This window comes from Ranitomeya variabilis, chromosome 8, assembly GCF_051348905.1.
Source record: "Ranitomeya variabilis isolate aRanVar5 chromosome 8, aRanVar5.hap1, whole genome shotgun sequence".
Lineage (NCBI taxonomy): Eukaryota > Metazoa > Chordata > Amphibia > Anura > Dendrobatidae > Ranitomeya > Ranitomeya variabilis.
In genome coordinates this window covers 85031270-85103358 of record NC_135239.1, presented here as the reverse complement: position 1 = coordinate 85103358, position 72089 = coordinate 85031270, and the positions used below count along the sequence as shown (strand labels likewise).

Below are 72089 nucleotides of genomic sequence, written 5' to 3'. Positions count from 1 at the left end.
TCGTGATGCCAAGTTGAGTCGCCCCCCAAGGGCCGTGGGGTACTCGGTACTGGGTCCTTCGGTTCACAGGGGGATGTCACGGTGCCTGACCATTTCCATGGCCCTGGGATGTCCGTGTAAAAGGGAAAGGGCTTTAAAGGGATAAAGTTTATGTTCGTGATGCCACCTGTGTTATTCAGTCAGGGTGACCGACGCTGCTTTAAGGGGTCCTCTGGGGTGATGTTATGGCAGCTAGACAGTATACCTTCCCACAGGTGAAGTATGTCCCCAGGGCTTCCCAGTATGTAGATGGTGCTATGGTGAATGGTGTGATGAAGAACTAGGACACAAGGTTGCAGTGTCTTTACCTTTACTGAAAACTTCAGCATCCACAGTCCAGAGTACCAGATCACAGGGCTGGCAGAGTCCGGCCGGTTTGGAGGCAAGTACAGAGTTCCCTTGTCCCAGTGTAAATCAGTAGCCTTCCCTTGCACTATGGTGGTGTAGTCCCTTACTGCCTATGGCTTCACATAAGGGTCTCACAAATGCGATGTTTCGCTCTCTCTGTCCCCCATATAGGATAGGACAAAACCCGTATGACTGGTGACTTGAGCCTGTTTATAGGGTCTCTTAGATAACCCAGCTCTGTAGGTGTCACCGTGCCTGCTGGGTGTAGGTGTGGACAGGTAACCTGCAATTAGCTGTCCTGCCGGTCTCTGAAATAAGGCGTAGAGGTCCTTACTCCCTCGGTGTTCCCTCAGACTCCCTCCAGAACTCCTGTCTGGAGCTCTGTCAGGAACTGACTCCTGTCTGGAACTGACTAACTTTCCCTACAGACTACCAGTTATATATACTGTATGAGGGGAGTGACCTAATAAATAGGAGCAGAAGCTCCCCCTAGTGGCCTGGAGTGTGAATGTGTTGCATTTTTGTGATACCTGAATGCAGTTATCCTTTCTTGCCTCCAAATGTAGCATCACTCTCCCCGAGAGGAAAGCAATACCACTGCGACGACCAGGACCCTGGGGCACCGCATATGCAAAACTATCCTTTCTCCAGCAACTCTCCATAAGTTAAATGGTTAAATGCAGCTAAGAGCAGTATTAATAGATTCAAAAATAAAATAGGTATTGCTTTGATTAAGAGTTTTGGTTTTAAGTTTCTGCAGCAAGAACTGTAAGGCTATAAACCCTGCCTATACGCCATTAATGCACTGCTATCCCTTCTTCAGCAGCTACTCCTACACTAAATACTGTGGTACTTAATAGAATAGATGTAGACTTGATAAGCAGTTTTGGATTTAGGTTTCTGCAGCAAGGCTTGTAATGCACTACTAACCCTTCTCTAGCAGCTATCCCTACACTAAATAGTACAACTAACAATGGAATTGAATAGTATTTTGGTTTTAAGCTTCTACAGCAAGTCTTGTAACACACTACAAGCCCATCTTAGGCAGCTATCCCGACACTAAATAGTACAGCTAACAGCATTATTGAATAGAATACATGTAGGCCTGATAAGGAGTTTTGGTTTTAAGTTTCTGCAGCAAGGCCTGAAAAGTATTACTAGCCCTTATCCAGCAGCTATCCCCACACTAAATAGTACAGCTAACAATAGTATTGAATAGAATAAATGTAGACCTGATAAAGACTATTGGTTGTAGGTTTCTGTAGCAAAGTCTGTAATGCACTACTAGCCCTTCTACTGCAGCTATCCCTACACTAAATAGTACAGCTAACAGTGGTATTAAATAAAATACATGTAGCCCTGAAAAGGACTGTTTGTTTTAGGTTTCTGCAACAAAGCCTGAAATGAAATATAAACCATGACTATGCCTGTAATCCTAACTTTCCCTTTGGCAGCAACTCTCTCTATTCTGTTTCCAGGGTACTGTGTGGCGAGCATCGTTATGTAGACCCGATGAGGTGATGCAACCTGACAATCACAGTAATGCAAGTAGCCAACATGGCTATTGCATTACTGTAATTGGCAGGCAATCCCCATATGTATAGTGGCTGAAAAACAGCCATAAAACATGTGGGGCAGGGACTCGAGCATGTGCATGAGCACCAGGGATCAGGGCCATATTTGCCACTAGGCACTTGAGGGCACGTGCCTAGGGCGGGGACAGGCGGGGGGGCAGCACCTGACCAAGTTTTTTTTTTTTCTCTTTTTTTTTTTTTTTTTTAATGCCAGTCCTGTGCGACGCGTCCCTTCCTGAAGACAGGGGGCGGCAGAGCGGCAGCCAGAACACGTGGTGCTGGTGCCGACTCTCCCTACTCCCCCTGCTGAGACACAGTGACCCCCTGCTCACAGCCTAACTGGTGCCTGTCCGGCCGGAATGTGACTGACTGCTGAGGTGGAGGGGCGGCACCCTGAGTCCCGACCCTGGGTCCTGTCCTGGACTCACATTGCCTGCCTGGAGGAATCGCTGTACAGCAGTACATACACAGTGAGTAGTGTACTGTCTCTGTAATGATCATCCTCCTGGCTCCTGCCCGCGCGCTGCCTGCTGCACGGCTGTCTGTGACTCACCTCACGGTCCTCAGCCTCATTTCTTCCTGTAGTGCCTGAGGCTGGTGGAGCAGTGCAAACACAGCAGCCCTTGAATGTTTAATGTCTGTTTGATCTTTGCTCCCGGCAGATGGACCCAGATAGTGAGTGGTGGGGGTGGGGTATAATACACCCCCACTCACTCTATCTGGGTCCTGGGAGCAAACATTGTCAGTGCTGGTGTGCAGAGCTGTGTGTGTTTGTGTGTGCAGAGCTGTATGTATGTGTGTGTCTGCGTTCAAAGCTGTATGTGTGTGGGGCTGTATGTGCGTGTGTGCTGGCAGCGGAGCTGTATGTGTGTGCGCAGAGTTGTATGTATGTGTGTGTCTGTGTGTGTGCGGACCTCTGTGTGTGCGGAGCGGAGCTGTATGTGTGTGTCTGTGTGGTGCTGTATGTGCGTGTGTGCGGGCAGCGGAGCGGTATGGGCATGTGTGCACGGGCAGCGGAGCTGTATGTGTGTGTGCGTGCGGAGTTGTATGTCTGTGTGTGTGTGGACCTCTGTGTGTGCGGAGCGGAGCTGCATGTGTGTGTCTGTGTGGTGCTGTATGTGCGTGTGTGCGGGCAGCGGAGCTGTATGGGTATGTGTGCACGGGCAGCGGAGCTGTATGTGTGTGTGCGTGCGGAGTTGTATGTATGTGTGTGTCTGTGTGTGTGCGTCTGTGTGTGTGCGGACCTCTGTGTGTGCGGAGTGGAGCTGTATGTGTGTGTCTGTGTGGTGCTGTATGTGTGTGTGTGCGGCGCTCTGTGTGTGCGGAGCTGAATGTATGTGTGTGTCTGTGTGGTGCTGTGTGTGTGCGGAGCTCTGTGTGTGTGCGGAGCTGAATGTATGTGTGTGTCTGTGTGGTGCTGTATGTGTTTGTGTGTGCGGAGCTATATCTGTGTGGGGCTGTATGTGTTTGTGTGTGTGCGGGCAGCGGAGCTGTGTTTGTGTGTGTGCGGAGCTCTGTGTGTGCGGAGCTGTATGTATGTGTGTGTCTGCAGTGCTGTATGTGTGTGTGTGTGCGGAGCTGTATGTGTGGGGGGCTGTATGTGTGTGTGTGCGGGCAGCGGAGCTGTATGTGTGTGTGCGCGGGCAGCGGAGCTGTATGTGTGTGTCTGTGCGGTGCTGTATGTGTGTGGGGCTGTATGTGTGTGTGTGCGGGCAGCGGAGCTGTATGTGTGTTTGTGTGCGGAGCTGTGTGTTTGTGTGCGGAGCTGTGTGTTTGTGTGCGGAGCTGTGTGTGTTTGTGTGCGGAGCTGTATGTGTGTGTGTGGAGCTGTATGCATGTGTGTGTCTGCGGTGCTGTATGTGTGTGCAGAGCTGTATGTGTGTTTGTGCAGAGCTGTGTGTGTGGCGCTGTATGCTTGTGGAGCTGTATGTGTGTGTGTGTGCGGCGCTGTATGTGTGTGGAGCTGTATGTATGTGTGTGTGTGGAGCTGTATGTGTGTGCGGAGCTGTCAGTGCCAGTGTGTCGCCCCATCCCGGACCAACTTTTTACTATTGATGCTGCCTATGCAGCATCAATAGTAAAAAGATATAATGTTAAAAATAATTAAAAAAATTAAAAATTGTGCTATTCTCACCTTCCGCCGTCCACTGATACGCGCGATGCTGCCGCCAGCTTCTGTTCCCAGTGATGTACGGAAGCTGGCGGTAGCATCGCGCGCATCGGGACAGCTTCGGTGGACGCCGGAGGGTGAGTATATAACTATTTTTTATTTTAATTCTTTTTTTTAACAGGGATATGGTGCCCATACTGCTATATATTACGTGGGCTGGGTTATATTCTACGTGGGCTGTGTTATATACTATGTGGGCTGTGTTATATACTGCCTGGCTGTGTTATATACTACGTGGGCTGTGTTATACACTGCGTGGGCTGTGTTATATACTGCGTGGGCTGTGTTATATACTGCATGGGCTGAGTTATATACTGCGTGGGCTGTGTTATATACTGCGTGGGCTGTGTTATATACTACGTGGGCAGTGTTATATACTACGTGGGCAGTGTTATATACTGCGTGGGCTGTGCTATATATTAGGTGGGCTGTGTTATATAATGCGTGGGCTGTGCTATATACTACTTGGCTGCTATATACTACGTGGCTCCTATATACTATGTGGCTGTGTTATATACTACATAATACAGCACTGAGGGGGTATAGAGCTGGAGTAACAGATCTACTCCCTCATTTGCATATGTATGCGAACCGATTTCAGATGAGTGGACTGAGCATGTAAAAATATTGCTGGAATTGTCTTTGAAAGAGCTACATGGGCATATACATAGATTTGGACCCCTTACTGATTCCCTATGGGACTTGCGAACATGTGCAGCACTTGCGGTTTTACACTTACGTTGAAACAAAAAAACACTGCTAGAAGCGTTTTTTTCTGTTGCTGCAAGTACCGCATTTACCGGATCGCAGCAAAACTGCAAGTGCAGCACATGTCCGCAAGTCCCACAGGGAATGAGAGACCGAACGCAGTGTTGCAGTGAGTGATGCGTTACGTGGCAGATGCAGAAAAACTGCCGGATCTGCCACAAATGGTAAAAATCGCTGATGTGAAAGTAGCCCAAGTCACTGCCGACAGTGTCTGCATTAGGCTACGTTCACATTAGCATTGTGCGGTGCAGCGTCGGCGACGCAACGCACAACGCATGCATAGCACATTCACAACGCAGCGTTTTGTGACGCATGCGTTCATTTCTTGCATGATTTTTGGCGCAGAAAAAACTGCATCATGCAGCGTCCTCTGCGCCATGACAGTTGCGCCAAAATGACGCATGTGTCACAGAATGCAAGACAACGCATGTCCATGCGCCCCCCATGTTAAATATAGGGGCGCATGACGCATACATCGCCGCAGCTGCGCCCGATGCTGCGCCGCACAACGCTAATGTGAACGTAGCCTGAGTCATACTCACCAGTGGGGGAGGCAGCACGAAAAGTGCCTAGGGCAGCAGAAACTCTAAATACGGCCCTGCCAGGGATACTAAGTCAAGTACCGAGCATGCCCGAGCACCCCAATGCACAATCAAGTATTGAGCAGTGCTGAGCACACTTGCTCATTACTACTACTGGTTACTTTGTTTCCAGTTGAGGAAGATCAGCCCAACTTCAAGTGAAGATCACTATTTTTAAGGATGAGAGTGAGGTTCGCACACAGAGGGCAGCAAAGGGGTTAAGCGCTGTGAGCCTAGTATACCTATACTATATGTAGTCAGTACTAGAGAAGGGCGGATCCCTGGATGTCCAGGTCTGGTGGCTTCAGCCAACAGTTAAAAAAAGTTTGGGTTCAGGTACCTGAACAGTACCCGGACCCAATCCCGGACCCCATGAGAGGGTGGCAAACACGGCTTTTGATTGGGCTGTAAAATAATTTCCGTCGATCAAACAGCCATTGTTCCCAGGCTGTCAGATGACAGCGTGAGTGCGCAATTGTGATTAGAGGTATAAAGTTAACCTCCGGTCACTGTTGTTGGCTGATGGGACTACTGCACCCATCAGCCGATGCGTGCCGCTAATAAAAGTGAGAACAGGAGCGGCTGATGGGAGTATTCATCAGCCGCAGCCTGCACTCTCTATATAAATAATTTAAAGAAATAAACGGCTTGTGTTCCCCTGTATTTATGATAACCAGCCAAGCAAAGCTCATAACTGGGGGCTGCAATCCTTAGCTGTCAGATTCAGCAAGGCTGGTTATCAAGAATAGAAAGGTCCCCACACTGTTTTTATAGTTATTTAATAATAATTTATAATAATAATACTAATAATATTAATTAATTTTAAAAAATGGTGTGGGGTCCCTCCCATTTTTGACAACTAGCCTTGCTAAAGCAGACAGCTGGGGGCTGATATTCTTAGGCTGGTACGGGGCCATGGATATTGCCCCCCAGCCTAAAAATAGCAGCCTGCAGCTGACCGGAAAAGGCACATCTATTAGATGCGCCAATTCTGGCGCTTTGCCTGGCTCTCCCCACTTGCCCTGTAGCAGAGGCAATGGGGTAATATTTGTGGGGTTGATGTCACATTTGTATTGTCTGGTGACATCAAGCCTACAGATTAGTATTGGAGAGGCACCTAGAAGACACCTATCCATTACTAATCCTATAGTTGTATTGCTAATAAATACGCAGAAAGGAAAAAGTCCTTTACATGAAATAAAAGCAAAACACACTTTTCCTTTTTGTAAAAAAAAAACAAAAGCAAACACAGTTATACTCATACTCAAAAATACAAGGGAACACATGCCTTTTTTCTCTTTTAATCATTTATTTAGAGCGCAGGTGCCGCTCCTGCTTTGAAGGGCAGCAGGCGTCAGCTGATTGGAGCAGTAGTCCCATTAGCCGACACCAGCGACCGGAGGTAAACTTTTTACCTCCGATCATAGCTGCTGGCTCACGCAATCATTTGAAGGCTTGGGAACTGTGGCTGTTTGACTTGCGGTAATGATTTTACCATCGATCAGACGCAGTGTTTGCCACGCTGTCATGCACATGACAGCGTGACACCCATTGTTCAGTGGACCGAATCAAAACAGTAACACGGACTTCCTGGTGAAGTCTGTGTTCGGAGACCGTGCCCGAACAGTAGGTGTTCGGTATGGACACCGAGCTTTAATATTCGGGTTCGCCCATCTCTAGTCAGTAAAGATGAACAAAAAGGGATAAGAGATATGAAAATAAAGGGAGTCTGTATGCTTATGCCTACAAGTGCTTCTCACTAAATTAGAATACCATCAAAACGTTAATTTATTTCAGTTCTTCAATACAAAAAGTTAATCTCACACATATAGAGTCATTACAAACATCTTGTATCTTCACAGCATAGACAATAGCCTTATGATATGAGATGCGCAGCATCTGAAACAATGGATACTGGAAGCCTTTGCTAGCATTTCTTCTGCGGTGTTGCTATCAGTTTGTCAAGAGTGGGAGAAGAGGGTTGCATTGACAATCCAACACAATGGGCAGCACTTTGAACACATTTTATAAGTGGCCATAAACTTACAAATAACTCATGAAAGAATAAAGTTACATTAAAACCAGGCACACCATTATTTTTCTTGTGAAATTCTCAATAAGTTTGATGTGTCACATGACCCTCTTCCCTTTGGAAAGTTGGATCCAACATGGCCAACTTCAAAATGTCCGCTGTGGTCACCACCCATCTTGAACAGTTTTCCCCCTCCCATATACTAATGTGCCACAAGCAGGAAGTTGATATCACCATCCATTCCCATTTTATTTAGGTGTATCCATATAATTGGCCCACCCTGTATTGTTTGATTTCTTTGCCTGTGTGGATTAGATGGGTTGTATTAACGACATCTGGTGAGAATTTCTTGTCAATAGCACCTTTAGAAACATATTTACTTAGAAAATTGCTGAGGTATTCAATACTTATTTCACTTGCTGTCATTTTGGATTTTAAAATCATTTTTCAATCATCAACATTAACAGAAATAAACACTTGAAATAGATCACTCTGTTTGTAATGACTTTATATAATATACGAGTTTCACTTTTTGTATTGAAGAACTGAAATATATTACGGTAACTTTTTCATAATATTCTAATTTAATGAGAAGCATTTGTATATATGAAGAAATTTGCCAGCACTAAGAAGTGACTGATTCCTAAGTATGAGAAATACACAGTAGCTATGTGAGAAGACTGAAATTGCAAAGATTTCCAGACATACTACAGCAAGGCATTGCTGTCAAGAAATATAGCTGAGAGTGGGGCCGAGATTAATTAACTTTTTGATGATATTCTAATTTAGTGAGAAGCACTAGTAGGTGCAAAAAGCCATGGAAAGTCATGACACCAGCTGAAATCTATCAGTATATAGAAATCAATCTTTCCATTTAATGAAAAATAATATCAGCATGTTCAACTGATATCCCCGGCACTGAGACCACAAAATCCTGACAGCATGCAGTGCGTGCACTGTGAGGATTTACAAGTTTGCAGTCATATAGAGTGACTGCAGACTTGTCATTTTAGACTGGACAATCTCTTTAATATATGTGTACTTACTATTTGTTACATAACTTTTTCACATTGTTGTTTTTTGGTTTATAGTTCTTGACTCTTGTAAAATCAGTAACCAAAAAAGTAGTGGCCTCTTTATAACTAAAGTTGTTCTTGAAATCTGTGTTTGTCTGCATTCCATCTGCCTTTCTTGAGTTGAGAAACCACTCTACCATCAAAGGCCAAACATTTTGAGACTGATAAAAATGTAGTTTTTTTACAAATTTTCTGTTTTGTGCTTTTAAATCTTTTAGTAAGATGTTTCTATGTTATACGGAAGTACAGTTTAAGGGTAAGTTCACACTAGGCGATATTTCAGTGTTTGTTTTACTACAGCAAAACCTTATCTCTTGGCAGGAAAGAAGCTTCAGAAAAAAAGCATGTTTTCCTTGTTTTTTCTTGCGTTTTTTGCTGTGTTTTTGTGCGTTTTTTGCTGCGGTTTTGGCATGTTAGATTTGTCTATTGTGCATACTGATAAAGTTTAGTTTTGAAAAAAGAGTCCTATTCTATAGAATCAGGTTTTGGTAAAAAAAAAAAAAAGCTTAGCAAAACCTGATACCTGTGTTTTTGGTGCATTTTTTCATTCATTCTAAAGGTAAAAAATGCTGAAAAACGCTGAAAGAAGTGACATGCTCCATTGTGCAAAATAACATGCGAAGCACAAAATCCTGATGACAAAAAAAACTAGATGTGTGCATGAGATTTCTGAAATCTCATAGACTTTTCTGGCACTATAAAACGCAGCTGAAAATTAGCATGAAAAAAGCATTTAAAAAGTGCTGCAAAAACATCTAGTGTGAACGTAGCCTTAAGCAGTTGATAACTTTTTTAAACATTATTATTATACGTTTGTTTTAGGATTAGTGTTGAGCGATACCTTCCGATATGCAAAGGTATCGGTATCGGATTGGATCGGCCGATACCCAAAAAATATCGGATATCGCCAATACCGATACCCGATACCAATGCATATCAATGGGACACAAAATATCGTAATGGTTCCCAGGGTCTGAAGGAGAGGAAACTCTCCTTCAGGCCCTGGGATCCATATTCATGTATAAAATAAAGAATAAAAATAAAAAATATTGATATACTCACCCCTCGGACGGCCCCTTGCTCTCACCGGTCCAAGCGTCTGCCTCCGTTCCTTAGAATGCAGGGAGTGAAGGACCTTCGATGACGTCACGGCTTGTGATTGGTCGCGTGACCGCTCATGTGACCGCTCACACGACCAATCACAAGCCACGACATCATCGCAGGTCCTACACTAACTGCATTCTTAGGAACGGAGGCTGCCGGTTACATCGCCAGGGTCCGCCGGAGGGGTGAGTATATCCATATTTTTTATTTTTATTCTTTATTTTTTACATGAATATGGATCCCAGGGCCTGAAGGAGAGTCTCCTCTCCTCCAGACCCTGGGAACCATACACTGGGAACTTCCGATTCCGATTTCCGATATCACAAAAATATCGGAACTCGGTATCGGAATTCCGATACAGCAAATATCGGCCGATACCCGATACTTGCGGTATCGGAATGCTCAACACTATTTAGGATATAATTTGTCCTACCATACTGGATATTGGTTTCTGGGCCAAATCCTAACTGATAGCAACCAATTCTTGCTTAATCAGTACTGTGAGTTTATCACAAATTATGGATTGTGTAATGGAATATTTAACACATCACTCATCTCAGTCACAGCTGCAAAAAGTTTCCTCTGACAATTACAATGCCAGTTTAAATAAGTGTTCTGCACAATTGTTCACCCTCACTAATGTGACAGTTAGGGCCCCTTTCACACATCAGTCTTTTGCCGTCACTCTCAATCCAGCAAATTTTGAAAAAAACGGATCCGCCGAATGTTGCCACTGGATCCTTTTTTTCTCATAGACTTGTATTAGCGACTAGTGTTGAGCGATACCTTCCGATATCGGAAAGTATCGGTATCGGAAAGTATCGGCCGATACCGTCAAAATATCGGATCTAATCCGATACCGATACCCGATCCCAATGCAAGTCAATGGGACGAAAATATCGGAATTAAAATAAACCCTTTATAAACTTGTAGGTTCATTCTACATGAAGGAAAACAACTAAGAATAATGTAGGATGTATTGGGGGACGTGGCGGAGACATTAAAGGCACAGAGGTTTAGCCCAATGTAATAGAATAGCAGGATTTTGGGGTTTTTTTTATGACGTTCGGCGTTAGAAAGATTTTGACTATGTTAATTTTTTTTTTATTTTGTCAGATATTGATGTTTCACTACTTCCACGCCCTTCACCTTCTTTTTTACTTCTCCCACACTTTCTTCTTCATTATCCTCATCATCAGCTTCTTTGACATCAACTTCTTCACCTTATTCATCTTCTTCTTCATCTTCTACCTATTATTTTTTTGGTTACATTGTTCATATTCTTTTTATTTTACTATTATCTTCATCATATTCTACTTCTTCATCATATTCTTATTTGTGACAGGCATTCCCATAGTTGTTATCTATAAAAGTTTGAAGATTACACCTTCCGTTCTGCCTGTCACAAAACAGTTACATTTGTCCGCGTTCAGTTTGGCCTGCAGCATCAGGCTTTATCCAGGGGCACCACGAGGAGGAACGGACTCACCCCCATACACTGCTTAGTCTTCTTCTGCTTATAATTTAGATAATATTTTTTGCTCTGATATTTAGTGTTATGCTTAATGTTCTTCTGCTCTTTGTTCTGCAGCCTCTTGTTCTTCTGCTTCTCGGTCTTCCAGGTCGTCGTCGTCTCCAGGGTCGTCGTCTCCGTGGTCGTCGTCATCGGGGTGGTCTTCAGGGTCGTCGTCTTCGGGGTCGTCGTCATCGGGGTGGTCTTCAGGGTCATCATCTCCAGGGTCGTCGTCATCACGGTGGTTGTCGTCTCTGGTGTCGTCGTCATCTTAGGGGTGGTCTTCCGGGTCATCGTGTTTAGTCTCTTGAACTTGGAAATGTAGCAGAAGGTACAAGAAGGCTGAGAAAATGCCGAGAACCAGCTGATGGAACTGGAACTCGGATGGCTACCTGTTGTGAATTTACTTTTTGCTCCCTCTAGTGGTTACTAGTTTTTTGACTCTGGTTTTTCTGTCATTCCTTTTATCCGCACCTGGGTCGTTAGTTAAGGGTGTTGCTATTTAAGCTCCCTGGACCTTCAGTTCAATGCCTGGCAACGTAGTTATCAGAGCTAGTCTGCTGTGCTCTTGTCTACTGATCCTGGTTCCAGTTATATCAGCTAAGTCCGCTTTTTGCTTTTTGCTTTTTGCTATTTTGTTTTGGTTTTGTATTTTTGTCCAGCTTGTTCCAAATATATAGCCTGACCTTTGCTGGAAGCTCTAGGGGGCTGGTGTTCTCCCCCCGGACCGTTAGACGGTTCGGGGGTTCTTGAATTTCCAGTGTGGATTTTGATAGGGTTTTTGTTGACCATATAAGTTACCTTTCTTTATTCTGCTATCAGTTAGCGGGCCTCTCTGTGCTAAACCTGGTTCATTTCTGTGTTTGTCATTTCCTCTTACCTCACCGTTATTATTTGTGGGGGGCTTCTATCCAGCTTTGGGGTCCCCTTCTCTGGAGGCAAGAAAGGTCTTTTGTTTTCCTCTACTAGGGGTAGCTAGATTCTCCGGCTGGAGCGTGTCATCTAGAATCAACGTAGGAATGATCCCCGGCTACTTCTAGTGTTGGCGTTAGGAGTAGATATATGGTCAACCCAGCTACCACTGCCCTATGAGCTGGATTTTTTCTGCAGACTTCCACGTTCCTCTGAGACCCTCGCCATTGGGGTCATAACAGTTTGCCAGGCCAGTATTAAATGTTTAATGCATTGCAGAAGAGGGATTATAAGAAAGAAGATTCTGAGTTTTTTTTTTTTTTTTTCTTCTTCCCCTTTACCTCAGAGTGGCTATGCTTGCTGCAGACATGAATGTCCAGACCTTGATTACAAGTGTGGACCAGCTGGCTACTCGTGTGCAGGGCATACAAGACTATGTTATCAGTAATCCTAGGTCAGAACCTAAAATACCGATTCCTGAACTGTTTTCCGGAGACAGGTTTAAGTTTAGGAATTTTGTGAATAATTGTAAATTGTTTTTGTCCCTGAGACCCTGTTCATCTGGAGACTCTGCTCAGCAAGTAAAAATTGTTATTTCGTTCTTACGGGGCGACCCTCAGGATTGGGCTTTTTCGCTGGCGCCAGGAGATCCGGCATTGGCTGATATTAATGCGTTTTTTCTGGCGCTCGGTTTACTTTATGAGGAACCCAATCTTGAGATTCAGGCAGAAAAGGCCTTGCTGGCTATGTCTCAGGGGCAGGACGAGGCTGAAGTGTACTGCCAAAAATTTCGGAAATGGTCCGTGCTGACACATTGGAACGAGTGTGCACTGGCCGCTAATTTTAGAAATGGCCTTTCTGAAGCCATTAAGAATGTTATGGTGGGTTTTCCCATTCCCACAGGTCTGAATGATACTATGGCACTGGCTATTCAAATTGACCGGCGGTTGCGGGAGCGCAAAACCGCAAATTCCCTCATGGTGTTGTCTGAACAGACACCTAATTCGGTGCAATGTGATAGAAAAATCGCAAATTCCCTCATGGTGTTGTCTGAACAGACACCTGATTTAATGCAATGTGATAGAATCCTGACTAGAAATGAGCGGAAAATTCATAGACGCCGGAATGGCTTGTGCTACTACTGTGGTGATTCTACACATGTTATCTCAGCATGCTCTAAACGTATAGCTAAGGTTGTTAGTCCTGTCACCGTTGGTAATTTGCAACCTAAATTTATTCTGTCTGTAACTTTGATTTGCTCACTGTCGTCTTTTCCTGTCATGGCGTTTGTAGATTCAGGTGCTGCCCTGAGTCTTATGGATCTGTCATTTGCTAAGCACTGTGGTTTTACTCTTGAACCATTAGAAAATCCTATTCCTCTTAGGGGTATTGATGCTACGCCATTGGCAGCAAATAAACCGCAGTATTGGACACAGGTTACCATGTGCATGACTCCTGAACACCGCGAGGTGATACGTTTCCTGGTTTTACATAAAATGCATGATTTGGTTGTTTTAGGGCTGCCATGGTTACAGACCCATAATCCAGTCCTGGACTGGAAGGCTATGTCAGTCTCAAGTTGGGGCTGTCGTGGTATTCATGGGGATTCCCTGCCTGTGTCTATTGCTTCTTCTACGCCTTCGGAAGTTCCGGAGTATTTGTCTGATTATCAGGATGTCTTCAGTGAGTCTGAGTCCAGTGCACTGCCTCCTCATAGGGACTGTGACTGTGCTATAGATTTGATCCCAGGCAGTAAATTTCCTAAGGGAAGACTGTTTAATCTGTCGGTACCTGAACATACCGCTATGCGTTCATATATCAAAGAGTCTCTAGAGAAAGGACATATTCGTCCGTCTTCTTCCCCTCTTGGTGCGGGATTCTTTTTTGTGGCAAAAAAGGACGGATCTTTGAGACCTTGTATTGATTATCGGGGCAGCACGGTGGCGCAGTGGTTAGCACAGCAGCCTTGCAGCGCTGGAGTCCTGGGTTCTAATCCCACTCAGGACAACATCTGCAAAGAGTTTGTATGTTCTCTCCGTGTTTGCGTGGGTTTCCTCCGGGTACTCCGGTTTCCTCCCACATTCAAAAGACATACTGATAGGGGATTTAGATTGTGAGCCCCATCAGGGACAGCGATGATAATGTGTGCAAAATTGTAAAGCGCTGCGGAATATGTTAGCGCTATATAAAAAATAAAGAGAAGAGATAAAGATTATCGGCTTTTAAATAAGATCACTGTCAAATTTCAGTATCCTTTACCGCTGTTGTCTGACTTGTTTGCCCGGATTAAAGGTGCCAAGTGGTTCACCAAGATAGATCTTCGTGGTGCGTACAACCTTGTGCGCATTAGGCAAGGTGATGAATGGAAAACCGCATTCAATACGCCCGAAGGTCATTTTGAGTACTTGGTGATGCCTTTTGGGCTCTCCAATGCGCCTTCAGTTTTTCAGTCCTTTATGCATGACATTTTCCGGAAGTATCTGGATAAATTTTTGATTGTTTATCTGGATGATATTTTGGTTTTTTCTGATAATTGGGATTCGCATGTGGAGCAGGTCAGGTTGGTCTTTAAAATTTTGCGTGAAAATTCTTTGTTTGTCAAGGGCTCAAAGTGTCTCTTTGGTGTACAGAAGGTTCCCTTTTTGGGGTTCATTTTTTCCCCTTCTGCTGTGGAGATGGACCCAGTCAAGGTCCGAGCTATTCTTGATTGGACTCAGCCCTCGTCAGTTAAGAGTCTACAGAAGTTCTTGGGTTTCGCTAACTTCTACCGTCGTTTTATCGCTAATTTTTCTAGCATTGTGAAACCTTTGACGGATATGACCAAGAAGGGCTCCGATGTAGCTAACTGGGCTCCTGCTGCCGTGGAGGCTTTCCAGGAGTTGAAACGCCGGTTTACTTCGGCGCCTGTTTTGTGCCAGCCCGATGTCTCACTTCCCTTTCAGGTTGAGGTGGATGCTTCAGAGATTGGAGCAGGGGCCGTTTTGTCGCAGAGAGGCCCTGGTTGCTCTGTTATGAAACCTTGTGCCTTTTTCTCTAGGAAGTTTTCGCCTGCCGAGCGAAATTATGATGTGGGCAATCGGGAGTTGTTGGCCATGAAATGGGCATTTGAGGAGTGGCGTCATTGGCTCGAGGGTGCTAAGCATCGTGTGGTGGTCTTGACTGATCACAAAAATCTGATGTATCTCGAGTCTGCTAAACGCCTTAATCCGAGACAGGCCCGCTGGTCATTGTTTTTCTCCCGCTTTGATTTTGTTGTCTCGTATTTACCAGGTTCAAAGAATGTGAAGGCCGATGCTCTTTCTAGGAGCTTTGTGCCTGATGCTCCTGGAGTCGCTGATCCTGTTGGTATTCTTAAAGATGGAGTTATCTTGTCAGCTATTTCTCCGGATCTGCGACGTGTGTTGCAGAGATTTCAGGCTGATAGGCCTGAGTCTTGTCCACCTGACAGACTGTTTGTCCCGGATAAGTGGACCAGCAGAGTCATTTCCGAGGTTCATTCCTCGGTGTTGGCAGGTCACCCGGGAATTTTTGGCACCAGAGATCTGGTGGCCAGGTCCTTTTGGTGGCCTTCCTTGTCAAGGGATGTGCGGTCATTTGTGCAGTCCTGTGGGACTTGTGCTCGAGCTAAGCCTTGCTGTTCTCGTGCCAGCGGTTTGCTCTTGCCCTTGCCTGTCCCGAAGAGACCTTGGACACATATCTCCATGGATTTCATTTCTGATCTTCCGCTATCCCAGGGCATGTCCGTTATCTGGGTGATATGCGATCGCTTCTCAAAGATGGTCCATTTGGTTCCTTTGCCTAAGCTGCCTTCCTCTTCCGATCTGGTTCCTGTGTTTTTCCAGAACGTGGTTCGTTTGCACGGCATCCCTGAGAATATTGTGTCAGACAGAGGATCCCAGTTCGTTTCCAGATTCTGGCGATCCTTTTGTAGTAGGATGGGCATTGATTTGTCGTTTTCGTCTGCTTTCCATCCTCAGACTAATGGACAGACGGAGCGAACCAATCAGACTTTGGAGGCTTATTTGAGGTGTTTTGTCTCTGCTGATCAGGACGATTGGGTGACATTCTTGCCGTTGGCTGAGTTTGCCCTTAATAATCGGGCTAGTTCCGCCACCTTGGTTTCGCCTTTTTTCTGCAACTCTGGTTTCCATCCTCGCTTTTCTTCGGGTCATGTGGAGCCTTCTGACTGTCCTGGGGTGGATTCTGTGGTGGATAGGTTGCAGCGGATCTGGAATCATGTGGTGGACAACTTGAAGTTGTCACAGGAGAGGGCTCAGCGCTTTGCCAACCGCCGCCGCGGTGTGGGTCCCCGACTACGCGTTGGGGATTTGGTATGGCTTTCTTCCCGCTTTGTTCCTATGAAGGTCTCCTCTCCCAAATTTAAACCTCGTTTAATTGGGCCTTACAAGATATTGGAAATCCTTAATCCTGTATCTTTTCGTCTGGATCTTCCTGTGTCGTTTGCTATTCACAATGTATTTCATAGGTCCTTGTTGCGGCGGTACATTGTGCCTATAGTTCCTTCTGCTGAGCCTCCTGCTCCGGTGTTGGTTGAGGGCGAGTTGGAGTACGTGGTGGAGAAGATCTTGGATTCTCGCCTCTCCAGGCGGAGGCTTCAGTACCTGGTCAAGTGGAAGGGCTATGGTCAGGAGGATAATTCCTGGGTGGTCGCCTCTGATGTTCATGCGGCCGATTTAGTTCGTGCCTTTCATGCCGCTCATCCTGATCGCCCTGGTGGTCGTGGTGAGGGTTCGGTGACCCCTCACTAAGGGGGGGGTACTGTTGTGAATTTACTTTTTGCTCCCTCTAGTGGTTACTAGTTTTTTGACTCTGGTTTTTCTGTCATTCCTTTTATCCGCACCTGGGTCGTTAGTTAAGGGTGTTGCTATTTAAGCTCCCTGGACCTTCAGTTCAATGCCTGGCAACGTAGTTATCAGAGCTAGTCTGCTGTGCTCTTGTCTACTGATCCTGGTTCCAGTTATATCAGCTAAGTCCGCTTTTTGCTTTTTGCTTTTTGCTATTTTGTTTTGGTTTTGTATTTTTGTCCAGCTTGTTCCAAATATATAGCCTGACCTTTGCTGGAAGCTCTAGGGGGCTGGTGTTCTCCCCCCGGACCGTTAGACGGTTCGGGGGTTCTTGAATTTCCAGTGTGGATTTTGATAGGGTTTTTGTTGACCATATAAGTTACCTTTCTTTATTCTGCTATCAGTTAGCGGGCCTCTCTGTGCTAAACCTGGTTCATTTCTGTGTTTGTCATTTCCTCTTACCTCACCGTTATTATTTGTGGGGGGCTTCTATCCAGCTTTGGGGTCCCCTTCTCTGGAGGCAAGAAAGGTCTTTTGTTTTCCTCTACTAGGGGTAGCTAGATTCTCCGGCTGGAGCGTGTCATCTAGAATCAACGTAGGAATGATCCCCGGCTACTTCTAGTGTTGGCGTTAGGAGTAGATATATGGTCAACCCAGCTACCACTGCCCTATGAGCTGGATTTTTTCTGCAGACTTCCACGTTCCTCTGAGACCCTCGCCATTGGGGTCATAACAGCTACCCGAAGGTCCAAGAGCCAATGGAACTACCGAGGACCAGCTGACGTTACTGGAACCCGGTTACTAAGCAGGAGGTACCCGTGCCTGAAAGCACTACCAAGGACCACCTGACGTCGGTGGAACTCGGATACCCAGAATGAGGCACCTAAGCCAAAGGCTCTGCCTGGAACCAGCTGATGGTACTGGAACCAGGATGGGGAGCAGAAGGTACAACAGCAAAAGACAGTGCCGAGAACAAGCTGACGGTGCTGGAACCCAGATGGGTAGCCGAAGGTCCAAGAGCCAATGGAACTACCGAGGACCAGCTGACGTTACTGGAACCCGGTTACTAAGCAGGAGGTACCCATGCCTGAAAGCACTACCAAGGACCACCTGACGTTGGTGGAACTCGGATACCCAGAGGGAGGCACCTAAGCCAAAGGCTCTGCCCGGAACCAGCTGACGGTACTGGAACCAGGATGGGGAGCAGAAGGTACAAGAGCAAGTGTCTGCGTGGCTTTTGCAGGACACGATGCCGGCTGCACAGCAGGGGAACAGCTGGCGGTGCTGAACCCCACTGACAGATTGGCTGGGGTTTTTCTCTGTGCAGCTAGCAGTACCGGGCCCCAACTGGCGGTGTTAGAGCCCGGGGTCAGCAGGAGGAGGAGAGGGAGCAGAGTGTAGGCCGAAGCCTGCACTGGCGGCAGCTTTGGGTCTGTTGTGCCTGCGTGGCAGTTGCAGGACACATTGCCGGCTGCACAGCAGGGGAACAGCTGGCGGTGCTGAACCCCACTGACACATTGGCTGGTGTTTTTCTCTGTGCAGCTAGCAGTACCGGGCCCCAACTGGCGGTGTTAGAGCCCGGGGTCAGCAGGAGGAGGAGAGGGAGCAGAGTGTAGGCCGAAGCCTGCACTGGCGGCAGCTGTTGTGGATTCTGTTTGTGGGCTCCCTCTGGTGGTTACTGCTGGTACTGGGTGACTTTGGTGGGTTGCGGCCTTTGGTTTCCACCTGTCCATCAGAGGCTGGGTGTTTCCTATTTTACCTGGCCTTTCTGTCATTCCCTTGCCGGCTATCAATGTATTCAGATGTGCTCTGTTTGGTTCCTGCCTACCTGCTCCCAGATCTTTCAGGATAAGCTAAGTGCTGATTTTCAGTTGTTTTGGTTTTTTGTCCAGCTTGCTTATTATGTCTCTATGCTAGCTGGTAGCTCTAGTGGACTGAGGTTCTCCCCATGTGCCATGAGTTGGCACATGGGTTCTTGTAATCTCAGGATGGTTTTTTTGATTAGGGTTTTTTGCTGACCGCTCAGTCCCCTTTTGTATCGTTCTGCTTTCTAGTTTACAGCGGGCCTCTATTTGCTAAAACTATATATATCATCTCTATGTGTGTGCCTTCCTCTCATTTCACTGTCAATACATGTGAGGGGGCAACTATATCTTTTGGGGTTCATTCCTCTGGAGGCAAGTGAGGTCTTTATTTTCTCTGCAGTACTAGTTAGCTCTTAGGCTGGTGCGTGGCGTCTAGAACCAACGTAGGCACGCTCCCTGGCTATCTCTAGTTGCGTTTGTCAGGCGTAGGGCAGCGGTCAGCCCAGGTTCCATCACCCTAGAGCTCGTCCGTTATCTATTTGTACTTTGCTTTTCCTGTGCTATCCCTAGCCATTGGGGATTCATGACAGTATAGCCGGCCCACAAAGTGTTAATTGTTTGGGCTGAAGCAGGAGAAAAAGAAGTGTTCAAGGGAAATTTTTTTTTTTTTTTCCCTTCAGAGTTTTGCTGCCTAGCCCTTAATTGCTGTCTAGCTGCTTCTTACCTCCTCTTAACCCTTGAATGGCTCTGATCTTGGCTGTTTAACATGGATGTCCAGAGTTTGGCTTCCAGCCTGAGTAATCTCGAGGCAAAAGTTCAAAACATACAGGATTTTGTTGTTCACACTCCCATGTCTGAACCTAGAATTCCTATTCCAGAGTTCTTTTCTGGAGATAGATCTACCTTCCTGAATTTCAGGAACAATTGTAAATTGTTTCTTTCTTTAAAATCTCGCTCCTCTGGAGACCCTGCTCAACAGGTCAAGATTGTAATATCTTTCCTGCGGGGCGACCCTCAGAATTGGGCATTTGCATTGGCACCAGGGGATCCTGCATTGCTCAGTGTGGATGCGTTTTTTCTGGCATTGGGATTGCTCTATGAGGAACCTAACCTAGAGATTCAGGCTGAAAAGGCTTTATTAGCCCTCTCTCAGGGGCATGATGAAGCGGAAATATATTGTCAAAAATTTCGGAAATGGTCGGTGCTTACTCAGTGGAATGAGTGCGCCCTGGCTGCAAACTTCAGAAATGGTCTTTCTGAGGCCATTAAGGATATTATGGTTGGGTTCCCTATGCCTACAGGTCTGAATGAGTCTATGGCTATGGCCATTCAGATTGATCGGCGTTTACGGGAGCGCAAACCCGTGCACCAGTTGGCGGTGTCTTCTGAACAGGCACCTGAGACTATGCAATGTGATAGAATTCAGTCCAGAAGTGAACGGCAAAATTATAGGCGGAAAAATGGATTGTGTTTTTATTGTGGTGATTCAGCTCATGTTATATCAGCATGCTCTAAACGCACAAAAAGGGTTGATAAATCTTTTGCCATTGGTACTCTGCAGCCTAAGTTCATTTTGTCTGTGATTCTGATTTTTTCACTGTCTTCCATTTCCGTCGATGCCTATGTGGATTCGGGCGCTGCCCTGAGTCTTATGGATTGGTCATTTGCTAAACGCTGCGGTTTTAGTCTGGAGCCTCTGGAAGTTCCTATTCCTCTGAAAGGAATTGACTCTACACCATTGGCTATGAATAAACCGCAGTATTGGACACAAGTGACCATGCGCATGACTCCCGTTCATCAGGAGGTGATTCGCTTCCTTGTACTGTATAATTTACATGATGTACTAGTGCTTGGTCTGCCATGGTTACAAACTCATAATCCTGTCCTGGACTGGAAAACAATGTCTGTGTTGAGCTGGGGATGTCAGGGGGTTCATGATGATGCACCTCCGATTTCAATCGCTTCATCTACTCCTTCTGAGATCCCTGCGTTTTTGTTTGACTATAGGGATGTTTTTGAGGAGCCTAAGCTCAATTCGCTCCCTCCTCATAGAGAGTGTGACTGTGCTATAGAATTGATTCCTGGCAGTAAGTTCCCTAAGGGTCGTTTATTTAATCTGTCACTGCCAGAGCATACTGCTATGCGGAATTATGTTAAGGAGTCCTTGGAAAAGGGACATATTCGTCCATCTTCGTCCCCTCTGGGAGCAGGTTTCTTTTTCGTGGCAAAAAAAGATGGTTCCCTGAGGCCTTGTATAGATTATCGCCTTCTGAATAAGATTACAGTCAAATACCAGTATCCATTGCCATTATTAACTGATTTGTTTGCTCGCATTAAGGGGGCTAGGTGGTTCACTAAGATAGATCTTCGCGGTGCGTATAATCTGGTGCGGATAAAACAGGGTGATGAGTGGAAAACCGCATTTAATACGCCTGAGGGCCATTTTGAGTATTTGGTAATGCCTTTTGGACTCTCCAATGCTCCGTCAGTCTTTCAGTCCTTTATGCACAATATTTTCCGTGAATATCTGGATAAGTTTATGATTGTGTATTTGGATGATATTTTGGTGTTTTCTGATGACTGGGAGTCTCATGTTCTACAGGTCAGGAAGGTGTTTCAGGTTCTGCGGGCCAATTCTCTGTTTGTGAAGGGTTCAAAGTGTCTCTTCGGAGTCCAGAAGATTTCTTTTTTGGGGTATATTTTTTCTCCTTCTACTATTGAGATGGATCCCGTCAAGGTTCAGGCTATTTGTGACTGGACACAACCTACATCTGTTAAGAGCCTTCAGAAGTTCTTGGGGTTTGCTAATTTTTATCGTCGGTTCATTGCTAATTTTTCCAGTATTGTCAAACCTTTGACTGATTTGACTAAAAAGGGTGCTGATGTTGCTGATTGGTCTCCTGCGGCCGTGGAGGCCTTTCGGGAACTTAAGCGCCGGTTTTCTTCTGCTCCTGTGTTGTGTCAACCAGATGTTTCACTTCCTTTCCAGGTGGAGGTTGATGCTTCCGAGATTGGAGCGGGGGCGGTTTTGTCACAGAGAAGTTCTAATGGCTCGGTGATGAAGCCATGTGCTTTCTTCTCTAGAAAATTCTCGCCCGCCGAGCGCAATTATGATGTGGGTAATCGGGAGCTTTTGGCCATGAAGTGGGCATTTGAGGAGTGGCGTCATTGGCTTGAGGGTGCTAAACATCGTGTGGTGGTCTTGACTGATCACAAGAATCTCATTTACCTTGAGTCTGCCAGGCGTTTGAATCCTAGACAGGCTCGTTGGTCGTTGTTTTTTTCTCGTTTCAATTTCGTGGTTTCATACCTGCCAGGTTCAAAGAATGTGAAGGCAGATGCTCTTTCCAGGAGTTTTGTGCCTGACTCTCCTGGAGACTCTGGGCCTACTGGTATCCTTAGGGATGGGGTAATATTGTCCGCCGTATCCCCAGACTTGCGACGTGCATTGCAGGAGTTTCAGGTGGATAAACCGGATCGTTGTCCACCAGAAAGACTGTTTGTTCCGGATGATTGGACCAGTAGAGTCATCTCCGAGGTCCATTCTTCTGTGTTGGCTGGTCATCCTGGAATATTTGGTACTAGAGACTTGGTGGCCAGGTCTTTTTGGTGGCCTTCCTTGTCTAGGGATGTGCGTACCTTTGTGCAGTCTTGTGAAGTGTGTGCTCGAGCTAAGCCTTGCTGTTCTCGGGCCAGTGGGTTGTTGTTATCCTTGCCCATCCCGAAGAGGCCTTGGACGCACATTTCCATGGATTTTATTTCTGATCTTCCGGTTTCACAGAAAATGTCCGTTATCTGGGTTGTGTGTGACCGCTTTTCTAAGATGGTTCATTTGGTGCCCTTGCCTAAGTTGCCCTCCTCCTCTGAGTTGGTCCCTTTATTTTTTCAGAACGTGGTCCGTTTGCATGGGATTCCGGAGAATATCGTTTCTGACAGGGGATCCCAGTTTGTGTCTAGATTTTGGCGGACGTTTTGTGCCAAGATGGGCATTGATTTGTCTTTCTCGTCTGCATTCCATCCTCAGACGAATGGCCAGACGGAGCGAACTAATCAGACCTTGGAAACTTATTTGAGGTGTTTTGTTTCTGCTGATCAAGATGACTGGGTTGCTTTTTTGCCACTGGCCGAATTTGCTCTTAATAATCGGGCTAGTTCTGCCACGTTGGTCTCTCCTTTTTTTTGTAATTCGGGGTTTCATCCTCGTTTTTCCTCTGGTCAGGTGGAGTCTTCGGATTGTCCTGGAGTGGACATGGTGGTGGACAGGCTACATCAGATTTGGAATCAGGTGGTGGACAATTTGAAGTTATCTCAGGAGAAGACTCAGCAGTTTGCTAATCGCCGTCGCCGCGTGGGTCCCCGACTTCTTGTTGGGGATTTGGTGTGGTTGTCTTCTCGTTTTGTCCCTATGAAGGTCTCTTCTCCTAAGTTCAAGCCTCGGTTCATCGGTCCTTATAGGATCTCGGAGATTCTTAACCCTGTATCTTTTCGTTTGGATCTCCCAGCATCGTTTGCTATTCATAATGTGTTCCATCGGTCATTGTTGCGGAGGTATGAGGTGCCCGTTGTTCCTTCGGTTGAGCCTCCTGCTCCGGTGCTGGTGGAGGGAGAATTGGAGTATGTTGTTGAGAAGATCTTGGATTCTCGTGTTTCCAGACGCAAACTCCAGTATTTGGTTAAGTGGAAGGGTTATGGTCAGGAGGATAATTCCTGGGTGGTCGCCTCCGATGTTCATGCGACTGATTTGGTCCGCGCCTTCCATAGAGCTCACCCTGATCGCCCTGGGGGTTCTCGTGAGGGTTCGGTGACCCCTCCTCAAGGGGGGGGTACTGTTGTGGATTCTGTTTGTGGGCTCCCTCTGGTGGTTACTGCTGGTACTGGGTGACTTTGGTGGGTAGCGGCCTTTGGTTTCCACCTGTCCATCAGAGGCTGGGTGTTTCCTATTTTACCTGGCCTTTCTGTCATTCCCTTGCCGGCTATCAATGTATTCAGATGTGCTCTGTTTGGTTCCTGCCTACCTGCTCCCAGATCTTTCAGGATAAGCTAAGTGCTGATTTTCAGTTGTTTGGTTTTTTGTCCAGCTTGCTTATTATGTCTCTATGCTAGCTGGTAGCTCTAGTGGACTGAGGTTCTCCCCATGTGCCATGAGTTGGCACATGGGTTCTTGTAATCTCAGGATGGTTTTTTTAAATAGGGTTTTTTGCTGACCGCTCAGTCCCCTTTTGTCCAAATATATAATCACTGCACACGTACTATGGAATATGCTTGATGCAGGTGAACAAGTTTATTGAAATAATTGTTGCAGTAAGGTGAACTGAAGAAGCGATAGGCGTAAAGACGTTTCGGCCAGCTCGTGGCCTTGATCACATCATCGCTAAAAATAAATCATATAGAAAGTAATGAATAACTATATACAAAAAGTAATAAATAGCAATATACACAACATATCTACATATATACAATTCTAGAATACATGTCAAAATCACCATAGTCAGAGTGATTCATATGATGCCAAAACTAGTACATCTACCATGTATGGTGAAATGGACGAAAAATAGAACAACAAGGAGAACTGGAGGTAGATATGGCGTGCATTGGAGCTGGAGAGTAAGGAGATGATAAACATAATGTAACATAATGTAACATACCCTGGTGAAAGGTTCCTTGTATACTGCCGTATTAGAGTGTTTACTAAGGGTATCAGCCAAAGATAGAGGAATAAGGTAATCCTATAAAGAATGATGGAATATAGTCAGTAGTGGCCATGGTATAAAAAGGCTGAAACGTACTCGCAGATCTATACTTTTGCTGCTACTCATAAACGTGGCCGTATAATGTAAGAATGGGGCTTACGTGCACCCATTGCTGTAAAACAGACAGGAATACGATATCCGCTAGGTTCATAATGAGTATACTTGCCAATTGAGTGCCTGTGTTGTAACAATTGTACCAGGCTGGTCGTTGTAGTATGCGGCACCTGTATAGGTATGGCTATGGGAATATACAGACATATAGTGAGATGAATCTGTAGGTTCAGTTCATAAAAGGTCAGAACAGAGAACTATAGTATACTTGCCAATGTGATTTTAATGTTGTATGTTCTATAGTACATCAGATGCCCCGAATAGATGGATCGTGTACATAAGTATAGCTGTGGGAATAGACATACACGGGGTAAATGAGTAGTCAGATAGGCTTATAAGGTAATTGTATGTTATGTGCGCTACCTGCCAGTATGCAGACCCAGTCCTGGCCCAATTATACGGATCCCCTGCTCTAGAGTCAGTGAGAGCTGTGGTGCACGGATATTTTGCTATAAGAGAAAAAGATGTAAGAGAAAAAGATGTAAGGTTGGGGTTTAATGGATGTCCCAAGTAACTTATCTGGTAAGTGAAGTCTCACATCCGCAGTCCGCTGGTGGCGTTCGTGGCTGGGAGGCAGCATAGGTGGCCAGGTGGAGGATGCAGACACAGACAGTGTCATTGCTGAGGAATGGCTGCCATGTTCAGTCTGGCAGTACTCTATAAATCCCCGGCAGGTCAGCTGACCGGATGTGATGTGGGACGCCCACGCATGCGCTATTGGTATCGGATCCTGGGAGGTGAGGAGCCCGACATATCCGACGCCTGCGCAGTGCACAAAAGGCCAGTGTGCGCTTGTTCACAAGGCAGAGGGAAAAACCTGTATCCATATTGTAGCAGGAGCTGCAAGATGGCGCCCGCGCATGCGCAATGCGTATTGTGGGTTGGACTGTCACGGAGGTAGAATGAATGTGTGACGTAGCAGTGTTATGTACGCTACAGAGTGCCGATACTGCACAAAGCAGATAAGAAAGGGGATGCACCAGCGTTACTAAAAGGGAGGCGCTGGACAGGCCGAGTATGTCACACTACTGTATAAGATGCTGATTCAAAGAAAAAACTCTGCAGATACATAGTGAATATACATACATTTATAAATACATGGTAGGAGTCCAAACTGAAAAAGGAAATAAGAAATAAAGGAAAATAAATGAAATAAAAGCGGAACTAAGGGAAAATGAATGAGGGAGACTAAAATGAAAAGAAGATTTCTATGAGATAAAAATGGGGTATAAAGGGAAAATGAAGAAATACATTTGAAAAAATATATCTGAAAAAAATGAATGAAAAAATAATAATAAAAAAATAATAAAAATAATAATAATAAAAAATTAAAAAATTAATGGGATGTAAGTCAAGGAACCCAGGGTGTATGAATCTTACCATCTCGAAAGTGCACGCTGTCGAAGCTATCAGTGCAGTGGCTCAACTCGTCTAGGAAAAATAGATAAGGTTGTTTATGTTAGCCAGTCAATCTCACGATTTAGCCCCCTTGGGTGAAGGGTATCTAGGGTATAAATCCAAAATGTTTCCCTTTGCTTTAAGAGTTGGATGTGATTGCCACCCCTTCTCGGGCGGGGTACTTTTTCAACTATCTGAAACCTGAGTTGGGCGATATTGTGTCTCGCTTCCTTAAAATGTGCAGGTAAAGGTAGCCATAACTTCTCACGCCTGATGGTAGATTTATGGCTGGATATTCGATCCCTAATCGCCTGGGTGGTCTCCCCCACATATAACAACCCACACGGGCATTTTATAATATACACCACAAAGCTTGTTGCGCAGGTGTAATAATCCTTAATGGGATATGATTTCCCAGTCCGTGGATGGATTACTTCGTTGCCTTTAATGATGTTTGAGCAACTCATACAACTCAAGCAGGGAAAGGTGCCCGTTCTTCTTTGATCAGTCAGGGTTCTGGTAAGTGGTGGTTTATGTGACCCTAGATCAGCTCTTACCACCTTGTCCCGTATGTTCCTGGGTCGTCTGGTACACATTAATGGAGGATCCCTAAAGATAGATATATTGGGATAGGCCTTAATGAGGAGGGGCCAATGTCCTCGAATGAGATTGTGTATTTTGTGCATAGTAGGATGGTGGTTATGTACAAAAGGGAGTCTTGGGTTTTTTTGTACGCTAACCGCCCCATTATCTGGGTCACTAGTGGCTCGAGCTGATTCCATCTGGAGAAGGTTGGATGGGTAATTGCGGGCTTCAAATTTTTGTGTCATTTCCCAAATTCTGGTCTCTCTAGTTGGGGGGTCTGAAACGATTCTGGTGACCCTTTTAAATTGTGATCTGGGAAGGCTGTTTTTGATCGATTTAGGATGACAGCTGTTGTATAGCAAAAGGCTGTTACAATCAGTCGGTTTTGTGTAAATATCCGTGCTAAGATAGCCGTTGACATCCTTGAGTACCTTAGTGTCTAGAAATGTTACCTCGTTACTGTGGTGTATCAGTGTAAAAGACAGCTCTGACCTAACAGCATTGATGGTAGCATAGAATTCAAGGAGACTTGTTAGGTCTCCTTGCCATATACAAAAAATATCATCAATGTACCTATACCAGGTACGTGCGTGCTTCTGAAAGGCGGGGTCTGGGTATACGTGTTCTTTTTCGAACCGGTCCATGTACAGATTGGCATAAGCTGGGGCCACATTTGACCCCATGGCAGTACCACATATCTGCACGAAAAAATCATCCTCAAATAGAAAGAAATTCTCTCTAAGTACTAGGTTTAATAAGTCTGTACATAGTTCCTGGGAACCTTTGTCCACGTTGGCCTCATTGAGTGTCAGAGATACTGCCTCAATCCCCTTATCATGAGTGATTGACGTATACAGACTATTTACGTCAAAGGTGCATAGGATGCTAGCGCATGGGATATTGTTAATATTACGTATTTTTTTAAGGAAATCTCCAGTATCTAATATGAACGATTTTGTAAGTTTGGTATACGGTGTGAGTAGTTTTTCCAAAAACATGGACAAAGGATTTAATATTGAATCAGTTGAAGCCACTATAGGGCGACCGGGGGGATTCTGGAGATTCTTATGGATCTTAGGTAAAATGTAGATTACAGGAGTCACCGGATGGTTATTGGTAAGGTATGCTTTGGTTTTATTGTCAATAGTATTCAATAGTAAGTGTTTATCCAACACCCCCTTGATTTTTCGTTGTATGGAATAGGTTGGATCGGTCTGTAATATTTTATACGTAGTTGTGTCAGAGAGCTGTCTTCTCACCTCACCCACATAGAAGCTCTTATCCATGACAACGATAGCTCCCCCCTTGTCCGCTGGTTTAATGATGATATTTTTGTTCTCACTAAGTGAGTCCAAGGCCTGTTTTTCCAGGGGATCAAGATTGTGGCGGACAGGGAGGAAGCCTAATCGCTGTTCATGGAGTGTCTTTTTGACATCTCTGTCAAGTAGATTAACAAAGGTCTCAACCGCGTGATTAGATTTAGGTGGAATGAAAGTGCTGCGATTGCGTAAGCCAAGCTGCTCAATAGTAATGGTGGGTCTCTCTGTTTGGGCTGGTGTAGAAACAGGTCTAAGGGGATTAGTGGATTCCTCAAAGTGTACTTTGAGCCTAATACTTCTATAGAACCGTTGTAAATCCCTCTCCAGTTGGAAAGAATCCCATTTTGGGGTGGGACAGAATGATAGACCCATATTCAAGACCTTTAGTTCTAGAGGAGAAAGGGTATAGTTAGAGATATTGACTACAGAGTTTGGACTCCTACCTGAGATCTGAGCGTCATGTGACGATCCCCGTCTCTTCTTCCTGGACCTCCGAGTTGGCGTGTGTTTTGTCCTAAAAAACGAAGTCCAGATGTTTGAGCCCCACCAGTCTCGCTGCCGGATCCTGCAGAGGAACCCCCGGCAGGTGAGGAGCCCCCTGAGTGGTAGTTCCCTCCTGGGGTACGGCGATATCTGGGTCTTGGACGTCTGGGGAAGGGGTCCTCCCATTTATAAACGTTATTGGTCAAATAGTCCTCAGTGTCTCTTTGGAATTTGGTGCGTTTCCTGTCTTCCAAGACTTTTTGGTGTGTTGTTAGAATAGAGTCCACTTTATTCTTTAGTGTGGTAAATTCGGTACCGCTCAAAGTAGATGTTAACTGTGTCTCAATACTCTCTATTTTTTCTTCCGTAGTTTTGATGGCTTCTTGAAGGTACTCAATGGTTAGTAGTATAATGTCAAATGAGCATTTGTTCAAAATTTTTTGAAAAGTTGCACAATACTTATCGTTGTCCGAAAATAAGGTTGGGCGAAGATTGCAACGTAGTCCTCGTGGTATTTTTCCTTGACGATGGTATTCCCCCAAGGTGGCACAATGTAGGTCGTAGCCGATGAGTCTTTTTTTCTCCTTCTCCCAATCCCTCGATTTAACGTCCTTGCTGGGTAGATGTAGGAAGTCTGTATTAGTTTTTATTTTAGACAGAATGGTAGAGCCTGTGGCATCATCGTAGACGTGGGTCTCAGTTGACATGGATTCGGTCGGTGCTTAAAACCAAAATTAGTCAATGTAGAAGGTACGAAAGGCTAGCACTCGACTGTTGAGGATATGACGGTGCAAGTGAACGGAACCAGTAGTCCCATCAACCATCCAAATATATAATCACTGCACACGTACTATGGAATATGCTTGATGCAGGTGAACAAGTTTATTGAAATAATTGTTGCAGTAAGGTGAACTGAAGAAGCGATAGGCGTAAAGACGTTTCGGCCAGCTCGTGGCCTTGATCACATCATCGCTAAAAATAAATCATATAGAAAGTAATGAATAACTATATACAAAAAGTAATAAATAGCAATATACACAACATATCTACATATATACAATTCTAGAATACATGTCAAAATCACCATAGTCAGAGTGATTCATATGATGCCAAAACTAGTACATCTACCATGTATGGTGAAATGGACGAAAAATAGAACAACAAGGAGAACTGGAGGTAGATATGGCGTGCATTGGAGCTGGAGAGTAAGGAGATGATAAACATAATGTAACATAATGTAACATACCCTGGTGAAAGGTTCCTTGTATACTGCCGTATTAGAGTGTTTACTAAGGGTATCAGCCAAAGATAGAGGAATAAGGTAATCCTATAAAGAATGATGGAATATAGTCAGTAGTGGCCATGGTATAAAAAGGCTGAAACGTACTCGCAGATCTATACTTTTGCTGCTACTCATAAACGTGGCCGTATAATGTAAGAATGGGGCTTACGTGCACCCATTGCTGTAAAACAGACAGGAATACGATATCCGCTAGGTTCATAATGAGTATACTTGCCAATTGAGTGCCTGTGTTGTAACAATTGTACCAGGCTGGTCGTTGTAGTATGCGGCACCTGTATAGGTATGGCTATGGGAATATACAGACATATAGTGAGATGAATCTGTAGGTTCAGTTCATAAAAGGTCAGAACAGAGAACTATAGTATACTTGCCAATGTGATTTTAATGTTGTATGTTCTATAGTACATCAGATGCCCCGAATAGATGGATCGTGTACATAAGTATAGCTGTGGGAATAGACATACACGGGGTAAATGAGTAGTCAGATAGGCTTATAAGGTAATTGTATGTTATGTGCGCTACCTGCCAGTATGCAGACCCAGTCCTGGCCCAATTATACGGATCCCCTGCTCTAGAGTCAGTGAGAGCTGTGGTGCACGGATATTTTGCTATAAGAGAAAAAGATGTAAGAGAAAAAGATGTAAGGTTGGGGTTTAATGGATGTCCCAAGTAACTTATCTGGTAAGTGAAGTCTCACATCCGCAGTCCGCTGGTGGCGTTCGTGGCTGGGAGGCAGCATAGGTGGCCAGGTGGAGGATGCAGACACAGACAGTGTCGTTGCTGAGGAATGGCTGCCATGTTCAGTCTGGCAGTACTCTATAAATCCCCGGCAGGTCAGCTGACCGGATGTGATGTGGGACGCCCACGCATGCGCTATTGGTATCGGATCCTGGGAGGTGAGGAGCCCGACATATCCGACGCCTGCGCAGTGCACAAAAGGCCAGTGTGCGCTTGTTCACAAGGCAGAGGGAAAAACCTGTATCCATATTGTAGCAGGAGCTGCAAGATGGCGCCCGCGCATGCGCAATGCGTATTGTGGGTTGGACTGTCACGGAGGTAGAATGAATGTGTGACGTAGCAGTGTTATGTACGCTACAGAGTGCCGATACTGCACAAAGCAGATAAGAAAGGGGATGCACCAGCGTTACTAAAAGGGAGGCGCTGGACAGGCCGAGTATATCACACTACTGTATAAGATGCTGATTCAAAGAAAAAACTCTGCAGATACATAGTGAATATACATACATTTATAAATACATGGTAGGAGTCCAAACTGAAAAAGGAAATAAGAAATAAAGGAAAATAAATGAAATAAAAGCGGAACTAAGGGAAAATGAATGAGGGAGACTAAAATGAAAAGAAGATAGGATTTATAAAAGATTTATAGGATTACCTTATTCCTCTATCTTTGGCTGATACCCTTAGTAAACACTCTAATACGGCAGTATACAAGGAACCTTTCACCAGGGTATGTTACATTATGTTACATTATGTTTATCATCTCCTTACTCTCCAGCTCCAATGCACGCCATATCTACCTCCAGTTCTCCTTGTTGTTCTATTTTTCGTCCATTTCACCATACATGGTACATGTACTAGTTTTGGCATCATATGAATCACTCTGACTATGGTGATTTTGACATGTATTCTAGAATTGTATATATGTAGATATGTTGTGTATATTGCTATTTATTACTTTTTGTATATAGTTATTCATTACTTTCTATATGATTTATTTTTAGCGATGATGTGATCAAGGCCACGAGCTGGCCGAAACGTCTTTACGCCTATCGCTTCTTCAGTTCACCTTACTGCAACAATTATTTCAATAAACTTGTTCACCTGCATCAAGCATATTCCATAGTACGTGTGCAGTGATTATATATTTGGATGGTTGATGGGACTACTGGTTCCGTTCACTTGCACCGTCATATCCTCAACAGTCGAGTGCTAGCCTTTCGTACCTTCTACATTGACTAATTTTGGTTTTAAGCACCGACCGAATCCATGTCAACTGAGACCCACGTCTACGATGATGCCACAGGCTCTACCATTCTGTCTAAAATAAAAACTAATACAGACTTCCTACATCTACCCAGCAAGGACGTTAAATCGAGGGATTGGGAGAAGGAGAAAAAAAGACTCATCGGCTACGACCTACATTGTGCCACCTTGGGGGAATACCATCGTCAAGGAAAAATACCACGAGGACTACGTTGCAATCTTCGCCCAACCTTATTTTCGGACAACGATAAGTATTGTGCAACTTTTCAAAAAATTTTGAACAAATGCTCATTTGACATTATACTACTAACCATTGAGTACCTTCAAGAAGCCATCAAAACTACGGAAGAAAAAATAGAGAGTATTGAGACACAGTTAACATCTACTTTGAGCGGTACCGAATTTACCACACTAAAGAATAAAGTGGACTCTATTCTAACAACACACCAAAAAGTCTTGGAAGACAGGAAACGCACCAAATTCCAAAGAGACACTGAGGACTATTTGACCAATAACGTTTATAAATGGGAGGACCCCTTCCCCAGACGTCCAAGACCCAGATATCGCCGTACCCCAGGAGGGAACTACCACTCAGGGGGCTCCTCACCTGCCGGGGGTTCCTCTGCAGGATCCGGCAGCGAGACTGGTGGGGCTCAAACATCTGGACTTCGTTTTTTAGGACAAAACACACGCCAACTCGGAGGTCCAGGAAGAAGAGACGGGGATCGTCACATGACGCTCAGATCTCAGGTAGGAGTCCAAACTCTGTAGTCAATATCTCTAACTATACCCTTTCTCCTCTAGAACTAAAGGTCTTGAATATGGGTCTATCATTCTGTCCCACCCCAAAATGGGATTCTTTCCAACTGGAGAGGGATTTACAACGGTTCTATAGAAGTATTCGGCTCAAAGTACACTTTGAGGAATCCACTAATCCCCTTAGACCTGTTTCTACACCAGCCCAAACAGAGAGACCCACCATTACTATTGAGCAGCTTGGCTTACGCAATCGCAGCACTTTCATTCCACCTAAATCTAATCACGCGGTTGAGACCTTTGTTAATCTACTTGACAGAGATGTCAAAAAGACACTCCATGAACAGCGATTAGGCTTCCTCCCTGTCCGCCACAATCTTGATCCCCTGGAAAAACAGGCCTTGGACTCACTTAGTGAGAACAAAAATATCATCATTAAACCAGCGGACAAGGGGGGAGCTATCGTTGTCATGGATAAGAGCTTCTATGTGGGTGAGGTGAGAAGACAGCTCTCTGACACAACTACGTATAAAATATTACAGACCGATCCAACCTATTCCATACAACGAAAAATCAAGGGGGTGTTGGATAAACACTTACTATTGAATACTATTGACAATAAAACCAAAGCATACCTTACCAATAACCATCCGGTGACTCCTGTAATCTACATTTTACCTAAGATCCATAAGAATCTCCAGAATCCCCCCGGTCGCCCTATAGTGGCTTCAACTGATTCAATATTAAATCCTTTGTCCATGTTTTTGGAAAAACTACTCACACCGTATACCAAACTTACAAAATCGTTCATATTAGATACTGGAGATTTCCTTAAAAAAATACGTAATATTAACAATATCCCATGCGCTAGCATCCTATGCACCTTTGACGTAAATAGTCTGTATACGTCAATCACTCATGATAAGGGGATTGAGGCAGTATCTCTGACACTCAATGAGGCCAACGTGGACAAAGGTTCCCAGGAACTATGTACAGACTTATTAAACCTAGTACTTAGAGAGAATTTCTTTCTATTTGAGGATGATTTTTTCGTGCAGATATGTGGTACTGCCATGGGGTCAAATGTGGCCCCAGCTTATGCCAATCTGTACATGGACCGGTTCGAAAAAGAACACGTATACCCAGACCCCGCCTTTCAGAAGCACGCACGTACCTGGTATAGGTACATTGATGATATTTTTTGTATATGGCAAGGAGACCTAACAAGTCTCCTTGAATTCTATGCTACCATCAATGCTGTTAGGTCAGAGCTGTCTTTTACACTGATACACCACAGTAACGAGGTAACATTTCTAGACACTAAGGTACTCAAGGATGTCAACGGCTATCTTAGCACGGATATTTACACAAAACCGACTGATTGTAACAGCCTTTTGCTATACAACAGCTGTCATCCTAAATCGATCAAAAACAGCCTTCCCAGATCACAATTTAAAAGGGTCACCAGAATCGTTTCAGACCCCCCAACTAGAGAGACCAGAATTTGGGAAATGACACAAAAATTTGAAGCCCGCAATTACCCATCCAACCTTCTCCAGATGGAATCAGCTCGAGCCACTAGTGACCCAGATAATGGGGCGGTTAGCGTACAAAAAAACCCAAGACTCCCTTTTGTACATAACCACCATCCTACTATGCACAAAATACACAATCTCATTCGAGGACATTGGCCCCTCCTCATTAAGGCCTATCCCAATATATCTATCTTTAGGGATCCTCCATTAATGTGTACCAGACGACCCAGGAACATACGGGACAAGGTGGTAAGAGCTGATCTAGGGTCACATAAACCACCACTTACCAGAACCCTGACTGATCAAAGAAGAACGGGCACCTTTCCCTGCTTGAGTTGTATGAGTTGCTCAAACATCATTAAAGGCAACGAAGTAATCCATCCACGGACTGGGAAATCATATCCCATTAAGGATTATTACACCTGCGCAACAAGCTTTGTGGTGTATATTATAAAATGCCCGTGTGGGTTGTTATATGTGGGGGAGACCACCCAGGCGATTAGGGATCGAATATCCAGCCATAAATCTACCATCAGGCGTGAGAAGTTATGGCTACCTTTACCTGCACATTTTAAGGAAGCGAGACACAATATCGCCCAACTCAGGTTTCAGATAGTTGAAAAAGTACCCCGCCCGAGAAGGGGTGGCAATCACATCCAACTCTTAAAGCAAAGGGAAACATTTTGGATTTATACCCTAGATACCCTTCACCCAAGGGGGCTAAATCGTGAGATTGACTGGCTAACATAAACAACCTTATCTATTTTTCCTAGACGAGTTGAGCCACTGCACTGATAGCTTCGACAGCGTGCACTTTCGAGATGGTAAGATTCATACACCCTGGGTTCCTTGACTTACATCCCATTAATTTTTTAATTTTTTATTATTATTATTTTTATTATTTTTTTATTATTATTTTTTCATTCATTTTTTTCAGATATATTTTTTCAAATGTATTTCTTCATTTTCCCTTTATACCCCATTTTTATCTCATAGAAATCTTCTTTTCATTTTAGTCTCCCTCATTCATTTTCCCTTAGTTCCGCTTTTATTTCATTTATTTTCCTTTATTTCTTATTTCCTTTTTCAGTTTGGACTCCTACCATGTATTTATAAATGTATGTATATTCACTATGTATCTGCAGAGTTTTTTCTTTGAATCAGCATCTTATACAGTAGTGTGACATACTCGGCCTGTCCAGCGCCTCCCTTTTAGTAACGCTGGTGCATCCCCTTTCTTATCTGCTTTGTGCAGTATCGGCACTCTGTAGCGTACATAACACTGCTACGTCACACATTCATTCTACCTCCGTGACAGTCCAACCCACAATACGCATTGCGCATGCGCGGGCGCCATCTTGCAGCTCCTGCTACAATATGGATACAGGTTTTTCCCTCTGCCTTGTGAACAAGCGCACACTGGCCTTTTGTGCACTGCGCAGGCGTCGGATATGTCGGGCTCCTCACCTCCCAGGATCCGATACCAATAGCGCATGCGTGGGCGTCCCACATCACATCCGGTCAGCTGACCTGCCGGGGATTTATAGAGTACTGCCAGACTGAAGATGGCAGCCATTCCTCAGCAACGACACTGTCTGTGTCTGCATCCTCCACCTGGCCACCTATGCTGCCTCCCAGCCACGAACGCCACCAGCGGACTGCGGATGTGAGACTTCACTTACCAGATAAGTTACTTGGGACATCCATTAAACCCCAACCTTACATCTTTTTCTCTTACATCTTTTTCTCTTATAGCAAAATATCCGTGCACCACAGCTCTCACTGACTCTAGAGCAGGGGATCCGTATAATTGGGCCAGGACTGGGTCTGCATACTGGCAGGTAGCGCACATAACATACAATTACCTTATAAGCCTATCTGACTACTCATTTACCCCGTGTATGTCTATTCCCACAGCTATACTTATGTACACGATCCATCTATTCGGGGCATCTGATGTACTATAGAACATACAACATTAAAATCACATTGGCAAGTATACTATAGTTCTCTGTTCTGACCTTTTATGAACTGAACCTACAGATTCATCTCACTATATGTCTGTATATTCCCATAGCCATACCTATACAGGTGCCGCATACTACAACGACCAGCCTGGTACAATTGTTACAACACAGGCACTCAATTGGCAAGTATACTCATTATGAACCTAGCGGATATCGTATTCCTGTCTGTTTTACAGCAATGGGTGCACGTAAGCCCCATTCTTACATTATACGGCCACGTTTATGAGTAGCAGCAAAAGTATAGATCTGCGAGTACGTTTCAGCCTTTTTATACCATGGCCACTACTGACTATATTCCATCATTCTTTATAGGATTACCTTATTCCTCTATCTTTGGCTGATACCCTTAGTAAACACTCTAATACGGCAGTATACAAGGAACCTTTCACCAGGGTATGTTACATTATGTTACATTATGTTTATCATCTCCTTACTCTCCAGCTCCAATGCACGCCATATCTACCTCCAGTTCTCCTTGTTGTTCTATTTTTCGTCCATTTCACCATACATGGTACATGTACTAGTTTTGGCATCATATGAATCACTCTGACTATGGTGATTTTGACATGTATTCTAGAATTGTATATATGTAGATATGTTGTGTATATTGCTATTTATTACTTTTTGTATATAGTTATTCATTACTTTCTATATGATTTATTTTTAGCGATGATGTGATCAAGGCCACGAGCTGGCCGAAACGTCTTTACGCCTATCGCTTCTTCAGTTCACCTTACTGCAACAATTATTTCAATAAACTTGTTCACCTGCATCAAGCATATTCCATAGTACGTGTGCAGTGATTATATATTTGGATGGTTGATGGGACTACTGGTTCCGTTCACTTGCACCGTCATATCCTCAACAGTCGAGTGCTAGCCTTTCGTACCTTCTACAGTCCCCTTTTGTATCGTTCTGCTTTCTAGTTTACAGCGGGCCTCTATTTGCTAAAACTATATATATCATCTCTATGTGTGTGCCTTCCTCTCATTTCACCGTCAATACATGTGAGGGGGCAACTATATCTTTTGGGGTTCATTCCTCTGGAGGCAAGTGAGGTCTTTATTTTCTCTGCAGTACTAGTTAGCTCTTAGGCTGGTGCGTGGCGTCTAGAACCAACGTAGGCACGCTCCCTGGCTATCTCTAGTTGCGTTTGTCAGGCGTAGGGCAGCGGTCAGCCCAGGTTCCATCACCCTAGAGCTCGACCGTTATCTATTTGTACTTTGCTTGTCCTGTGCTATCCCTAGCCATTGGGGATTCATGACAGGCAGCTTTGGGTCTGTTGTGCCTGCGTGGCAGTTGCAGGACACGTTGCCGGCTGCACAGCAGGGGAACAGCTGGCGGTGCTGAACCCCACTGACACATTGGCTGGTGTTTTTCTCTGTGCAGCTAGCAGTACCGGGCCCCAACTGGTGGTGTTGGAGCCCGGGCTCTGCAGGGGGAGCAGAGTGTAGGCCGAAGCCTAATTGAACCAATTTCAAAGGTAACCTTTAACCCCCCCTCAGGGGTTACAAAGTAGAAGAGCCACAGCTTATGCAGCAGTAGTGCTGCACAAGTCAAAGGTTGCTCTTTTAATTTAGCTCCTTGCACACGCTGAATGAAACACGTATAACATTTAGCCCTTTATACAGCCAAACTGTGTTGGAGGCGCGCGTTCCCTTTGTAATGAGACGCAGCACAGATGTCAAGAATCCCACCTTGGTGCTGGGTGCAGCCTCCTGAGCGTTGTTATTTGCTGTACAGGAGTCTGCGCTGTCGTGTTATCCCCTGGCCTAGCGCTGTTAGCGCTGCCCATCTTCTGACATCATTTAATGTCGGCCGGTGCGGTTCGCGATGACCATGAATCCCAGCCCCGCAGTGTCTTAACATTGTTAAAACACTGCGGGGCTGGGATTCATGGCCTGGCGCAGCACATATGTTCGCCTCTCACACTCGGGTCCTTACACCCGCTTCAGACTGTGCGGCGTCAGCTGATCCCTTATCGCATGCCACGGCCATGAAGCCGCACAGTCTGAAGAAGGCGGAAGGAGATGAGGGACAGGCGAACTGATGCACTGATCATGCCCATCAATCACACCCTCGCAGTCCCAATAAATAAGACACCGAGGGGCGTTGTGTGGGTCAGGGCGGCCGCAGAGGCGCAGGCAGCCAGACAATGATGCCAGAAGACGGGCAGCGCTACCAAGGGGGTTGCAGCGTGTCATTACAAAGGAAAGTCACACCACCGGGACGGTTAAATGGTCACACAGAGGACACATTTTAGACGTGTTTTCAGTTCCACATGTGCGAGGAGAATACGTTTATGAGCCACCTTGCACACTGTGCAGCATTACCGCTGTACAAGGTGGCTGTAAAACGTACAAACGCCTGGGGGAGGGGGGACAGGTTCCCTTCAATTTCAGTTCTGGTGTCTGCGTGGCTTTTGCAGGACACGATGCCGGCTGCACAGCAGGGGAACAGCTGGCGGTGCTGAACCCCACTGACACATTGGCTGGTGTTTTTCTCTGTGCAGCTAGCAGTACCGGGCCCCAACTGGCGGTGTTGGAGCCCGGGCTCTGCAGGCGGAGCAGAGTGTAGGCCGAAGCCTAATTGAACCGATTTTAAAAGTAACCTTTAACCCCCCCTCAGGGGTGAAAAACTACAAGAGCCACAGCTTGGGCAGCAGTAATGCTGCACAAGTGAAAGGTTGCTCTTTTAATTTTGCTCCTTGCACACGCTGAAAGGAACACGTACAACATTTAGGCCCTTACACAGTCAAACTGTTTTGGAGGCGTGAGTTCCCCTCGTAAGGAGACGCAGCACAGCTTGCAAAAATGCCACCTTGGTGCTTTGCGCGGCCTCCTGAGCATCGTTATTTGTTGCACAGGAGTCTGTGCTGTCGTGTTATCCCTTGGCCTTGCGCTGTTAGTGCTGCACGTCCTCTGACATCATTTGATGTCGGCCGGTGCGGTTCGCGATGCCCATGAATCCCAGCCCCGCAGTGTCTTGACATAGTTAAAACACTGCGGGGCTGGGATTAATGGCCTGGCGCAGCACATATGTTCGCCTCTCACACTCGGGTCCTTACACCTGCTTCAGACTATGCGGCGTCAGCTGATCCCTTATCGCATGCCACGGCCATGAAGCCGCACAGTCCGAAGAAGGCGGAAGGAGATGAGGGACAGGCGAAGAAATGCACCGTTCATGCCCGTCAATCACACCCTCGCAGTCAAAATAAATAAGACACCGAGGGGCGTTGTGTGGGGCAAGGCGGCCGCAGAGGCACACCCAGCCAAACAATGATGCCAGAAGACGGGCAGCGTTACCAAGGAGCTTGTTGCATGTCAATACAAAGGAAAATTACACCTGAGGGACGTTTTAATGGTCACAGAGGACACATTTTAGACGTGTTCAGTTCCACGAGTGCAAGGAGAATAAGTTTCTGAGCCACCTTGCACACATGCAGCATTACTGCTGTACAAGGTGGCTGTAAAACATAGAAACACCTGGGGGAGGGGGGACAGGTTCCCTTCAATTTCAGTTCTTGTGTCTGCGTGGCGGTCGCAGGACACGTTGCCGGCTACACAGCAGGGGAACAGCTGGCGGTGCTGAACCCCACTGACACATTGGCTGGTGTTTTTCTCTGTGCAGCTAGCACATCTGGGCCAAAACTGGCGGTGTTAGAGCCCAGGGTCAGCAGGAGGAGCAGGGGGAGCGGAGTGTAGGCCGAAGCCTGCACTGGAGCAAGTTGAAAGGAAACCTTTAACCACCCCCCCCAGGCGTTTGTAGCTGAAAGAGCCATTGTGTACAGCACTAATGCTGGAAAAGGTAAACTTAGCTCTTTTAATTATGGTCCTTGCACATGCTGAACCTAACACTTATGAAATGTGTCCCCACACACCGTTAAACCGTCCGGTAGGTGGAACTTTCCTTTGTCGTGTGACGCAGCACAGCCATCATTTTTACCCCCTTGGCGCCGTGCGCCGCCTCCTCAGCGTTGTTTGAATCTGTCCCGGAGCCTGCGCTGTTAGGTTAGCCCTTGGCCATGCACACATGTTGCGCTGCCCGTCTTCTGACATCATTTGGTGTCAGGCTGGCTACGCCTGTGCTGGTGCGCTGGCCGAGATCCCGCCTCGCAGTGTCGTCTAATGTAATCCCACCGCGGGCCTGGGATCCGTGGCCATGCGCAGTGCATATCCTCGCCTCTCACTCCCCTCCCTACGGCTTCTTCAGACTGTGCGGTGTCATGGCCGTGGCATGCTATTAGGGATCAGCTGACACCGCACAGTCTGAAGAAGCCGTAGGGAGGGGAGTGAGAGGCGAGGATATGCACTGCGCATGGCCACGGATCCCAGGCCCGCGGTGGGATTACATTAGACGACACTGCGAGGCGGGATCTCGGCCAGCGCACCCGCACAGGTGCAGCCAGCCTGACACCAAATGATGTCAGAAGACGGGCAGCGCAACATGTGTGCATGGCCAAGGGCTAACCTAACAGCGCAGGCTCCGGGACAGATTCAAACAACGCTGAGGAGGCGGCGCATGGCGCCAAGGGGGTAAAAATGATGGCTATGCTGCGTCACACGACAAAGGAAAGTTCCACCTACCGGACGGTTTAACGGTGTGTGGGGACACATTTCATAAGTGTTAGGTTCAGCATGTGCAAGGAGCACCACGAAAAGAGGCACTTTTTCCCTTTGCATCATTACTGCTGCACAAGGTGGCTCCTTCAGTAACAAACGCCTGGGGGGGGACAGGTTCCCTTAAATTTAACTTGTTGTGCCTGCGTGGCGGTCGCAGTACACGTTGCCGTATACACAGCAGGGGAACAGCTGGTGGTGCTGAACCCCACTAACACATTGGCGAGGTGTTTGGCTCAGTGCGTACAGCACTTCTGGACGGCAACTAGCGGTGTTGGAGCCCAGGGACAGGTGGAGGAGGTGGAGGAGGTAGGAGGGATTGCCACACACACAGCAGGGGAACAGCTGACATTACTGAACCCCAATAACAGAGGAGGGACTGTTGACTGTGCGTACAGCACTTCTGGACGGCAACTAGCGGTGTTGGAGCCCAGGGACAGGTGGAGGAGGAGGAGGTGGAGGAGGTAGGAGGGATTGCCACACACACAGCTGGGGAACAGCTGACGTTACTGAACCCCAATAACAGAGGAGGGACTGTTGACTGTGCGTACAGCACTACTGGACGGCAACTAGCGGTGTTGGAGCCCAGGGACAGGTGGAGGAGGAGGAGGTGGAGGAGGTAGGAGGGATTGCCACACACACAGCAGGGGAACAGCTGACGTTACTGAACCCCAATAACAGAGGAGGGACTGTTGACTGTGCGTACAGCACTTCTGGACGGCAACTAGCGGTGTTGGAGCCCAGGGACAGGTGGAGGAGGAGGAGGTGGAGGAGGTAGGAGGGATTGCCACACACACAGCTGGGGAACAGCTGACGTTACTGAACCCCAATAACAGAGGAGGGACTGTTGACTGTGCGTACAGCACTACTGGATGGCAACTAGCGGTGTTGGAGCCCAGGGACAGGTGGAGGAGGAGGAGGTGGAGGAGGTAGGAGGGATTGCCACACACACAGCAGGGGAACAGCTGACGTTACTGAACCCCAATAACAGAGGAGGGACTGTTGACTGTGCGTACAGCACTACTGGATGGCAACTAGCGGTGTTGGAGCCCAGGGACAGGTGGAGGAGGAGGAGGTGGAGGAGGTAGGAGGGATTGCCACACACACAGCAGGGGAACAGCTGACGTTACTGAACCCCAATAACAGAGGAGGGACTGTTGACTGTGCGTACAGCACTACTGGACGGCAACTAGCGGTGTCGGAGCCCAGGGACAGGTGGAGGAGTAGGAGGTGGAGGAGGTAGGAGGGATTGCCACACACACAGCAGGGGAACAGCTGACGTTACTGAACCCCAATAACAGAGGAGGGACTGTTGACTGTGCGTACAGTACTACTGGATGGCAACTAGCGGTGTTGGAGCCCAGGGACAGGTGGAGGAGGAGGAGGTGGAGGAGGTAGGAGGGATTGCCACACACACAGAAGGGGAACAGCTGACGTTACTGAACCCCAATAACAGAGGAGGGACTGTTGACTGTGCGTACAGCACTTCTGGATGGCAACTAGCGGTGTTGGAGCCCAGGGACAGGTGGAGGAGGAGGAGGTGGAGGAGGTAGGAGGGATTGCCACACACACAGCTGGGGAACAGCTGACGTTACTGAACCCCAATAACAGAGGAGCGACTGTTGGGACTGTGCGGACAGCACTTCTGGACGGCAACTAGCGGTGTTGGAGCCCAGGGACAGGTGGAAAAGCAGAGGAACACAATGTAGGCTGAAGCCTGAGAAAGTCGAAAGGGAACCTTTAACCCCCCCCAAGGCGTTTGTAGCTGAAAGAGCCAGCTTGTGCAGCACAAAAGATGCAAAAGGAAAAGGTGGCTCTTTTCATCATGCTCCTTGCAAACACAGAACTAAACACTTATAAAATGTGTCCCCTGAAACCGTGAAACCGTCCCGGAGGTGGGACTTTCCTTCGTAATATGACGCAGCACAGCCGTCATTCCTACCCCCCCGGCGCCGTGCCCCGGCTCCTCAGCGTTGTTTGATTCCGTCCCGGAGCCTGCGCTGTTATGTTATCCCGTGGCCAGGCACACTTAGCGCTGCCCATCTTCTGACATCATTTGGTGTCAGGCTGGCTGCGCCTGTGCGGCCGCGCTGGCCGAGAGCCCGCCTCGCAGTGTCTTCTGATTTAATCCCACTGGGGGCCTGGGATCCATGGCCATGCGCAGTGCATATCCTCGCCTCTCACTCCCCTCCCTACGGCTTCTTAAGACTGTGCGGTGTCACGGCCGTGGCATGCTATTAGGGACCAGCTGACACCGAACAGTCTGAAGAAGCCATAGGGAGATGAGTGAGAGGTGGAGGTTCAGATATGCACTGCGCATGTCCATGGATCTCAGTCCCCCAGTGGGATTAAATCAGAAGACACTGCGAGGCGGGCTCTCGGCCAGCGCGGCCGCACAGGCGCAGCCAGCCTGACACCAAATGATGCCAAAAGACGGGCAGCGCTAAGTGTGCCTGGCCACGGAATAACATAACAGCGCAGGATCCGGGACGGAATCAAACAACGCTGAGGAGCTGGGGCACGGCGCCGGGGGGTAGGAATGACGGCTGTGCTGCGTCATATTACGAAGGAAAGTACCACCTCCGGGACGGTTTTACGGTATCAGTGGACACATTTTATAAGTGTTAAGTTCTGCGTCTGCAAGGAGCTAAACAAAAATAGCTACCTTTTCCTTGTGCAGCATTACTGCTGCACAAGGTGGCTCTTTCAGTAACAAACGCCTTGGGGGGGGGACAGATTCCCTTACATTTCAGTTGTTGTGTCAGCGTGGCGGTCGCAGGACACATTGCCGGCTACACAGCTGGGGATCAGCTGACGTTACTGAAACCCAATAACACTGGGTCGTATGTTTTGACTGTGCAGACGGCACTTCTGAGCCTCAACTGGCGGTGTTGGAGCCCAGGAATTTAAGTTCAGGTGGTAGAAAGATGAACACAACAGGAGACCTGGATAACGTATACAGTGACCTAATTATTTAATCAGGAAGAGGAGTGGCAAATTCCTGCGAGATCCAGGCCTTGTTCATTTTCAGGAAAGTAAGCCGGTCAACGTTATCGGAGGATAGTCGCATGCGACGGTCAGTTAGTACACCACCTGCAGCACTAAAGACGCGTTCCGATAATACACTGGCCGCAGGGCAAGACAGCACCTCCAATGCATACTGGCTTAGCTCTGGCCATGTATCCAGCTTTGAGACCCAAAACTTGAAAGGGGAAGAGCCGTCTGGGAGTACAGCAAGAGAGCAAGACATGTAGTCTGTCACCATCTGACGGAACCGTTGCCTCCTGCTGACTGGAGCCGTCTGTGATGGTGTAGACTTTTGTGGGGGGCACAGAAAACTGTGCCACAGTTGGGCCATACTGGTCTTGCCTTGGGCAGAGGCACTGCTTCTGCTCCCTCTTTGTGCAGAGCCTCCACCACTGCCTGGACGCACTGAGCTGCTTTGGAATGCACTAGCAGCACTTCTCTCAGTTGGAATGGAGAAGATGATGGAATTCACCAGTGTGTCTTGGTACTCCCGCATTTTTCGCTCCCGGTTCAACGGTGTGATGAGGCTTTCTACGTTGTCCCGGTAGCGAGGATCGAGGAGGGTGAACACCCAATAATCAGACATGTTGAGAATGTGGGCGATGCGGCGGTCGTTTCTCAGGCACTGCAGCATGTAATCCACCATGTGCTGCAGACTGCCAACTGCCCAAGAAACGCTGTCCCCTGCTGGAGGCGTGATCTCTGCCCGCTCGTCATCACCCCACCCTCGCTGTACACACTGAGTACTGGACAATTGTGTAACTCCCTCCTCTGGACGGATGTCTTCTTCCTCCATTGACTCCTCCTCATCCTCCTCACAAACTGTCCCCTGCCTACGCGTTTGTGAGGAACCACGTGGCGCTGACTGTCCAGAAGATGATGGAAATGGTGAATCCTCATCCTCCACCTCTTCCACAACATCATCCCTTAGCGCTTGCAGTGATTTTTCAAGCAGGCAGATAAGGGGGACAGTCATGCTGACTAGTGCATCATCTGCACTCGCCATCCGCGTGGAATAATCAAAGGGACGCAAAACCTGGCAGACGTCATTCATAGTGGCCCACTCTGTGGTTGTGAAGTCTGTACGGCGCTGACTGCGATTTCTTTGCGCCTGAAGCAGCTGGTTCTCCATTACAGCTTGCTGCTGCTCACACAACCGCTCCAACATATGTAACGTGGAATTCCACCTGGTAGGTAGGTCACATATGATGCGATGTTCCGGCAGGCGGTGTCGGCGCTGCAGAGCCGCAATGCGCGCTTTTGCCGTGCTGGAACGCCGCAAGTGAGCACACTCTAGGCGGACCTTGTGCAGCAGTGCATCAAGATCCGGATAGTCCCTCAATAAGCTCTGCACGACCAAATTGAGCACATGTGCCAGACATGGGATGTGAGTGAGGTTGCCAAGGCCCAGAGCTGCCACCAGATTTCGGCCATTATCACACACTACCATGCCTGGCTGGAGATTTGCTGGCACAAACCACACATCGCTCTCCTGCTTGATGGCATTCCAGAGCTCCTGCGCTGTGTGGCTACGATTCCCCCAAAAAATTAATTTCAAGACGGCCTGTTGACGTTTGGCCACGGCTGTGCTCATGTCGGTCGTAACAGGTACACGTTCATCACGGGTCCATGTGGAGGTGGACTGTGACGGCTCCTGCAGCGATGATTCTGAGGAACTGGTGTAAGAGGAGGAGTCAATGCGTACAGAATGGATTCCTGCAATCCTTGGAGTGGGCAGGACACGTACTGCGCCACTCGCACGGTCTGTACCCGGCTCAACGACATTAACCCAATGGGCAGTGAGGGAAAGGTATCGCCCCTGTCCATGTTGACTGGTCCACGCATCGGTGGTGAGGTGGACCTTGCTACTGACGGCGTTCAGTAGCGCGTGTTTTATGTGTCCCTCCACATGCTTGTGCAGGGCAGGGACGGCTTGCCTGCTGAAGTAAAAGCGGCTGGGCACATTGTACTGTGGGACTGCCAATGACATCAAGTCACGGAAGCTGTCAGTCTCCACCAGCCTGAATGACAGCATTTCCAGTGACAGAAGTTTGGCAATGCCTGCAGTCAGAGCCTGTGCTCGTGGGTGGTTTGACGAGAAAGGCCGCCTTTTCTCCCATGCCTGTACTACCGATGGCTGTAGACTGGGCTGGGAGTGTGTGGATGACTGGGAAAGTGGTGCTGCGGGTGGAATTACAGCGGGTCTCTGGACAACAGGGCCAGAGGTTCTTCCACGGCGATTTTGGGAGGAAGCCGAACCAGCTGCGTGTGAGCTGGAGGAAGAGGCAACACGAGCTGAAGAGGTGGTAGCTGCCGCTGTTGGTTGGCCTAGCTCTTCAGTGTGTTTTTCTAACTCCGCCGGGTGCCTGGTGCGCACATGTTTCCACATGTTGGAGGTATTGAGGTTGCTGACATTTTTCCCTCTTTTGACTTTTTGATGACACACCTTGCATCTGACATAGCAAATGTCATCTGCAACTGTGTCAAAAAAGGACCAGGCACTGCAAGTCTTGGGAGCGCCCTTTTTGGCTTTTGGAAGAGACATGCTCCTAACGGGTGCCAAAGCGGAGGCTGCAGGATCCGCAGTCTTCCCCCTCCCTCTCCCTCTTTGGGCCGTACGGGGAATCTCTTCCTCAGAGCTGCTCCCACCACCTTCCTGTCCCTCACGCCAAGATGGGTCAAGGACCTCATCATCTACACTACCCTCTGCCCCCAACTGCTCCTCCTGGGTAGTCTCAGCAGCAGAGCACGCACCAGTAAGTGGCACCTGAGTGTCATCATCAGCTGATGCGGCCTGCGATGTGGTGACCGGAGCCACTGGCCCACCCGCCTCTTCAGAGGAAGAGAGAAAAAGCTGTTGGGCATCACTGCACCCTGCCTCTTCTTCCATTTCTCCAATGCTGCTTGGCTGGCCCCCTGTTTCCAAGCCAAGAGATTCAGAGAACAGAAGTAGAGACGGCTCCTGTCCTGGGCTCTCTGTCTGCCTGGGCAATTTGGCAGGTGGTGAAGAGACAGATGGCTGCTCTCCAGTGCTCTGTGTCTGAGAGGATGTGGCACTAATTGAAGTTGATGCATTAGCTGCCATCCATCCGACAACGGCTTCAATTTGTTCTTCACGCAGCAGCGGTGTACGGCGCTCTGACACAAAGCTGCGCATGAATGACTGTTGCCTGGTGAAAGTGGGTGCTGATGATTCACCGATGCCCGCAGCAGGCACAGAATCCCCACGTCCCCTCCCTGCTCCGCGCCCACGCCCACGCCCACGTGCCTTACTCACTGCCTTCTTCATCTTGGTTGACTGATAAAGATAAGCAGAAAAGTACTAACGGCTTTGTGTGCTTATTCCTGAACAACTCTGTTGTGAATTTGCTTTTTGCTCCCTCTAGTGGTTACTAGTTTTTTGACTCTGGTTTTTCTGTCATTCCTTTTATCCGCACCTGGGTCGTTAGTTAGGGGTGTTGCTATATAAGCTCCCTAGACCTTCAGTTCAATGCCTGGCAACGTAGTTATCAGAGCTAGTCTGCTGTGCTCTTGTCTACTGATCCTGGTTCCAGTTATATCAGCTAAGTCTGCCTTTTGCTTTTTGCTATTTGTTTTGGTTTTGTATTTTTGTCCAGCTTGTTCCAAATCTATATCCTGACCTTTGCTGGAAGCTCTAGGGGGCTGGTGTTCTCCCCCCGGACCGTTAGACGGTTAGGGGGTTCTTGGATTTCCAGTGTGGATTTTGATAGGGTTTTTGTTGACCATATAAGTTACCTTTCTTTATTCTGCTATCAGTAAGCGGGCCTCTCTGTGCTAAACCTGGTTCATTTCTGTGTTTGTCATTTCCTCTTACCTCACCGTTATTATTTGTGGGGGGCTTCTATCCAGCTTTGGGGTCCCCTTCTCTGGAGGCAAGAAAGGTCTTTTGTTTTCCTCTACTAGGGGTAGCTAGATTCTCCGGCTGGAGCGTGTCATCTAGAATCAACGTAGGAATGATCCCCGGCTACTTCTAGTGTTGGCGTTAGGAGTAGATATATGGTCAACCCAGTTACCACTGCCCTATGAGCTGGATTTTTGTATTCTGCAGACTTCCACGTACCTCTGAGACCCTCGCCATTGGGGTCATAACAGTTTGCCAGGCCAGTATTAAATGTTTAATGCGTTGCAGAAGAGGGATTATAAGAAAGAAGATTCTGAGGTTTTTGTTTTTTTTTTCTTTCTTCTTCCCCTTTACCTCAGAGTGGCTATGCTTGCTGCAGACATGAATGTCCAGACCTTGATTACAAGTGTGGACCAGCTGGCTACTCGTGTGCAGGGCATACAAGACTATGTTATCAGAAATCCTAGGTCAGAACCTAAAATACCGATTCCTGAACTGTTTTCCGGAGACAGGTTTAAGTTTAGGAATTTTGTGAATAATTGTAAATTGTTTTTGTCCCTGAGACCCTGTTCATCTGGAGACTCTGCTCAGCAAGTAAAAATAGTTATTTCGTTCTTACGGGGCGACCCTCAGGATTGGGCTTTTTCGCTGGCGCCAGGAGATCCGGCATTGGCTGATATTGATGCGTTTTTTCTGGCGCTCGGTTTACTTTATGAGGAACCCAATCTTGAGATTCAGGCAGAAAAGGCCTTGCTGGCTATGTCTCAGGGGCAGGACGAGGCTGAAGTGTATTGCCAAAAATTTCGGAAATGGTCCGTGCTGACACATTGGAACGAGTGTGCACTGGCCGCTAATTTTAGAAATGGCCTATCTGAAGCCATTAAGAATGTTATGGTGGGTTTTCCCATTCCCACAGGTCTCAATGATACTATGGCACTGGCTATTCAAATTGACCGGCGGTTGCGGGAGCGCAAAACCGCAAATTCCCTCATGGTGTTGTCTGAACAGACACCTGATTTAATGCAATGTGATAGAATCCTGACTAGAAATGAGCGGAAAATTCATAGACGCCGGAATGGCTTGTGCTACTACTGTGGTGATTCTACACATGTTATCTCAGCATGCTCTAAACGTATAGCTAAGGTTGTTAGTCCTGTCACCGTTGGTAATTTGCAACCTAAATTTATTCTGTCTGTAACTTTGATTTGCTCACTGTCGTCTTATCCTGTCATGGCGTTTGTAGATTCAGGTGCTGCCCTGAGTCTTATGGATCTGTCATTTGCTAAGCACTGTGGTTTTACTCTTGAACCATTAGAAAATCCTATTCCTCTTAGGGGTATTGATGCTACGCCATTGGCAGCAAATAAACCGCAGTATTGGACACAGGTTATCATGTGCATGACTCCTGAACACCGCGAGGTGATACGTTTCCTGGTTTTACATAAAATGCATGATTTGGTTGTTTTAGGGCTGCCATGGTTACAGACCCATAATCCAGTCCTGGACTGGAAGGCTATGTCAGTCTCAAGTTGGGGCTGTCGTGGTATTCATGGGGATTCCCTGCCTGTGTCTATTGCTTCTTCTACGCCTTCGGAAGTTCCGGAGTATTTGTCTGATTATCAGGATGTCTTCAGTGAGTCTGAGTCCAGTGCACTGCCTCCTCATAGGGACTGTGACTGTGCTATAGATTTGATCCCAGGCAGTAAGTTTCCTAAGGGAAGACTGTTTAATCTGTCGGTACCTGAACATACCGCTATGCGTTCATATATCAAGGAGTCTCTGGAGAAAGGACATATTCGTCCGTCTTCTTCCCCGCTTGGTGCGGGATTCTTTTTTGTGGCAAAAAAGGACGGATCTTTGAGACCTTGTATTGATTATCGGCTTTTAAATAAGATCACTGTCAAATTTCAGTATCCTTTACCGCTGTTGTCTGACTTGTTTGCCCGGATTAAAGGTGCCAAGTGGTTCACCAAGATAGACCTTCGTGGTGCGTACAACCTTGTGCGCATTAAGCAAGGTGATGAATGGAAAACCGCATTCAATACGCCCGAAGGTCATTTTGAGTACTTGGTGATGCCTTTTGGGCTCTCCAATGCGCCTTCAGTTTTTCAGTCCTTTATGCATGACATTTTCCGGAAGTATCTGGATAAATTTTTGATTGTTTATCTGGATGATATTTTGGTTTTTTCTGATGATTGGGATTCGCATGTGGAGCAGGTCAGGTTGGTCTTTAAAATTTTGCGTGAAAATTCTTTGTTTGTCAAGGGCTCAAAGTGTCTCTTTGGTGTACAGAAGGTTCCCTTTTTGGGGTTCATTTTTTCCCCTTCTGCTGTGGAGATGGACCCAGTCAAGGTCCGAGCTATTCTTGATTGGACTCAGCCCTCGTCGGTTAAGAGTCTTCAGAAGTTCTTGGGTTTCGCTAACTTCTACCGTCGTTTTATCGCTAATTTTTCTAGCATTGTGAAACCGTTGACGGATATGACCAAGAAGGGCTCCGATGTAGCTAACTGGGCTCCTGCTGCCGTGGAGGCTTTCCAGGAGTTGAAGCGCCGGTTTACTTCGGCGCCTGTTTTGTGCCAGCCCGATGTCTCACTTCCCTTTCAGGTTGAGGTGGATGCTTCAGAGATTGGAGCAGGGGCCGTTTTGTCGCAGAGAGGCCCTGGTTGCTCTGTTATGAAACCTTGTGCCTTTTTCTCCAGGAAGTTTTCGCCTGCCGAGCGAAATTATGATGTGGGCAATCGGGAGTTGTTGGCCATGAAATGGGCATTTGAGGAGTGGCGTCATTGGCTCGAGGGTGCTAAGCATCGTGTGGTGGTCTTGACTGATCACAAAAATCTGATGTATCTCGAGTCTGCTAAACGCCTTAATCCGAGACAGGCCCGCTGGTCATTGTTTTTCTCCCGCTTTGATTTTGTTGTCTCGTATTTACCAGGTTCAAAGAATGTGAAGGCCGATGCTCTTTCTAGGAGCTTTGTGCCTGATGCTCCTGGAGTCGCTGATCCTGTTGGTATTCTTAAAGATGGAGTTATCTTGTCAGCTATTTCTCCGGATCTGCGACGTGTGTTGCAGAGATTTCAGGCTGATAGGCCTGAGTCTTGTCCACCTGACAGACTGTTTGTCCCGGATAAATGGACCAGCAGAGTCATTTCCGAGGTTCATTCCTCGGTGTTGGCAGGTCACCCGGGAATTTTTGGCACCAGAGATCTGGTGGCCAGGTCCTTTTGGTGGCCTTCCTTGTCAAGGGATGTGCGGTCATTTGTGCAGTCCTGTGGGACTTGTGCTCGAGCTAAGCCTTGCTGTTCTCGTGCCAGCGGTTTGCTCTTGCCCTTGCCTGTCCCGAAGAGACCTTGGACACATATCTCCATGGATTTCATTTCTGATCTTCCGCTATCTCAGGGCATGTCCGTTATCTGGGTGATATGTGATCGCTTCTCCAAGATGGTCCATTTGGTTCCTTTGCCTAAGCTGCCTTCCTCTTCCGATCTGGTTCCTGTGTTTTTCCAGAACGTGGTTCGTTTGCACGGCATCCCTGAGAATATTGTGTCAGACAGAGGATCCCAGTTCGTTTCTAGGTTCTGGCAATCCTTTTGTAGTAGGATGGGCATTGATTTGTCGTTTTCGTCTGCTTTCCATCCTCAGACTAATGGACAGACGGAGCGAACCAATCAGACTTTGGAGGCTTATTTGAGGTGTTTTGTCTCTGCTGATCAGGACGATTGGGTGACATTCTTGCCGTTGGCTGAGTTTGCCCTTAATAATCGGGCTAGTTCCGCCACCTTGGTTTCGCCTTTTTTCTGCAACTCTGGTTTCCATCCTCGCTTTTCTTCGGGTCATGTGGAGCCTTCTGACTGTCCTGGGGTGGATTCTGTGGTAGATAGGTTGCAGCGGATCTGGAATCATGTGGTGGACAACTTGAAGTTGTCACAGGAGAGGGCTCAGCGCTTTGCCAACCGCCGCCGCGGTGTGGGTCCCCGACTACGCGTTGGGGATTTGGTATGGCTTTCTTCCCGCTTTGTTCCTATGAAGGTCTCCTCTCCCAAATTTAAACCTCGTTTTATTGGGCCTTACAAGATATTGGAAATCCTTAATCCTGTATCTTTTCGTCTGGATCTTCCTGTGTCGTTTGCTATTCACAATGTATTTCATAGGTCCTTGTTGCGGCGGTACATTGTGCCTGTAGTTCCTTCTGCTGAGCCTCCTGCTCCGGTGTTGGTTGAGGGCGAGTTGGAGTACGTGGTGGAGAAGATCTTGGATTCTCGCCTCTCCAGGCGGAGGCTTCAGTACCTGGTCAAGTGGAAGGGCTATGGTCAGGAGGATAATTCCTGGGTGGTCGCCTCTGATGTTCATGCGGCCGATTTAGTTCGTGCCTTTCATGCCGCTCATCCTGATCGCCCTGGTGGTCGTGGTGAGGGTTCGGTGACCCCTCACTAAGGGGGGGGTACTGTTGTGAATTTGCTTTTTGCTCCCTCTAGTGGTTACTAGTTTTTTGACTCTGGTTTTTCTGTCATTCCTTTTATCCGCACCTGGGTCGTTAGTTAGGGGTGTTGCTATATAAGCTCCCTAGACCTTCAGTTCAATGCCTGGCAACGTAGTTATCAGAGCTAGTCTGCTGTGCTCTTGTCTACTGATCCTGGTTCCAGTTATATCAGCTAAGTCTGCCTTTTGCTTTTTGCTATTTGTTTTGGTTTTGTATTTTTGTCCAGCTTGTTCCAAATCTATATCCTGACCTTTGCTGGAAGCTCTAGGGGGCTGGTGTTCTCCCCCCGGACCGTTAGACGGTTCGGGGGTTCTTGGATTTCCAGTGTGGATTTTGATAGGGTTTTTGTTGACCATATAAGTTACCTTTCTTTATTCTGCTATCAGTAAGCGGGCCTCTCTGTGCTAAACCTGGTTCATTTCTGTGTTTGTCATTTCCTCTTACCTCACCGTTATTATTTGTGGGGGGCTTCTATCCAGCTTTGGGGTCCCCTTCTCTGGAGGCAAGAAAGGTCTTTTGTTTTCCTCTACTAGGGGTAGCTAGATTCTCCGGCTGGAGCGTGTCATCTAGAATCAACGTAGGAATGATCCCCGGCTACTTCTAGTGTTGGCGTTAGGAGTAGATATATGGTCAACCCAGTTACCACTGCCCTATGAGCTGGATTTTTGTATTCTGCAGACTTCCACGTACCTCTGAGACCCTCGCCATTGGGGTCATAACACAACTCCTCCTAACAGGTATAAGAAACACTAATTTTCTAAAGTGTGGACTAGACTTTAATATGAGCTAATGTGGCCTACACAAATGTAAAGTGGTGTAACTGGTGTGTTTGGTGAACTTTATTATTTATTTATTTTTTGGGGGCTGAACTGACAACAGATAGAGCTGCAGTCACACGGAGACCGTGCAGACAGACGTAAACGGTGCTGCAAGGCCCAAAAACCCTCCTCTACGTTATCCTATGTAGTGTTTTTCCACAAGTTAGCTGGAGACGGGTGGAAAGACACTAATAGGAATTTTTTGAAAAAATGTGCAGCAGCCTGCACTACTTAAAACAAAATGAAAATTGATTTGGCGGTATGACGCAGTGAACAACCCTGAGCTGGAGACAACCAGGCTACGGCTGCTCACAGACTACAGGGCGAGCTGCAGTCACACGGAGACCGTGCAGACAGCCGTAAACGGCGCTGCAAGGCCCAAAAACCCTCCTCTACGTTATCCTATGTAGTGTTTTTCCACAAATTAGCTGGAGACGGGTGGAAAGACACTAATAGGAATTTTTTGAAAAAATGTGCAGCAGCCTGCACTACTTAAAACAAAATGAAAATTGATTTGGCGGTATGACGCAGTGAACAACCCTGAGCTGGAGACAACCAGGCTACGGCTGCTCACAGACTACAGGGCGAGCTGCAGTCACACGGAGACCGTGCAGACAGCCGTAAACGGCGCTGCAAGGCCCAAAAACCCTCCTCTACGTTATCCTATGTAGTGTTTTTCCACAAATTAGCTGGAGACCGGTGGAAAGACACTAATAGGATTTTTTTGAATAAATTAGCAGCAGACTACACTACTTGAAAAAAAAAAAAAAAAAGAACAGTATGAGGCAATGAACCACCCTCCCTGAACTGAATACAACCAGCTATGGATGGCCTATGTGGCTGCACTCAGACTAGAGAGTGGGCTGCACTCACACACACACACACACACACACACAGACCTTGCAGATCGCTGTGAAAACAGCGCTACAAGGCAAAAGCAAGGTGAATAGTAGGTGAACACAGCGGTTGCTAAATTAGCCTTTGGAAAGCACAAAGAAGCAAATCGCTATCTCTAAACTGTCCCTCAGTCAGCAAACAGCGTCCTGTCACTAACTGAATTCACAGCAGAGTGATCGCAAAATGGCGCCAGCGACTTTTAAACTGCATCATGACATCATTTCAGCAGCCAATCACAGCCTTGCCAGTAGTTTCATGCCCTCCATGCTAAACAGGATGTGCCCACACTTGGAATCATTCTCATTGGCTGAATTTCTGCATTTTGAATCTTGGAACTTCCGATTCCGGTATCCGATACGCGGCAAGTATCGGAATCCCGGTATCGGAATTCCGATACCGCAAGTATCGGCCGATACCCGATACTTGCGGTATCGGAATGCTCAACACTAGTCAGGACTATAAAAAAGCTGGGTGACACAAAATAAGTTGTTCACATGTAAGGGCTGCCTAGGAGACTGATGCAATCCTTAATTCCCTTCTTCTTCCCTCAAGGAAAACAGAAGATACTTTTAGATGGAAATGTTTATATATTTCTGTTATTTCTCCCTTTTTATTTTATAACTGTTGCATATTTGTGTGTTGTTGTAGTTTTACCTTTTTATATCTTTTATTATAAGCACTGTATATTTTTATATTAAAGTTTAAAATCTTTAATAAATTTGATCCTTGTATGCTCTAAAAGAACCATAGCCTTTCAGAGAGTGTGTGATATTTTGATTGTCTTAAAATAAAATATTTTGGGGACTCGTCAAACCTTGTGTTTGGTGAGTGGTGGCAGCACGTTAAGTAATCAGGGTGTGTGGACTGTGTCGGGGTGTGATTTATGCTCACTTTGAAGCCAAAAACAGAGAATGAAAGCTACGTAGATTGAGTGAACGTAGGTAAATTAACCTTTGCAGGTGCACTTCACTGCTGAGAAGTGTGTACTTAACAACTTGGTGACAAGCGGTGAGATAGTTTTTTACTTCTATTAGAGCATTAGTACTAAGTTTAAGCATTTATTCCCTGTACTAAAGAACTGGTAACCCTTCGAGAAGTTTACCAGTTCTACAAGGTTCAACTCAGTGCTGATGAAAACATTCTTGCAGTTTCCTCTTCTGATTTTTCATTTCTATCTGTTATTTGGCAAAAGGCTGTCTGCCATTATGGCAGCTGTATACAAGAAGCAGAGTAAGCTCTGACTAACCTCTGTGAGCAGACAGGAATAGAGACAGCAGAGAATTCAAATGATCTGCTGATTGGTGCCTTGATGGAGCACGACTCTGAGCTGAGAACCATGGCACCTGAACAAAGAGAAAACCCAAGTAAGAGGAGCCAACCAATTGACCTTGCCCTATGAACAACTTCTGGGGGTACTAATAATGTAAGTTCTGGGGCGAGCATGGATCTTTCTTAGGCTACGTTCACATTTGCGGTCCTCGCCGCAGCGTCGGGCGCCGCAGCGGCGCCGCATGCGTCATGCGCCCCTATATTTAACATGGGGGCGCATGGACATGCGTTGTGCTGCGTTGTGCGCCGCATGGCCGCAAGCGTTGGACGCAAGAAACGCATCAAGTTGCATTTTTTTTGCGTCCAACTTTCGGCCAAAAAGGACGCATGCGGCGCAAAACGCAGCGTTTTAGCGTGCGTTTTGCCGCGTTTTTGTTTGCGTTGTGCGCTGCGGCGCCGACGCTGCGGCGCACAACGCAAATGTGAACGTAGCCTTACAACAGCTGGGAGAATGTAATGACAGTTTGCACCTGCAGCTTATTGTACAGTACCAACAGACTGCGAGATACTGCTGCAGAACGTCAGAGATGACCCGCATTCTAAGAGGTGACAGTTCTCAGCTACCCTATTCCCAGGACATTAATCCAAGGAGACCATGCTTGGAAAATTTCCCTGAGAAGGAGAAAGATGGAGACTTAGATACCTTTCTTCAGGGTTTAAAAAACTGGTGTGGAGACATGGGGGGGGTCAGCGCATGTTTTAGTCTGCTGGCCTGAGACCACATGGACCAGGACTCATCCCACTGAATGCCTGATCTCCTTTCTCCATGGACATAAAACTACTCAGTCAACAGAGGATGAGGGTAAAACAGAGTGGCAATATTTTTTTGAACCACCAACAGATGATAACATATAGAACAGTCCCAGCAAAATACCAAAGACAGTGCAAAATTACAGAGTCTCACCCTTCCGCTGACTAGCTGGGATTTGAGCAGCTGCAACTTGGGAGCATCGAAAGCCGACTACCCCCACCCATAGCACCCTGATTTGGTGGGCACCTGTAGAGATGAGGTAATGACAAGCTTAGGAAACTTGATAGTCCATTGAGGTTTGTGGCCAAATGACCAGAGAGTCACAACCTGGCTTTTCCGAATGTCTTCATGCAGCCAGATGACCGATGGGTCAAAATCCTGGCTTCCCCAAATGTATCCCTGGTGCTCAGATGGCTGGTGGGTCCGAATCTAGGCATCCCAAAATGTACCCATGGTTTCAGTGATGGTCCATGGAGCAGATCTGTATTCTTCCAGCTGGGGCCGTGGTCTCCTAAGCTGACATCTTGTAGAGTCAAATCTGTGTCCCTCTTGATGGAGCTGAATCACTCTGATCCTTTTTGAAGAACAATAGAAATCCCTTTTTATACCCACATCTGTGGTGTTGTGAATTCTGCACTTGGGTTCCCTCCGGTGGTTGTTGGTAGTAATGTAGTTGTCCCTGGGTTGCAATCCTGGGCAGGTGTCCCTGCTGATTGCAGCTCTGACTGGGATATTTAGGTGTGCAGGATTCATTAGCCCTTGCCAGTTGTCCATTGTTCTTGGAGGCTTTGCATCTCTGTCTGTTTCCTCCTGCCCTGCTGCCTACTCAAAAAAAGAAAAGTGTCTGGTTTTGTTTTTGTAGCACACATGCTGTGTGCTTTACAATTCAGTACTATTCAATGTTTTTTCTTGTCCAGCTTAGACTGTGTTTGGATATTTCAGTCAAGTTGGATTCTCAGGAGATGCAGAAATACATTCCATGTCTTTAGTTAGATGGTGGAATTTTTGTATTATCTGCTGTGGATTAGGGTTGAGCGACTTTCATTTTTTTAAGATCGAGTCGGGTTTTGTGAAACCCGACTTTGTCCAGAGTCGAGTCGAGTGCAGTCGGCCGATTATCGCTAAAAGTCGGGGATCGACCGAAACGCGAAACCCAATGCAAGTCAATGGGGAAGCATAGTCGGCAGTGAGTGGAGGCCAGGAAAACACCTACAGTGCCCATTTTAATGCCAAAAACATCCATTCTTGTTTCTGAAGCTTGTCAATCTTAATTAACTTTATAATAATAGTTGGGCATAGGAAATTGGGGGTCATTTGGCAAAAGTTGTGGGGGGAGTAGGGCTGGCTCAAGTTTTTCGTGGGCCCAGGAAATGCGGACTACGTCACGGCGGTGTTGCAGGGAGAGGTAAGTATTTCAACGTTGCAAGTGCTGTGATCCTGAGCAAGCAGGGGGGGCCCACTCGTTCGCATTGGCACTGGCACAGGGCCCCTCAAAGTACGGCGGTGTGTTTGCATGGCGGGGGCGCCTCCCACCAGCAGCGACACTTTTGCGTACTCTGAGGGGCCCTGTGCCAGTGACGTCACCAACGAGTATGCCCCCCCACCTGATGAAGGAACCTGCACTTTCATCTGCACCTTCCTCTTTGTCCCTTTGTAAGGTGGTATAACATGCGGGAAGGGGAACCTTACTTTCAGCAGGGTCAGATTCTGGCTGTGTAGAGTACAAGGGGAATGTAGTGGTCTAGGTCAATGTACCAGCAGACTCATCTAGCAGTGGCTGGGCAATGGGCAGGATGAGGAGGAAACAGATATAGGGCCAAAGAATAAAGTAGGCTAAATGCAGTTCAAAATTGGTAACAGGACTAAACAGGCGGCATTGCTTTGTTCAGTGGAGTAGCAAACCCAAGAGCAGCAGACACTGTTTCAAGGGCCTAACCACACTAGTAGGCCAAATGCAGTTTAATATCTGATAGTATAGGCCGAAAGCCAGAATGTGGAAGCTCAGCTTTGTTCAGTTGAGGACAACACCAGGCAGGGGCAGACACCTTTAGTAGGCCGGAACAGCCAATTTCATTTTTAAAAATCGTAATTTGGAACAGAAGGTTGAAGCACAGCTTTATTCAGTTGAGGACAACACCAGGCAGGGGCAGACACCTTTAGTAGGCCGGAACAGCCAATTTTTAAAAAAAACAGCAGTTAATAAGAGGCCGAAGGTAGAAGCTCAGCTTTATTCAGTTGAGGACAACACCAGGCAGGGGCAGACACCTTTAGTAGGCCGGAACAGCCAATTTCATTTTTAAATATCGTAATTTGGAACAGAAGGTTGAAGCACAGCTTTATTCAGTTGAGGACAACACCAGGCAGGGGCAGACACCTTTAGTAGGCCGGAACAGCAAATTTCATTTTTAACAATCGTAATTTGGAACAGAGGGTTGAAGCACAGCTTTATTCAGTTGAGGACAACACCAGGCAGGGGCAGACACCTTTAGTAGGCCGGAACAGCCAATTTCATTTTTAAATATCGTAATTTGGAACAGAAGGTTGAAGCACAGCTTTATTCAGTTGAGGACAACACCAGGCAGGGGCAGACACCTTTAGTAGGCCGGAACAGCCAATTTCATTTTTAACAATCGTAATTTGGAACAGAAGGTTGAAGCACAACTTTATTCAGTTGAGGACAACACCAGGCAGGGGCAGACACCTTTAGTAGGCCGGAACAGCCAATTTCATTTTTAAAAATCGTAATTTGGAACAGAAGGTTGAAGCACAGCTTTATTCAGTTGAGGACAACACCAGGCAGGGGCAGACACCTTTAGTAGGCCGGAACAACCAATTTCATTTTTAAAAATCGTAATTTGGAACAGAAGGTTGAAGCACAGCTTTATTCAGTTGAGGACAACACCAGGCAGGGGCAGACACCTTTAGTAGGCCGGAACAGCCAATTTCATTTTTAACAATCGTAATTTGGAACAGAAGGTTGAAGCACAGCTTTATTCAGTTGAGGACAACACCAGGCAGGGGCAGACACCTTTAGTAGGCCGGAACAGCCAATTTCATTTTTAACAATCGTAATTTGGAACAGAAGGTTGAAGCACAGCTTTATTCAGTTGAGGACAACACCAGGCAGGGGCAGACACCTTTAGTAGGCCGGAACAGCCAATTTCATTTTTAAAAATCGTAATTTGGAACAGAAGGTTGAAGCACAGCTTTATTCAGTTGAGGACAACACCAGGCAGGGGCAGACACCTTTAGTAGGCCGGAACAGCCAATTTTTAAAAAAAACAGCAGTTAATAAGAGGCCGAAGGTAGAAGCTCAGCTTTATTCAGTTGAGGACAACACCAGGCAGGGGCAGACACCTTTAGTAGGCCGGAACAGCCAATTTTTTTAAAAAACAGCAGTTAATAAGAGGCAGAAGGTAGAAGCTCAGCTTTATTCAGTTGCAGCTTCTTGGCAATAATATAAAGAAGACGCGACAGGACAACACTCGGTGGATGCCATATCTGTGTTTTCAATGGAAAAAAACCTTTCAGTTAACTACTTGCAGGAGAAAGTTTTTGTAGCTGGTGGCCAATTTTTTTTAAAAAAAGCAGTTAATAAGAGGCAGAAGGTAGAAGCTCAGCTTTATTCAGTTGCAGCTTCTTGGCAATAATATAAAGAAGACACGACAGGACAACACTCGGTGGATGCCATATCTGTGTTTTCAATGGAAAAAAACCTTTCAGTTAACTACTTGCAGGAGAAAGTTTTTGTAGCTGGTGGCCAATTTTTGTACTGTACCAGTTTTTTGTTGTATGTGTTTTTGTTTTTGTTTTTAATGTTAAAATGTCTGCATTTGATATCTCTCCAGTATTTTCTTTTTTATAAGCAAAATACTGCAGTTTTACATCGGTTACATGGATACACGGGCAGGCAGCTTGGTGATCAGTGGAGGAGTATTTAAAGTAGGGACCGCAGACAGGCTATCAAAGGCCTAAAATAACAAACAATAGGCTCATGGCAGTTTTACATCGGTTACATGGATACACGGGCAGGCAGCTTGGTGGTCAGTGGAGGAGTATTTAAAGTAGGGACCGCAGACAGGCTATCAAAGGCCTAAAATAACAAACAATAGGCTCATGGCAGTTTTACATCGGTTACATGGATACACAGGCAGCTTGGTGGTCAGTGGAGGAGTATTTAAAGTAGGGACCGCAGACAGGCTATCAAAGGCCTAAAATAACAAACAATAGGCTCATGGCAGTTTTACATCGGTTACATGGATACACAGGCAGCTTGGTGGTCAGTGGAGGAGTATTTAAAGTAGGGACCGCAGACAGGCTATCAAAGGCCTAAAATAACAAACAATAGGCTCATGGCAGTTTTACATCGGTTACATGGATACACGGGCAGGCAGCTTGGTGGTCAGTGGAGGAGTATTTAAAGTAGGGACCGCAGACAGGCTATCAAAGGCCTAAAATAACAAAGAATAGGCTCATGGCAGTTTTACATCGGTTACATGGATACACAGGCAGCTTGGTGGTCAGTGGAGGAGTATTTAAAGTAGGGACCGCAGACAGGCTATCAAAGGCCTAAAATAACAAACAATAGGCTCATGGCAGTTTTACATCGGTTACATGGATACACGGGCAGGCAGCTTGGTGGTCAGTGGAGGAGTATTTAAAGTAGGGACCGCAGACAGGCTATCAAAGGCCTAAAATAACAAACAATAGGCTCATGGCAGTTTTAAATCGGTTACATGGATACACAGGCAGCATTGTGGTCAGTGGAGGAGTATTGCAAGGAGTGTCTGTTCCAGTACTCCCAAAATATAAATAGATGTTAATGTCTCGCAAAACAACCAAAAAAAAAAAAGGTGGCATACTTAGGTACAGGGGTGGGCTCATCTGCTGAGTTTCTGACATAGTAATTTGGCAGTAACTATTTAATGGTGCCAATATAGGACACAGACACAGACTACTTTAAGTTGCATCATAGATGTCTACAAATTTGTATTGTCAGTGCCAGACATTGAATGATGTCAGCGAATAGACTAAAGATTGGTGGAGCTGTGCGACATAATTTTGCACGTGGTAGAGCACAGTTTGAGCTGGGGGAGGGGGGAACTCTCTTGAGGCCGGCGGGACCGCCCCACGGCCCCTCATGTTACAACGGTGTGTCTGACGTTGGGTGCGCACCACCACCGCCAGAGACACTACATTGTACTATGAGGGACCCAGTAGCAATGCCGTCAACCAAAAGCGAGCACACCCACCTCTTCAGACAAACAGCAGTCTCACGGGTGCTTGCGCCAAGTCGCGATACCACGGCCCCGTGTGGGGAGTTTGGCCATTTAGGGAGGTGTAAACATGTCGTATGCTGTACAATCAGCTGCAGCAAATTAGACATTAGAAAAGTAATTCACAGGCAAGAGCTTTTCATAGGAAAGCTAGGTGTCGGCCGGGCAAGGTGGGGCAAAAGATTTCGAAATCCAGTTGTGGTTCATTTTAATGAATGTTAGATCGTCAACATTTTGGGTAGCCAGACGAGTCCTTTTTTCGGTTAATATTGAACCTGCAGCACTGAATACTCTTTCTGATAGGACACTTGCTGCCGGGCAAGCAAGCTCCTGCAATGCATATTCTGCCAATTCTGGCCAGGTGTCTAATTTTGATGCCCAGTAATCAAATGGGAATGACAGTTGAGGGAGAACATCGATAAGGGATGAAAAATAGTTAGTAACCATACTGGACAAATGTTGTCTCCTGTCACTTTCAATTGATGCAGCAGTACCTGTCCTGTCTGCGGTCATAGCAAAATCACTCCACAACCTGGTCAGAAAACCCCTCTATCCAACGCCACTTCTGATGTGTGCACCCCTAACACTCCTAGTCTGCTGCCCCCTGGAGCTCGTGTGAGAACGATCACGTGCGCTGTGTGCTGGGAATGCCTGAAGCAAACGGTCAACAAGAGTTGATTGTTTGGTTGCTAATATTAGTTCCAAGTTCTCATGTGGCATAATATTTTGCAATTTGCCTTTATAGCGTGGATCAAGGAGGCAGGCCAACCAGTAATCGTCATCGTTCATCATTTTCGTAATGCGTGTGTCCCTTTTTAGGATACGTAAGGCATAATCCGCCATGTGGGCCAAAGTTCCAGTTGTCAAATCTCCGGTTGTGATTGGTTGAGGGGCAGTTTCAGGCAAATCTACGTCACTTGTGTCCCTCAAAAAACCAGAACCCGGCCTTGCCACGCAACCAATTTCCAGTGCCCCCGGGAAAGCTTCCGCATTAAAAATATACTCATCCCCATCATCCTCCTCGTCCTCCACCTCCTCTTCGCCCGCTACCTCGTCCTGTACACTGCCCTGACCAGACAATGGCTGACTGTCATCAAGGCTTTCCTCTTCCTCTGGTGCAGACGCCTGCTCCTTTATGTGCGTCAAACTTTGCATCAGCAGACGCATTAGGGGGATGCTCATGCTTATTACGGCGTTGTCTGCACTAACCAGCCGTGTGCATTCCTCAAAACACTGAAGGACTTGACACATGTCTTGTATCTTGGACCACTGCACACCTGACAACTCCATGTCTGCCATCCTACTGCCTGCCCGTGTATGTGTATCCTCCCACAAAAACATAACAGCCCGCCTCTGTTGGCACAGTCTCTGAAGCATGTGCAGTGTTGAGTTCCACCTTGTTGCAACGTCTATGATTAGGCGATGCTGGGGAAGGTTCAAAGACCGCTGATAGGTCTGCATACGGCTGGCGTGTACAGGCGAACGTCGGATATGTGAGCAAAGTCCACGCACTTTGAGGAGCAGGTCGGAGAACCCAGGATAAGTTTTCAATAAGCACTGCACCACCAGGTTTAAGGTGTGAGCCAGGCAAGGAATGTGTTTCAGTTGGGAAAGGGAGATGGCAGCCATGAAATTCCTTCCGTTATCACTCACTACCTTGCCTGCCTCAAGATCTACTGTGCCCAGCCACGACTGCATTTCTTGTTGCAAGAACTCGGACAGAACTTCCGCGGTGTGTCTGTTGTCGCCCAAACACTTCATAGCCAATACAGCCTGCTGACGCTTGCCAGTAGCTGGCCCATAATGGGACAACTGGTGTGCAACAGTGTCATCTGCCGATGGAGTGGTTGGCCGACTGCGGTCTGTGGAAGAGCTGTAGCTTCTGCAGGAGGACGAGGAGGAGGAGGAGGAGGGGGTGCGAACGCCTACAGCCAACTGTTTCCTAGACCGTGGGCTAGGCACAACTGTCCCGAAATTGATGTCCCCTGTGGACCCCGCATCCACCACATTCACCCAGTGTGCCGTGATGGACACATAACGTCCCTGGCCATGCCTACTGGTCCATGCATCTGTAGTCAGGTGCACCTTTGTACTCACAGATTGCCTGAGTGCATGGACGATGCGCTGTTTAACGTGCTGGTGCAGGGCTGGGATGGCTTTTCTTGAAAAAAAGTGTTGACTGGGTAGCTCGTATCGTGGTTCAGCGTACTCCATCAGGGCTTTGAAAGCTTCGCTTTCAACTAACCGGTAGGGCATCATCTCTAACGAGATTAGTCTAGCTATGTGGGCGTTAAAACCCTGTGTACGCGGATGCGAGGATAAGTACTTCCTTTTTCTAACCAGAGTCTCATGTAGTGTGAGCTGAACTGGAGAGATGGAGATCGTGGAACTTGCGGGTGTGCCGGTGGACCTGGCAGACTGAGAGACGGTTGGAGACGGTATTGTTTCCGCCGGTGCCCTAGATGCAATATTTCCTCCTACAAAACTGGAGATTCCCTGACCCTGACTGCTTTTGGCTGTCAAAGAAACCTGCACAGATACTGCCGGTGGTGCGGAAAATGGTGGCCTTACAGTGACGGAAGGGATGTTGCGTTGCTGACTAGCTTCATTGGCCGAGGGTGCTACAACCTTAAGGGACGTTTGGTAGTTAGTCCAGGCTTGAAAATGCATGGTGGTTAAGTGTCTATGCATGCAACTAGTATTGAGACTTTTCAGATTCTGACCTCTGCTTAAGCTAGTTGAACATTTTTGACAGATGACTTTGCGCTGATCAATTGGATGTTGTTTAAAAAAATGCCAGACTGCACTCTTCCTAGCATCGGATCCCTTTTCAGGGATTGCAGACTGAGCTTTAACCGGATGGCCACGCTGTCCTCCAACAGGTTTTGGCTTTGACACGCGTTTTGGGCCAGATACGGGCCCGGCAGATGGAACCTGTTGCGATGTTGATGCCTGCTGCGGCCCCTCCTCCACCTCCGCTTCTGAACTACTGCCGCCTGCACCCTGTTCCCCCAATGGCGGCCAATCGGGGTCAACAACTGGGTCATCTATTACCTCCTCTTCGAGCTCGTGTGCAACTTCGTCTGTGTCACTGTGTCGGTCGGTGGTATAGCTTTCGTGGCTGGGCAACATAGTCTCATCAGGGTCTGATTGCGGATCAGTACCCTGAGAGGGCAATGTTGTGGTCTCAGTCAAAGGAGCAGCATAGTACTCTGGCTGTGCATCAGTGCACTCCATGTCAGAATCTACTTGTAATGGGCATGGCCTGTTAAGTGTTTCACTTTCTAAGCCAGGGATGGTATGTGTAAAGAGCTCCATGGAGTAACCCGTTGTGTCGCCTGCTGCATCCTTCTCTCTTGTTGTTGTTTTTGCTGAGGAGGACAAGGAAGCGACTTGTCCCTGACCGTGAACATCCACAAGCGACGCGCTGCTTTTACATTTACCAGTTTCAGAAGAGGAGGCAAAAGAGCTAGAGGCTGAGTCTGCAATGTAAGCCAAAACTTGCTGTTGCTGCTCCGGCTTTAAAAGCGGTTTTCCTACTCCCAGAAAAGAAAGCTTCGAGGCCTTGTGTAGCCAGACGACGAAACAGCCTCCACAGCTCCAGACTTAGGTGGAATATTTTTATCCCCACGACCACCTGATGCTCCACTACCACTACCATCATTACCAGCTGACAATGAACGCCCACGGCCACGACCTCTTGCACCAGACTTCCTCATTGTTTGAAAAACTTAACCAAATTAACTTTATTTGTTGCTGTCAAACAACTTACACGTTGAGCTATAACTTCAGTATGATTTCAATATCCCTTAACAGGTTGGTGAGACCACAAGGAAAATCGGGCACAATGTTACACACTCTGTTTTCTGTGGCACAAAATCACAGAGATGACACACACGCAGGACTGTCACTCAAGCACAAATGTCAATATTAATCTCCCACCTATTTTTTTTTTTTTTCTCAGGGAGACTTTAGAAACCAAATAAGATAAAATGTTTTTTTCAGAGAGACTTTAGAAACCAAATAATAAAATTAAAAAAAAAGGCTTTCTATGGCCCACTGAATGAGAGATGGCACACACAGGAGTGGCACACAAGCCCTGACTGAGGCCAATATTTTTCTCCCACTGATTGATGTAGTGTTTTTTTTAAAGGTAGATTTTAGAACCCAAATCAAGCAAAAAATAAATAGGCTTTCTATGGCCCACTGAGTGAGAGATGGCACACACGGGAGTGGCACACAAGCCCTGACTGAGGCCAATATTTTTCTCCCACTGATTGATGTAGTGTTTTTTTTTTAAGGTAGATTTTCGAACCCAAATCAAGGAAAAAAATAAATAGGCTTTCTATGGCCCACTGAGTGAGAGATGGCACACACAGGAGTGACACACAAGCCCTGACTGAGGCCAATATTTTTCTCCCACTGATTGATGGAGTTTTTTTTTTTTAAGGTAGATTTTCGAACCCAAATCAAGGAAAAAAATAAATAGGCTTTCTATGGCCCACAATTTGAGAGAGAGAGGTGGCACACCCAGGAGTCAAGACTGGCACACAAGCTGAAAGGGCAATATTAATCTCCCAGTTTTTTTTTTGTTTTTGTTTTTGTTTTTCAGGGAGACTTTAGAAACCAAATAATAAAATAATAAAAAAAGGCTTTCTATGGCCCACTGAATGAGAGATGGCACACACAGGAGTGGCACACAAGCCCTGACTGAGGCCAATATTTTTCTCCCACTGATTGATGTAGTGTTTTTTTGTTAAGGTAGATTTTCGAACCCAAATCAAGGAAAAAAATAAATAGGCTTTCTATGGCCCACTGAGTGAGAGATGGCACACACAGGAGTGGCACACAAGCCCTGACTGAGTCCAATATGTTTCTCCCACTGATTGATGTAGTGTTTTTTTTAAGGTAGATTTTAGAACCCAAATCAAGCAAAAAAATAAATAGGCTTTCTATGGCCCACTGAGTGAGAGATGGCACACACAGGAGTGGCACACAAGCCCTGACTGAGGCCAATATTTTTCTCCCACTGATTGATGTAGTGATTTTTTTAAAGGTAGATTTTCGAACCCAAATCAAGGAAAAAAATAAATAGGCTTTCTATGGCCCACAATTAGAGAGAGAGAGGTGGCACACCCAGGAGTCAAGACTGGCACACAAGCTGAAAGGGCAATATTAATCTCCCACTGTTTTTTTTTTTTATTTTTTATTTTTTCAGGGAGACTTTAGAAACCAAATAATAAAATAAAATAAAATAAAAAAAAGGCTTTCTATGGCCCACTGAATGCGAGATGGCACACACAGGAGTGGCACACAAGCCCTGACTGAGGCCAATATTTTTCTCCCACTGATTTATGTAGTGTTTTTTTGTTAAGGTAGATTTTAAAACCCAAATCAAGGAAAAAAATAAATAGGCTTTCTATGGCCCACTGAGTGAGAGATGGCACACACAGGGATGGCACTCTAGCAGAAATGCCAATCTTAATCTCCCACAAAAAAAAAAAAAAAAACAGGGACTGTCCTACAATTACTATGTCCCTGCAGTAATCTCAGCCAGGTATGGCAGGCAGCAATAGGAGTGGACTGATGCACAAATTAAATAAAAAGTGTGGACAAACAAAAAAGATAGCTGTGCAGAAAGGAAGGAACAAGAGGATATGTGCTTTGAAAAAAGCAGTTGGTTTCCACAGTGGTGTACACACAGCAATACAGCTATCACGGAGCCTTCTAGGGCAGCCCAATGAGCTACAGCGCTGAGAGAAAAAAAAAATTTAGCTTCCACTGTCCCTGCACACCGAAGGTGGTGTTGGACAGTGGAAATCGCTACAGCACAAGCGGTTTGGTGGTTTATGGACCCTGCCTAACGCTCTCCCTGCTTGTGACGAAGCGGCAGCAACCTCTCCCTAAGCTCAGATCAGCAGCAGTGAGATGGCGGTCGGCGGGAACGCCCCTTTATAGCCCCTGTGACGCCGCAGACAGCAAGCCAATCACTGCAATGCCCTTCTCTAAGATGGTGGGGACCAGGACCTATGTCATCACGCTGCCCACACTCTGCGTTCACCTTCATTGGCTGAGAAATGGCGCTTTTCGCGTCATTGAAACGCGACTTTGGCGCGAAAGTCACGTACCGCATGGCCGACAAGCACAGGGGTCGGATCGGGTTTCATGAGACGCCGAGTTAGCCAAAAGTCGGCGACTTTTGAAAATGAACGACCCGTTTCGCTCAACCCTACTGTGGATATTTTTAGGGTTTTAATACTGACCGCTTAGTATTCTGTCCTATCCTTTCCTATTTAGCTAGCGTGGCCTCTTTTGCTAAATCCTGATTTCTGCCTGCGTGTGTCTTTCCTCTAATACTCACAGTCAATATTTGTGGGGGGCTGCCTATCCTTTGGGGTTCTGCTCTGAGGCAAGATAGAATTCCCATTTCCATCTATAGGGGTATTTAGTCCTCCGGCTGTGTCGAGGTGTCTAGGATGTGTTAGGTACACCCCACAGCTACTTCTAGTTGCGGTGACAGTTTAGGGTTTGCGGTCAGTACAGGTTCCACCTACTCCTGAGAAAGTCTCATGCGGCTCCAAGGTCACCGGATCATAATAGTACAACTGGCCAACAATGAGTTAAATGCATCTCCGAATAAGGGAAAAAAGAGCAATTTTTTTTCTGTAGCCTACTTTGTCTTTTCTTCCCTCTTTTCCTCTGGGTGGCTGAGGAGCCTTGTGCTAGCATGGATGTTCAGGGATTAGCTTCTCGTGTAGACCAGCTTGCTGCTAGGGTACAGGGTATTTCTGATTATATTGTTCAGACTCCAGTTTTAGAGCCTAAGATTCCTACTCCTGATTTGTTTTTTGGGGACAGGTCCAAATTTTTGAGTTTTAAAAACAACTGTAAACTGTTTTTTGCTCTGAGACCTCGATCCTCTGGTGATTCCATTCAGCAGGTTAAAATTGTCATCTCCCTGCTGCGTGGCGATCCTCAGGATTGGGCATTTTCCCTGGAATCTGGGAATCCGGCCTTGCTTAATGTAGACGCCTTTTTTCAGGCTTTAGGATTATTATATGATGAACCAAATTCTGTGGATCAAGCGGAGAAGACCTTGTTGGTCCTGTCTCAGGGTCAAGAAGAGGCAGAATTGTATTGTCAGAAATTTAGAAAATGGTCTGTGTTGACTAAATGGAATGATGATGCTTTGGCGGCAATTTTCAGAAAGGGTCTTTCTGAATCCGTTAAAGATGTTTTGGTGGGGTTCCCCACACCTTTCGGTCTGAGTGATTCTATGTCTTTGGCCATTCAGATTGATCGGCGTTTGCGGGAGCGCAGAACTGTGCGCGCTGTGGCGTTGTCCTCAGAGCAGATGCCTGAGTCAATGCAGTGTGATAGGATTCTGTCTAGAATGGAACAACAGGGATTCAGACATCAGAATAGGTTGTGTTTTTATTGTGGCGATGCTTCTCATGTCATTTCAGTCTGCCCTAAGCGTACAAAGAGGATCGCTAGTTAATTTACCATCAGTACGGTACAACCAAAATTTTTATTATCTGTGTCCTTGATCTGCTCATTGTCATCATTTTCTGTCATGGCATTTGTGGATTCAGGCGCCGCCTTGAACTTAATGGACTTTGAGTTTGCCAGGCGTTGTGGTTTTCCCTTGCAGTCTTTGCAGAACCCTATTCCGTTAAGGGGCATTGATGCTACACCTTTGGCTAAAAATAAGCCCCAGTTCTGGACACAGGTGACCATGTGCATGGCGCCAGCCCTGTTATGATCCTAGTGGCAAGGATCGCAGGTCGGACTAGCTAAGTAACTGAACAGACTACTAGCTCTGGGGAAGTGGTAACTAGATTGACCGCAACCTGATCCTATCTGCAAACAACTATAGGCAGCCGTGGAACGTTACCTAAAAATCCTAGACGTCTCGTCACGGCCTGAGAAACTGACTATTCCTGGAGGGAAAGTAAGTCCTCACTTGCCTCAGTGGAATGACCCCAAAGATATAGAATAGCCCCCCACAAATATTAATGGTGAGTTAAGGGGAAAGCACAAACGCAGAGATGAAATCAGATTTAGCAAATGAGGCCCGCTAATACTAGATAGCAGAAAGTAGGAAGGAAACTGTGCGGTCAATAAAAAACCCTATTCAAAATATCCATGCAGAGATTGCTCGAGCCCCCGCACCAACTAACGGTGTGGGGGAAGCAACTCCGTACCCCAGAGCTTACCAGCAAAAAGAAATCACATGTTAGCAAGCTGGACTAGACTCATCATACACAGAAATCATATTGCAGGCAGATGAGCAAAAAATATTCAAACAGAACTTAGCTTATCCTGAAGAGGCAGAAAATGAGATAATCAGGAGTAATCAGAATAGCACTGAATACATTGACAGCCGGCAACAAGTGGAAGAGAAGCAGAGCTAAATAGGAGCCTCCCTGGTGAATAACGAGGCAGCTGATCCAGCAGACCCGCAGGATAATAAACCAAACCACCAGGGGGAGCCAAAAAACCAAAGTCACGCAATACCATCTGTGACCACAAGAGGGAGCCTGAAAACGGAGTTTACAACAGTACCCCCCCCTTGAGGAGGGGTCACCGAACCCTCATCAAAACCCCCAGGGCAATCAGGGTGAGCCACATGGAAGGCACGAACCAAATCGGCCGCATGAACATCAGAGGCGACAACCCAGGAATTATCCTCCTGACCATAGCCTTTCCACTTAACCAAATACTGAAGCCTCCGTCTAGAAATACGAGAATCCAAGATCTTCTCCACCACGTATTCCAATTCTCCCTCAACCAGCACAGGGGCAGGAGGTTCAACCGAAGGAACCACAGGCACCACATACCTCCGCAACAACGATCGATGGAACACATTATGAATAGCAAACGATGCCGGGAGGTCCAAACGAAATGACACAGGGTTAAGGACTTCCAAAATCTTATAAGGACCGATAAACCGAGGCTTAAACTTAGGAGAGGAGACCTTCATAGGAACAAAGCGAGAAGACAACCACACCAAATCCCCAACGCGAAGTCGGGGACCTACACACCACACCAAATCCCCAACACGAAGTCGGGGACCCACACAGCGACGGCGGTTGGCAAAGCGCTGAGCCTTCTCTTGTGACAGCTTCAAATTGTCCACCACATGATTCCAAATCTGATGCAACCTATCCACCACAACATCCACTCCAGGACAGTCAGAAGACTCCACCTGACCCGAGGAAAAACGAGGATGAAACCCTGAATTACAAAAAAAAGGCGAAACCAAAGTAGCAGAACTAGCCCGATTATTAAGGGCAAACTCGGCCAATGGCAAAAAAGTCACCCAGTCGTCCTGATCAGCAGAAAAAAAACATCTTAAATAGGTTTCCAAAGTCTGATTAGTGCGCTTGGTTTGGCCATTCGTCTGAGGATGGAAGGCCGACGAAAAAGACAAATTAATGCCCATCTTAGCACAAAAGGTCCGCCAAAATCTAGACACAAACTGGGATCCTCTGTCGGAAACAATATTTTCAGGGATCCCGTGCAAACGAACCACATTTTGAAAAAACAGAGGAACCAACTCGGAGGAGGAAGGCAACTTAGGCAAGGGCACCAAATGGACCATTTTAAAAAAACGATCACACACCACCCAAATGACCGACATTCTCTGAGAGACAGGGAGATCTGAAATAAAATCCATGGAAATGTGCATCCAATGCCTCTTCGGGACAGGCAAGGGCAACAACAAGCCACTGGCACGAGAACAGCAAGGCTTAGCCCGAGCACAAATTCCACAAGACTGCACAAAGGAACGCACATCCCGCGACAAGGAAGGCCACCAGAAGGACCTAGCCACCAAATCTCTGGTACCAAAAATCCCAGGATGGCCTGCCAACACCGAAGAATGAACCTCGGAAATAACTCTGCTGGTCCATCTATCCGGGACAAACAGTCTCTCCGGTGGACAACGGTCAGGTCTATCCACCTGAAACTCCTGCAGCACTCGTCGCAAATCTGGGGAGATGGCAGACAAAATCACCCCTTCTCTGAGGATACCAGCTGGCTCTGAATCACCAGGAGAGTCAGGCACAAAACTCCTAGAAAGAGCATCAGCCTTCACATTCTTCGAACCAGGCAGGTATGAGACGACGAAATCAAAACGAGAGAAAAACAACGACCAACGAGCCTGTCTAGGATTCAGCCGCTTGGCCGACTCGAGATAAATCAAATTCTTGTGATCAATCAAGACCACCACACGATGCTTAGCTCCCTCGAGCCAATGTTGCCACTCCTCAAATGCCCACTTCATAGCCAACAACTCCCGATTACCAACATCATAATTCCGCTCAGCAGGCGAAAACTTTCTTGAAAAGAAAGCACATGGCTTCATCACAGAGCCATCAGAGCTTCTCTGCGACAAAACAGCCCCCGCTCCAATCTCAGAAGCATCAACCTCGACCTGGAAAGGAAGGGAGACGTCTGGCTGACATAAGACCGGAGCCGAAGAAAACCGGCGCTTCAGCTCCCGAAAGGCCTCCACAGCCGCAGGAGACCAATTAGTAACATCAGAACCCTTCTTGGTCAAATCCGTCAATGGCTTAACAACACCAGAAAAATTAGCGATGAAGCGACAATAAAAATTAGCAAAACCCAAGAACTTCTGAAGACTCTTAACAGATGTAGGCTGAGTCCAGTCATGAATAGCCTGAACCTTGACTGGGACCATCTCAATAGCAGAAGGAGAAAAAATGAAACCCAAAAAAGAGACCTTCTGGACTCCAAAAAGACATTTTGAGCCCTTCACAAATAAAGAATTGTCACGCAGGACCTGAAACACCATCCTGACCTGCTTAACATGGGACTCCCAATCATCTGAAAAAAACAGAATATCATCCAGATACACAATCATAAATTTAGCCAGATATTCGCGGAAGATGTCGTGCATAAAGGACTGAAAGACAGAAGGAGCGTTAGAAAGTCCAAAAGGCATCACCAAGTACTCAAAATGGCCTTCGGGCGTATTAAATGCAGTTTTCCGTTCATCACCCTGCTT

At 46.7% G+C, this 72089-nt stretch overlaps 2 protein-coding genes across 2 annotated transcripts; one reads left to right on the top strand and one right to left on the bottom strand.

Moving 5' to 3' along the window:
- Positions 1–26042: 26042 nt before the first annotated feature.
- LOC143788815 (uncharacterized) lies at positions 26043–29927 on the bottom strand. The gene is made up of 2 exons (XM_077278719.1): positions 29620–29927; positions 26043–29345 (listed from the first exon to the last, which is right to left on the bottom strand). The coding sequence occupies exon 2, from the start codon at positions 28557–28559 to the stop codon at positions 26043–26045; it is 2517 nt and encodes an 838-aa protein (XP_077134834.1). The 5' UTR covers positions 28560–29345; positions 29620–29927.
- Positions 29928–31068: 1141 nt separating this feature from the next.
- LOC143788814 (uncharacterized) lies at positions 31069–34721 on the top strand. The gene is made up of 2 exons (XM_077278718.1): positions 31069–31144; positions 31419–34721. Exon 2 carries the CDS (start codon positions 32205–32207, stop codon positions 34719–34721), a length of 2517 nt encoding a protein of 838 aa, XP_077134833.1. The 5' UTR covers positions 31069–31144; positions 31419–32204.
- The last annotated feature ends 37368 nt before the right edge of the window (positions 34722–72089 follow it).

What these genes read in the sequence shown, in the direction of transcription:
- LOC143788815 (XM_077278719.1), bottom strand. Translation starts at nt 28,559, where the DNA reads ATGGGAGGACCCCTTCCCCAGACGTCCAAGACCCAGATATCGCCGTAC.
- LOC143788814 (XM_077278718.1), top strand. Translation starts at nt 32,205, where the DNA reads ATGGGAGGACCCCTTCCCCAGACGTCCAAGACCCAGATATCGCCGTAC.